General features: G+C 34.4%; 7 protein-coding genes across 12 annotated transcripts; 2 read left to right on the top strand and 5 right to left on the bottom strand.

Annotated features, from left to right (window-relative positions):
• Positions 1–12,133: 12,133 nt before the first annotated feature.
• Positions 12,134–16,309, bottom strand: LOC131643517 (squamosa promoter-binding-like protein 3). 5 transcript variants are annotated; one of them, XR_009296228.1, is made up of 5 exons: positions 15,725–16,309; positions 15,570–15,622; positions 14,841–15,319; positions 13,728–14,639; positions 12,134–13,621 (listed from the first exon to the last, which is right to left on the bottom strand). XR_009296228.1 is itself a non-coding variant. In XM_058913758.1 (4 exons), the coding sequence occupies exons 3-4, from the start codon at positions 13,565–13,567 to the stop codon at positions 12,632–12,634; spliced, it is 543 nt and encodes a 180-aa protein (XP_058769741.1). In that variant the 5' UTR covers positions 13,568–14,639; positions 14,841–15,319; positions 15,570–16,234; the 3' UTR covers positions 12,138–12,631. The 5 variants fall into 5 exon arrangements, 2 of the variants coding, with proteins under 2 accessions (XP_058769741.1, XP_058769742.1); XR_009296229.1 differs by having other exon boundaries at positions 12,134–14,639; positions 14,841–14,940; positions 15,201–15,319; positions 15,725–16,298; XR_009296227.1 differs by having other exon boundaries at positions 12,134–14,639; positions 15,725–16,305.
• Positions 16,310–17,196: 887 nt separating this feature from the next.
• On the top strand, positions 17,197–19,934 carry LOC131643516 (alpha-L-fucosidase 1-like). Its single transcript, XM_058913756.1, has 3 exons — positions 17,197–17,949; positions 18,141–18,380; positions 18,926–19,934. The coding sequence occupies exons 1-3, from the start codon at positions 17,402–17,404 to the stop codon at positions 19,614–19,616; spliced, it is 1,479 nt and encodes a 492-aa protein (XP_058769739.1). The 5' UTR covers positions 17,197–17,401; the 3' UTR covers positions 19,617–19,934.
• A 46-nt stretch (positions 19,935–19,980) lies between these two features.
• On the bottom strand, positions 19,981–23,421 carry LOC131643514 (cytochrome P450 704C1-like). Of its 2 annotated transcripts, none has more exons than XM_058913753.1 (5): positions 22,700–23,421; positions 21,660–21,901; positions 20,673–21,500; positions 20,365–20,568; positions 19,981–20,225 (listed from the first exon to the last, which is right to left on the bottom strand). In XM_058913753.1, the coding sequence occupies exons 1-5, from the start codon at positions 22,791–22,793 to the stop codon at positions 20,043–20,045; spliced, it is 1,551 nt and encodes a 516-aa protein (XP_058769736.1). In that variant the 5' UTR covers positions 22,794–23,421; the 3' UTR covers positions 19,981–20,042. The 2 variants fall into 2 exon arrangements, with proteins under 2 accessions (XP_058769736.1, XP_058769737.1); XM_058913754.1 differs by having other exon boundaries at positions 21,660–21,870.
• A 154-nt stretch (positions 23,422–23,575) lies between these two features.
• LOC131643515 (cytochrome P450 704C1-like) lies at positions 23,576–25,766 on the bottom strand. The gene is made up of 4 exons (XM_058913755.1): positions 25,409–25,766; positions 24,410–25,237; positions 24,049–24,252; positions 23,576–23,909 (listed from the first exon to the last, which is right to left on the bottom strand). Exons 1-4 carry the CDS (start codon positions 25,721–25,723, stop codon positions 23,724–23,726), a joined length of 1,533 nt encoding a protein of 510 aa, XP_058769738.1. The 5' UTR covers positions 25,724–25,766; the 3' UTR covers positions 23,576–23,723.
• A 997-nt stretch (positions 25,767–26,763) lies between these two features.
• LOC131612062 (DEAD-box ATP-dependent RNA helicase 7-like) lies at positions 26,764–30,991 on the bottom strand. The gene is made up of 14 exons (XM_058883881.1): positions 30,499–30,991; positions 29,899–30,033; positions 29,670–29,810; positions 29,394–29,505; positions 29,228–29,298; positions 28,987–29,141; positions 28,776–28,887; positions 28,554–28,655; positions 28,407–28,467; positions 28,164–28,332; positions 28,000–28,096; positions 27,801–27,895; positions 27,556–27,689; positions 26,764–27,456 (listed from the first exon to the last, which is right to left on the bottom strand). Exons 1-14 carry the CDS (start codon positions 30,838–30,840, stop codon positions 27,242–27,244), a joined length of 1,941 nt encoding a protein of 646 aa, XP_058739864.1. The 5' UTR covers positions 30,841–30,991; the 3' UTR covers positions 26,764–27,241.
• A 2,145-nt stretch (positions 30,992–33,136) lies between these two features.
• Positions 33,137–34,003, top strand: LOC131649058 (uncharacterized). Its single transcript, XM_058918804.1, has one exon. It carries the CDS (start codon positions 33,137–33,139, stop codon positions 34,001–34,003), a length of 867 nt encoding a protein of 288 aa, XP_058774787.1.
• An 8,014-nt stretch (positions 34,004–42,017) lies between these two features.
• LOC131643512 (embryo-specific protein ATS3B-like) lies at positions 42,018–44,181 on the bottom strand. The gene is made up of 3 exons (XM_058913752.1): positions 43,909–44,181; positions 43,706–43,819; positions 42,018–42,581 (listed from the first exon to the last, which is right to left on the bottom strand). The coding sequence occupies exons 1-3, from the start codon at positions 44,038–44,040 to the stop codon at positions 42,258–42,260; spliced, it is 570 nt and encodes a 189-aa protein (XP_058769735.1). The 5' UTR covers positions 44,041–44,181; the 3' UTR covers positions 42,018–42,257.
• Between the last annotated feature and the right edge of the window lie 27,122 nt (positions 44,182–71,303).

Here is a 71,303-nt window from a genome sequence, read left to right as displayed (position 1 = left end):
CAGGCCCATTGCTTTTGAGAAGAACCGTCAACTATACCTGAAGTTCATGGATCCTGCCATGAGGGTTTTCCGTTTGAATCCACCACCAGGTAACAAAGAATTTATGGCTTGGCTCGACAAAGTTCAAGAAAAGGAACAACAAATATGGGAAGAATTAAGGATTTTTGACGCCATCCAACTATCGAGGATTGCTCACAGAATCAATTCCAGCATGTTGCTTGCCTCCCTCTTCTTCTGGGAAGGTTCGACTAATACTTTCCATTTCCTTTGTGGAATGATGACTCCCACACTTTTGACATAGCAGCTATCACAGGGCTTTCGCCTTTAGGGGAAGTCTTCGACCCTACACTTCCGACGAAAATGAAATTCAACTTCAGCAATGCCACCATCACCAAATACATCATGGATCACCATGTTAAAAACTCCGCTGAAGTTTCTAACGAAGAGCATGTGGCATTCTTGACTTACTGGATGTCGTACTATCTATTTTGCCCTGGATCTCTCCAGATAGCCAAAGCTTACATCCCAATGGCCATTCAAATTCATGAAGGTCCAAAGATCTCCCTAGGTAAGCTTTTATTAGCCTGTCTTTATCAAAACTTAGGCTTAGCTTCTTTAAGACTGAAACACCTCCATGAAACCCCAAAACAACTCTCCCTATCAGGCCCTTACTGGATACTACAACGCTGGCTTAATGCCACTTTCGAGTCACACATTAGTTTCACCATATCACTAGCCATTATGGGAGTCATGCACGACTGGCGCGTCGAAGGCATCAAACTTGCTTTGCAGACTCCCCAATGCGAGTCCAATAAGACGAACTTTATGAGGTTCATTAAACTATTCTCAGAATGTAAGGTCTTCCTTTCGTCGATGGCTCCTTTCTCCAATTGGTGCTTTGGACCTAGTTGGTTTAGGGCCATATTTCCAAGCAAAACCCCAACAACACATGCTCACCTGAATGCTATTTGGGCGGCATTTTTAACTCCAACACTTTTGTCATGCCGAATCAAATTCACTGGCAAATGTTACGGGTTCACCAGTTATCAACCTAACTTGGTGTCTCGACAATTTGGCCTCAGCCAAATGTTACCCAAAAGTTTATACACCCATGAAACTGACATTTGTTGGTCGGAAAGACCATCACCTCTCGAAACCATGTCAATTGTTTAAAGTTCCACAACAAACAATTTCTGGAACTTCCCAAGTTCACTTTTCAAACCTCCTACTTGACAACCAAAGAATTTGAGGACTGGTGGAGTCAATACTACCAGCCATTTGATGCCCCCTTCTTCGTCAAGAAGCTGAGCGCTGCCTTTGATGTTGTGGAAGATCGACTAAATATAAGTAAGTCCTTTATAATCTCGACCTTTCATTTATGCAAGGGACCTTTCTAACTTTCATCCTTTTCAGGTCTTGCAGGCGAAGATCCACCTGTCGAAGTCGAAGGTCCTGCGACTAGACAGGTATCGCTATCTTAGTGTATGATTGTCTTTAGCTTTTATCCTGATTGTAACTTAACTCATTTTCTCAGGGTCGAAAGCGTCCGGGTAGCTCAAACACCACCACCATCATAAAAAAAACAAAAAAAAAAATACTGTGAGAAAGGTAATTCATTTTTGTTCATCCTATTCGACTCTTAAGAAAACTCTATCTGATATCATGCGTGTCACCTTGTTTCTTAGTTAACTGTGAGTGATGACTCTGAAGAAACTACTTCACCGAAAGATGACGAAGGTGAAATCTTTTCTCGACCTCCTGCTCCGACCCCATCAAAGAAGAAGAAACAGCTCACTAAAAAACAACCTCCTCCCAAGAATGTTGTGAATAAACAACCGGAAACATCATCATCAAAAACCCAAATTAAGGTAAAGTTTTATTCCTGCTTTATCTTTTCTCAACTTAAGTTATCTTTCTAACAAGGTGTCAAATTCTTATTTTCAGAAGCCCCTGATAATTTTGGATTCTGTCGATGAGACTCCCAAAAGCACTGAGGCCACTATCGACCTAAATCCAAAAACTACTAGTCTTCCTAGTCCACAGAGGACAGATGCTTTTGGGAGTGCTGCTGATTCGACCAATACCCCTCCTGGGCAGCCTAAGAAACCCAACGTTGTTACTCCTCCAACCACTCAAGAACATCCTGAGACAATTCACATGACTTCCACCATTAACAATAAATCAGCTCCCTCTCCAGTTCACAAAAAAGAACAACCCTCAACCTTTCATCGAGACAAGCATTCCCATAATTGAAACTTAAGCTCAACTCAAAATTGTGATTGAGGATGACAGTTCTAATAGTTCTCTTGACCAATCAACAATCCTAAATCTGAAGAAGACTAACCCTTTAGAGGCCTTGTTGCGCTTGCAAAAGCTTAGGGAAACTTCTCTTATAGAGAAAACCCCTATCCAGTCGAGGACTCTAGAAGACAAGATTGAAGCTCTCATTGTCTCTTTAATTTGTCAACTTCGTGACCATCTTCATGAACCTCACTTTTTACTGGTCCTCGAAGAATCAGATTCTCTTGGCGGAGAGATACAGAAAATGCTTGACCAAATCATCAAATCGTCACTTCCTGCACCAATCGCTCAATTTTTCTACGACTTCGAGGCCTATTTTGGCTAACTTTGGCGAGATTTGATTCTAAGAAGGAACACTGACCTTTAAACGAAGAACAAGATTCTTGAAATGAATAGGGAATGGGACTTCAGTGCTGCTTCTGCTACAAAGGTCAAAGAGCTTCAAGAGAAAGTTCAGTAGTTTTGTGATAAAGAGAAGTCCATCAACAACAAGATTTTTGGCTATCAAACCCAAATCGTCGAGCTTAACAAGAAAATAGCCGAACTTGAAAAAGAAAAGATTGCTCTTGCGCAGATCGAAGGAATCCCTTCCTCTGAAGTCATCAATCAAGAAGCTTTGAAAGGAATTGATCATGGCGAAAGAGCTCTTGAGCTTAAAGAAGATATTCAAGCTCTCAAGACTGGATTAGCTCGACTTGAATCCAAGCTTTCTTTTGAAAAGCCTAATTTGATTGATTTTAAGAATAGATTTCCGGCTTTTTAGAATGATAATTATATTTTGATGTATCTGGTGTTTTAAACAACACCTTTTGTACTTCATGGCCTTTTGGACATTAACTAATATTATTTTGCTTATGTTCTTGCTATGTCAATTTCCTGAAGTATAGGCTTGTATTTTTGTAAATAATTTCCATTTACTTTCAGAATTTGACGGTCTGAAGCTAACTCTTCTATCTCGTAACCATTGTTTGTAAATATTTGCAATATTCTAAATGGTCCCTCCCAATTTGGTGACCATTTTCCAAATGACTTATCTTTCTAATCCATAGGCAAAATTACTTTTCACACGTAATCATTTTCTGCAAACACTTTTTCCTTTACTCTTTTGTTATAGGCTTTAGTCACTCTTTGTTTTTGCCTGACTAATATATCAAGAGCTGTTAACCTCTCTTCATCTAAATTGACTAATTCATCAATAATCATATTCTAATAATGGTATGATGGAATATCAACTTGTTTTTGAATTCTTGTCGACTGTAAATATATTTCCAAGGGTAATACAACATCGTGCCCATAAGTTAGACGAAAAGGCGTAGTGTTTGTAGCTTCCTTTGGGGAAGTTCTACATGCCTATAAAATTTGATCAAGAGTCTGATGCCAATTTTTGGGTTTTCTTCCCACGTGTTTCTTAATTAAATTTATAATGACTTTATTAGCAACTTCGACTTGGCCATTAGCCTGAGCAGAATATGGCGTCGATGTCAATAACTTAAATTCGGTTTCAACTGCAAATTCTTGCATCTTTCGACCAGTAAAAACTGATCCCTGATCACTCGTAATAGTCTCAGGTATCCCATACCTGTAAATAATATATTTCATTAGCTAATTACAGCCTCTTGATCAACATTAACTAAAGGGATTGTTTCTATCCATTTTGTGAAATAATCTATTCCAACCAAAATATACTTGTGTTGTTTAGACAAAGAGGGTTTAATTTCCCCTATTAAGTCCAAAGCCCAACCTCAAAACGGGCAAGGTTTGACTATAGCATGTAATTCACTGGCTGGTACATGTTGAATACCTGAATATTTTTGACACTCCTAACAACCTTTTGCAAATTCAATGCAAGCTTTCAACATGGTTGGCCAATATAAACCTTGTCGAAACAAAAGCCATTTCATCTTGTAACACGATTGATGAGCCCCGCAAGATCCACTGTGGACTTCTGATATTGCTAAAAATGCTTCACCTTTTCTTAAGCATTTCAACAAAACACCCTCAGACGTCTTTTTATATAGTTCATTTCCCAGAATTACATAACTCAATGCTCTATATTTAATTTTTCTATCAGTTACTCCGATTGGGTTTTTTAAATATTGAACTATTGATTTTTGCCAATCCACTTCTGACATATTGTCTATGGCAAAAATTTCACCAATTTCAATTCTATGTAATTCGTCGGGAACTATATCTTCATCCCCCCCCCCAAGTTTTGCTATAGACAAATGTTCAGAAGGAATTAAAGTCGAAACCTCTTTATCTTTGATCTCAATTAACTCCTCTAGTTTGTCTCTCGAAACTTTGTACCCTGAAGCAATTTGGGCTAACTCATTTGCCTTATGATTTTCAACACGAGGGACATGTGCTATATTGACATAGTCGAAATTTTCTAACAACCTAGTTACCAAAGCATAATAAGTAATTAAATGTTCTTTAATACACTTATATTCTTTCTTAATTTGCCTTATTACTAATTCAGAGTCACCTCTGATTTCAACTTGGGTTGCCCCCAAATCTATTAAGGCCTTTAAACCAATGATTAAAGCTTCATATCTGACTTCATTATTTGAACGAGACTTACTCATTCGACGCTTGAAAGTCGTTGGAATTCCTTGGCGAGAAATTATTAAAACTCCAACCCCTGCGCCATCTTTGTGGCTAGAACCATCAAAGTACAAACGCCAAGGACGTGTTTCGACCATATTAAGTGGCACATTAACTATACCATGACCGACTATAAAATCAGCAACAATTTGTTCGTTCATAGCTTTCAAAGGGACATATGTCAAAGGAAACTCAGTCAATGCTAAGGCCCATTTCCCAATTCGACTATGCAAAATTAGTTTGGATAACATATGTTTGATGACATCACAATGAGATGAAACATACACATCAACTGGCTTTATATATTGCTTTAATTTAGTACATGAAAAATACAAACATAGACATAACTTTTCTAGATCATTATATCTAGTCTCTGCATTGACTAAAACTCGACTAAGATAATATATGGCTCTTTCGACACCACTATCATCTTCTTGGGCTAACATACCCCCTATTGTCAAGTCAGACGCAACTATATACAACTTCATACATTTGTTTCTACTGGGTGGTAATAGTATGAGAGGCTTTACTAAGTAATCTTTGATTTGATCGAACGCCTGTTGATGTGCCTCCTCCCAACGGAATTCACCATTATTCTTGAGTTTGAGTAGTGGTGAGAATATCTTCGTCTTGCCACTTAGATTTGATATGAATCTCCTCAAGAAGTTGATTTTCCCTAATAAAGATTGAAGCTTCTTTTTTTTTGTTGGCGCTTTTAGCTCCAATATGGCTTTAGTTTTATTTTGATTAATCTCGATTCCTTTTTTGTGTACCACGAAACCAAGAAAATCACCTGCATGAACACCTAAGGCACGCTTCAAAGGAGTCCTTTTTAAACCATATTTCCTCATCCTTTCAAAGGATTGTCGAAGATGGTCTAAAGTACCATTTTCTAAGGAAGATTTCACAACTATATCGTCAATATAAACTTGCACGAAATTTTCAATAAAATCATGAAATAAAGAATTCATAGCCCTTTGATACGTAACCCCTGCATTCTTAATACCAAAGGGCATAACTACCCTCATAAGTACCTATGGCTCTTGGGCATCGAAATGTCGTCTTAGGCACATCCTCTTCAGATATAAAAAATTGGTTATAGCCATAATAGCCATCTGGCATACTTAGATAGTCGAAACCAACAACATAGTCGATCAACATCTCAGCCACGGACATTGGATATTCATCCTTAGGGGTAGCATTATTTAAATCTCTAAAATCAATGCATACTCGAAGAGTACCATTTTTCTTAATTACAGAAAGACATAATTATAAGTTTTAAAACTAAAACTATTTGATCAAACAATTGATTGAGATAAAATATAATATAATTAATATCTCTTACCTTATAATATAATTAATATAATTTTTTTTTACTACCAAAAAATAAAAATTTCCCAAAAGAGTAAAAAAAACTAATTTTTTAATTAAATTTTTTTTGAGAAATGCTAACCAGTGTCCTCAAGACAATAGTTAAAATTTTAAAATAGTAAATTTATCTGATAATCTGCGTGTTTAATGTCTTAAAAATTAAAATATTAAATTTTTTATAAAATATTTTCTGTTTTTAGAATATTTAACCATTGTTCTGAGGATATTGGTTAGAAAAAACCCAAATTTTTTATATCTTTTCTTTTGGATATGAAGCAGTATAATAGCAGCTGACTCATTAATAAATTGGCAGCTTTTGTAGGGTTTTCGACTTCAAGTGGGGAAAATTATGACAAATTTCATCATTGTTCTCCGACCAGAGAGACAAGATACAGTGGTTGATGGTTTAAGTTCTTTAACTATGCTACTACTAATTTATGGTTTAAGTTCTTTAACTATGCTACTACTAATTTGTGCCAATTTTAAAATGGGTTTTGCAAAGTACCTTAATCATACTAAATAAATAAATAAATTATTCTTTATAAAAGTCAAGATTTTATTTTTAATGCATTAAATATACTATTTTTAAAAATATTTATCATTTTAATCATTTAAAGATTGATTCAATAACACTAGTTAGATTTCCCGTTTAAAATATATGGAAGATAATTTGGACTTTGACTTTATATGCATAAATACAAGAAAGCAAAGAGTAATGTCAAAATAATTTCAGAGCTTGTTTATTTCAACTTTAGAAAAATAGATTTTTTTTTTTATTTTTTAAAATAGATTTTATAAAATTATTTTTTATACTTGTTTTTTCTAAATTAAAACATTAATTTTAACGTCATGTAATATAAACATACATTATTGAAACTCAAAAATAGTCAAAATTTTAATTTCTTTAAAATATTATATTTCAAAAATAATTTTTATTAAAATCAATTTAAAGTAACTTCAAAATTAAGTGATTTTCTAAAATTTTAATATTCAAAAAAAGTTTCAATAAAATGATGAAATACTTAAATTTATATTTTAAAAATAACTGTTCAAATTAAATTCTCATTTGAGTGTTATAGAATTTTGTGTAAAAAAAATTTATAAAATTTTTTTTACACAAAATTCTATAACACTATAAAAAACAATTTAAAATAAAATCAAAACAAACTGGCCTTAAGTATCAGTTATACAAGGCTCCTTTCAGATTTATAATAAATTTATGGGTCCTGCTAACTAATGTCCCGAGAGCACTGGATAAGAAGCATTAATTGAACTTTAATTATATTTTTTTCTTTTAAAAAAATATAATTAAATATATTTAATTATTAGATTCACTTAAATAATCTCATTAACTCATTTTCTCTTTCATAGGTTACAAAATTTATACACGTGAAGTTAATTAAAATTTGGAATTCAAATATTACAATCTCATTTCAATATTATTATCATTACATTAATATGAGAATAATTTGAAAATAACTAATAATATTTTTTGAAATTAAAAATCGCAAATCAAATATGCAGCAACAATAAATATAATAATTTATAACGTCTCAATTTTTTTGGTTTAGAAAATTTCAATTTTTTTTATCTTAAATAATATTTTTTGTCCTAAATGACACTATTATTAAATTCTTTTTAAATAATATTAGTGCATTCAAGATGTAATTAATGATTCTTAACGAGTTTCCGGGACACTCGTTCGTTAGCATTGTCTTAAATTTATATCTTTAAAAAAGGTTATTTAACAATTGTTTGTTTTTTTCGCTTCATTAGATTTTTTTATTAAACCGTAGTTCTCCCTACTAAATACGACGCCAATCACCATTGGACCAACTAACAATTGGTCTTTTTTTTTTAAATTTAATGTTTATTAGTTTTGAATGTTAGAAGTATGTTATGCATATTGAATTTAATACTCTTTGAAAAAACAAAAATATAAAAGCAGGTTTGCTTACACATATAATGTATATATTTACCGTGTTTATATGATGAATAGTATTTTTTAATAAAAATATTATTATTTAAAAAAATTAATTTAATTTATAATATAAATACATATTATTAACCATATTCACACACTAAATACATATTATTAACCATATTTACACACTAAATATAAATGTATTAATCAACTTTTAGTCTCCATTAACGAATTTATTTTACTATTCAATTTTTTTATATTCGAAAACTGGTTAACTAAGTTATGAATTGTATTAATCAATTTTTATACATAGTACTGTATTAACTAAAGTCTGAAATATATATATATATATATATATATATATATATATATATATATATATATATATATATATATATATGCTCGGTAAGAGCATAACAGGTGGCCAACATCGAACGACTTGATCTTCAGTGATGGTTGAGAAAAAATGGGTTTGTACCTGCAAGATACTCTGATGCCAAAGTAAGAGAAAGAACAAAGGTCCAACAGATAGTATGAAGTTTTTGGGCAAAGTTTGGATTACTTCGCCCTTTAGACATAGATGACTATTTATAGTGTTCTCCTCGTGTGGATTGGGTCACACTATATTTGTAAGTCTGACGTAATTCCAGGACCCACTAATGAAAGGGTGATATGGCAAAGACAATGAAATAATAAAAAGGAAGACAATGAACTAATAAAACGGATAGGCATGAGACTAAAAAAAAATTTTTTTAAGCCTATCAGGTCGGCTTATTTAAATAAATATAAATACTTTTTTATTATCTTTATGTTATGTTTTGTACTTTGAATTAAAATACATAAATAAAACTTTGGATGATCTTGAAGAACTTGTGAAAATCAAATGAAAATACATGATGAACATTGTCTTCATATGTTCTCTTAAATAAATAATCTCCCCGAACTTATACTACTAATAGATAAGTTAAAACAAGTCAATGCAAATAAATTTTTAGTCTTTTGGTCTTTTAGTTAGTGAAACAATATTATAGATTTCATTCATTACTTTTTTTAAATAAAAAATCTAATTATATACTTAAATAATAAAGAATGTCAAATTCAACATAAAAGCTCGCAATATCCTTTATTGAACCGGCATCGTAAAAGACCAAAATCTCAATGACTACCCTCATAAGAAGTTCAGAACATTCATCATATCAACTTTGAATTTGACCATTTTCTAAATTCTCACTATTTACTCATGGGAATTTGTTGCAAATTCACTTCACGAGACAAGAGGCGACCTTGTTCCAAAATATATGCTCCTTGCGATCATCAACACGTTCACTTACCAGCCTTAATTTTAAATTTTAAACTATTATGTAGAATCACCCCATGAATCTCCTTCGTTGCCCAATAATTGCCATTGATTCAATACAATGACATAAGAGAAATACTCTCTTTGTTTTTTATTATAAGTCGTTTTAGACTTTTCACACAGATTAAGAAAAATAATAATTGTTGTATGAAAATGAGAAATTATGAAGATTTTTACAAAATTATTCTTCATTAATGACACGTGGAAGATAAATTTATATAATTGAAAGGAGAGCGAATAATAAATGTTTAAGGATATAATAGAAAAAATAACATTAATTATTCATTGGAATTGTAAAGCGACTTATAATAAAATATAATTTGTTTTTGCAAAATGACTTATAATAAAAAACGGAGGGAGTATCAAGCAATTTCGGTAAGAGAAATATTGCCATTGATTCAATACAGTGAATATGTTTTATACGCAATTCTGATTTATTTTCTCTCATTCTTCAAGGCTCCAACATATATTATATCTAAATTAGTCTATTTTTAAGTAATATTTATGGAGGGGTAGTTGTGCCGGAGAGTGCGGGGGGATGAATCGGTATCACATTTGTTTTTCGAATGTTTTGTTTTTGGAGGGCTGTGGCTTGGAATTCAAGCTGCTATGCAATCACGCGGTTGGTAGCATTTTACTCAATTCGAAGGGTTGCTTTGCCGAGACAGAACATCAGCGGCGAAGCTAGCGGTATATGGTTTGCTTGTGTGTGGACTATCCGGAAGAGTAAAAATAAAAAGATATTCCAAAACAAGGAAATAAACTTAGGAGAAATGGTGGAGGAGGTGAAAATTTTATCTTGAAAATTGCTACATATTAAGTCTGGATCGATAGCAAATAATATTGCATTGTGGATCTCGCATCCTAGACCTTGTTTGAGTTACACTAAGGATTAACATCTAGCTGTTGTTGAAGGGAGGCACATCAATTCCAGGGTATGGTACTGCTGGGAGTTTTTAGTCTTGGTCTTAGCATATTTTTTCTGGTGCATCAGTTTAAGTGGTTCATGTGCTGTCCGACCTCTGGGCATCACGCTAGTCTTTCAAGGAGCTGTGAGTAGAGGCATTTGCTTTCTCGTTCTGGTGTGGGTTGCAGCGTCTATTCGTGGCGTGTATCTATGGACATTGTTATTGCGTCGTTACAGTTAATGATTTAGATTTCAGTAATTTGGTATTCTGTCAGAACTGTTGGAGTTGCTTGTTCTGTTTGCAAGATGGCTGGGAATATTATATATGTTCTGATTTGTTTTTTATTTTCTATTATTGGGTTTACTGCTAGGAACTGGTGCTTTGTTTTATTTTGTGTGAAGCTTATGTATCTTTAGAGGATGGTTTGGCAGTCATGTAGGTGTATAATCTTTGCTGTGTACTGGTGTGTGTCTATATATATATATATATATATATATATATATATATATATATATATATATATAGGAGGGTAATATTTACTCTAGGAGTTAGTTATTATAACTTACTATAAATCTAGACCATTGATTCTTTTCAATCTAATGGTTAAAAATAATAAGTAATTAAATGTGGAGAGAGAAAACTATTACTTATTATTTTTAACCATTAGATTGAGAAGAATCAATGGTCTAGATTTGGAGTAAGTTATAATAACTTACTCCTGGAATAAATATAACCCTCCTCATATATATATATATATATATATATATATATATATATATATATATATATATATATATATATATATATATATATATATATATGGGGACGTATCAAATCAGAACTTTAGTTATTATGATAACTGAGAACTTTTAATAATAACGGTACGATTTAAAGATGTTCAAATATATGATTTTGTATATAGTATTGTCTTTTTAATTTTTTTCACATTAACAATCATAAATGATGTATTTATGCAAAAATAAGTTCCAAATATCGAGAGTTTAGTGATATCATATTGTAAAATAAAGTTTAATTATCCAAAATTGTAATTACAAAACTGAAAAATAATTTTACTTAAATAAAAAGAAAAAATAAATATAATATACTTTATTTAATGAGTTCGGAGTAATATTACAAATTATTATTTATATTTAAAATTCACAGTTGTGACCCATCCAAATAAGAAACAGTATCAAATTCAACTCAAACCATGCCATAAAGTATCCACTCCTAATACTAAATGACAACGATTGAGCAATATTCAAAATAATACTATCATAAGTGATGAAGTTTCCATTCTTAACCCGACACACAATATTCTGTTTTCCTTTAATTTCTCCTAATTACACATATTTCCACCAACCCTTTCAAATAAACTTCTACTTATTTAAGCTTAATGACATACTTAAAAGGGTATTGCTAATTAGTGCCCTCAGGGCAACCACTACTAGAAATACTCAAATTTCCTGCGGATTTTCCTGCAGATTTTAGTTAAATTTCCGCAGGAAACACGTTTCCTGCGGATTTTCCTGCGGCTTCACGTCCCCAGCTAAAACCTTCGTGGGTAATATTTTCGGCAGCAAGTTCCGCAGGTAATTCCGCAGGTAAATCCGCAGGAAACTTTCAGCAGGTAAATCCGCAGGAAAATTCCGCAGGTAAATCCGCAGCAAACTAAATCCGCAGGTAATTTCTATCTCAAATTAAAAAAAATATAAACTTTTGAAACATTATAAAAATCTAAAATATTTTTATAATGTGACTGTAATCATAATATAAAAATAAAATGGAGATTCAATTCACCTATATATTTGTGTGCATTGAAACTAAAAAGATTAGTTAATTGAGTGGCAGTCAAAGCTCTCTTGAGTCCAGTAATTGCCACTCTCCTCGGCCTTCATTCCGACAAATAATTATAAACAAATTTTGGTGTGATGAATTGGAAACATAAACATTTGTATAGATTAGTATGATGTCATAAGATGAACATCAAAATTGTCTTCATACACAGCCCAAAAAACAAGTACCATACATAATAAAGATTTAAACTTGTCAAAAATAGAAAAAGATTTCAAATAGAACCAACAATGATTGATCCAACTGATAAAAAAAATTCAGAAAACTCAAGATTTAGTTAAAAGAGATTAGGGTTATGAACCTGCTACATTGCTAACAAAACCTTTGCTGCATCTCTGCAATGTGTACGGCAGGTGCCTTAGCATGATACTCACACACCTTATGTCTCCGATGGTACTGCTTAGCTTCACTTAGATCAGCATCACAATTCTCCACTTGACAACAAGGTGGAATATTCGACCCTCCACCTTTGGACCTTGTACTCTTACTATACAGATCTGTTACTACCGTCTTCTTTCTACCTTCCTCCTCCTCTTCAAAATCCATTCCATCTTCATCATCCTGTTCCATCTCTTCATGATTGTTCACCACCTCTTTCTGCCTCCAAGTTCTTTTTCTCTCTGAGCTTCTTGTCTCCATGGCTTCAAGGAAGAGATCTAGAAAGAAAGGTTATAGTTTATAACTATAAAGAAAACTCAAACGTTGTAGTACTATTCATATATGAGGAAGAGAACAAGAGCATATAATGATTCTTATATAGAAATAGTAAAACATCACAAGTGTGAATAGTGTGAGGGAATGTATTAGAACCACAAGTGGTAAGGTATGGTATGGTCTCTTCACATTTCTTTGTCATGAAGTAGCTTATATCTTGTTTGAAAATAAGCTGAAAACAGCTTATGATCATGTAAAATATAAGCTCAAAAGAGTGAATTCAGTTCCAACAGACCCTAATCATGTTACTTACGCAATAACTAATACTATTACTAACATTCTAGAAACATGATAGCATAATGAGGGTGAAATCATTTGAGAGAAGAAGAAAAAACCTGCTCCTTCAGAATCAGCTCCTTGAATAAGAGTGAGTGGAACCATGAGAGATTGATCAGGTTGAGAAGAAGACACTTGAGCTGAAAAGACATCGTTTTCCAACATATACAGAGGTGAAAAACTCTCAGTCTCAGTCTCAGATCTAATCACTGAGACAACAAAAGAAAACGTTATTATGAGAATCAGCTTCATTATCATTCCTCAGAAGCTTCTTCAACTTCACTCTCTTCTTCAAACTGTGTCAAGTTTTTACTGAAAATGTATATAAAAATAATGAACAGAAAATATTGCGGAGATAACGAAATTTGAGACAATAATGGTCGCGCAAAACATTCACGGATAATTCCAATGGACTCACCAAATAACAAAGCTGCAAGTACAGCCACTGTCAAAGGTTATGAATCAATAACAACCTGCCATATATCTAAGCTAGATAGTAAAAAAAAAGCAACAATTCATGCTCTCACTGCCTTAGTAACATCATCTTAACCAAAATATTTTAGCCAGAGAATGCTACATTTAGCATGAAGCAACTGTCACGTTAGGACCACTGGTGGGGCCCACATGCCAACTTTTGCTATGGATTTAAATTCTATGGTTCTTATTGGTCCAAAAAATATCTTAATAAAATCATAATTTTAATTTGGTATATAGTGTTTAGAAGAAGAGCTAACATAATTTTGGCAAAAAGCTACACTTTTTAATTTCTTTTTTTATTAGGGAATTAGGTTATATATCCTAAAACTTATTCTGTTAATGCTACCTGCCACTAATGAAAACCGAATCAAAACTTGTCTAATTCTCATGTTAAGTGTTAATCAACACCTACTTAAACAAGAGAACAAAATAGAACTATTAAAATAATAATAACTCTTTTCACAACTTATATATCAAGATGAAAAAGTACTTCCCTTTTCACTGTTTTGGATAATGTTAAAGCTAAGATTATTATTTTTAGTTCAATCTTCACTAAGCAAAACCAAAATGAATTATGAAGAATTGAAGTAGTAGAGCATTTAATTAACAAGAAGAACAAGTAATTAGAAATGTGATGAAAATGAATTAGATTATTACCCTATTGAAGACCATGAAACTAAGGTCCAAATCAACACCACCAGCATTAACAGTTTTTGCATGACCTCCCAAGTAATCTTCCTTCTCATAGAGAACCACATTCACTCCAGCTTTGGCCAATACATAAGCTGAAACCAAACCACTAATCCCAGCACCAACCACTGCAACTCTCATTCTTCTCAATAAGAACCAAACACTGCAATAATAAAAAAACTATATAAAGGCACAAATGACACTGCCAGCACCAGTTCCATATGCAAATAAGCACCAGATGTAGTATAACACATGCCATTAATGTGAATCTCACAAGTAATATAAATTGCATACCTTCACCGAAAATACTCATTAATAGAAAGCACATTCTAATAGTTATTATATAGCAACAAATGAAGCATACCTTCATCAAATCCTCTTATCCTTGAGTCGTGCTTCTGCATCAAGCGAAGTGAACTGAAATCGTAGATTTAGCCGTATAAAAGGTAAGGTTTGCTGAGATCCTGCAAAGGCGATGATTGACAGAAAACATATTTTAGGAATTCAGAATTCTATGTTTATTCTAGTTATTTATGATACAGAAACCTTGAAGTTAAATTTTTTTCTCTTTCCTTTGTTCTTCATTTGTATTGGTTCTTTCTGTTTTTATTTTTCTATTATTTACTACCTCTTCTGGAAATTAAGGACCTTGCTTGCATAAGCAAATACAAATAGAAACACAAGAACAAAAGCAATATGAGCATGATAAGACAGAGCATCAAACATTTGTGTGAAATCACATGATGTAGCAGCCTTGGATCGATCTCGTCACTAGAAGACACTTGTGTTTCCTCTTCAGCTATCCCAGATGTAGCAGCCATTAAGAACTAACCTAACTGCGCCCTGCAGAACAATAACACTAATCATTGTACAATACTACTTTATTTCACAAATTAACCTCAACATATTATCATCATTATCGAGTTTTGTTAAATGCAGATCGCAGATAATAGCAATTTGTTCAAATTTTGCCACGCGAATAGGAAAAACATTCACAACAGAATCTATGGTAACATTCACAACAGAGGAAAATGGCAAGGATATCCCCCAAATAGAAACATGAACAAGAGTCAAGAAATAAAGTCATTCATACCTTCCTATTTGTAAGCGTTTTCCTAACAACTGATTAAAATCCCACAAGTTTAACTACAGCAATAACAAAATCAGTGAAACCCTACCGAGTTCGATAATAGAAATAGAAATCGAAAACTTCATACCAAAACTAGGAAGATCAAAAGATGAATTTACCTGAGTTGAAAGGGGGAAATACAAGCTAGGGTTCGAAGATTCGATCGGTGGTTGCAATTGCGAGAGTTCAGATCGTTGTGAGAGAATTAGAATATAGAGTTAGGGTAATTCTCTGAGTTGAAAGAGGAAATGACGAGATTCATGAGACCTTGCTCAAGAGCGATTCTCTGCGGTTTCGTTTTCAATTTCTCTCAAGATTTTATGAAGTTTCGTTTTCAATTTCTCTCAAGATCGATTTTCTAAGATAGGTATTAGCGAAGGTTGGATTTCAATTTCTGTGAGGTTTCGTTTTAGGTTAGGGTTGAGTTGAAGTATGTGTTTTAGTGTGTGATAAGGCTCTTTGGGATTAGTTAATATTGTTTTTATATGTTTTAGTGTTATACATGAAAATGAAAGCATTTATAAAATGAATAATCATCATTAAAGTAATTAGAAGGTTTTGGGTTCAGTTGCTACTTATAAAACATAAACAAGTTATTATTTAAAGTAGATTTATAAATACAAATATGTACTAAAACTGTAGTTAGACACCCACATTTTACATTTTGCCCGAATTTACACCATTTAAGTTTTGGTCATAAAATATTTTCATATATTTTATTTAAATATTAATTGAATATATTTACACCATTAGAATTTTGGTCATACAATATTTTTTAATTTTCATACTTTTTATTAAAATACATTCTTGGAAGAAATACATTAAATTTAAAAACTACCTTTCACAAAATTTTAAAAAAATTACTATTATTTTTTGAAAACATTTAAATATATTAAACTTGTTTGAAAAAAAACATTTTATTTTAAAATAAAAATATTTTACATTATTTTATAATTTAAAAAATCATAAAACATAATATAAACATAAATCTGCAAAATCTTTTCCTGCGGAATTACCTGCGGATTATGTTATTTAGTCTGGTTTTGTTCAATAAAAAATTCCGCAGCAAAATCCGCAGAAAAGGTTCCTGCGAAATTACCTGCGGATCTTTTAATATAGATTTGTTTTTTATTCAAAATATATTTTCCGCAGCAAATTCCGCAGGTATACCTGCGGAATTTTCTGCGAAATGTTAATCTACAGGAAACTTTACCTTATTTAATTATTTCCCAGGAAATTCCGCAGGTATACCTGCAGAATATTTTCCGCAGGAAATTCCGCAGGTAAATCATGTATTTCTAGTAGTGAACGGTTAAGCATTCTAAAAAAAGAAAATATTTTATAGAAAATATAATATTTTAATTTTTGAAGCATTAAATATGCAGATTATCAAGATAAATTTACTATTTTTAAAGTCTTAATCATTGCCCTAAGGGCACCGGTTAGAATTTTCCTATCGAAGAAGTAATGATTGATCATTACTAGTAGTACTATTTTATTAGTACTACCTTGTAAATTAACCATGTGACATGGGTTTACACACCCCCACATGCAAGTGAATGCCACTCATAGAAGCAAACTTTTATTTTGTCCTCGTAGAAAGTGAACAGAAACCAAAACATGTGAACAATTGTAAAGTTGTCATGCACTAAGATCATGACAATAACACAACATGATATCTTCAAACTTACTCTCTGTCTTAGCTCCATTCACAACATTTTTCAACCTTTGCTACTATTCCTTCAAACCTTAAATACACAAAACCAAACAAGAACAACCTTTGATTCAAAACCATCATGTGTAAACTATATTGTTCTTTTTTCCTATTTATCACACTATTCCTCCACCTAAACAAACCAAGCAATTCTTCACTAGAACAACTACCAACTCCACCATTACCAATTCTCCCACTCCCAACCTACTCACAGCTAAAATGGCAACAAAGGGAAATCATAATGTTCCTTCATTTCGGTGTCAACACATTCAGTGACAGTGAATGGGGTACAGGCCATGAAAATCCATCAATATTCAATCCAACTGGACTCAACACAACCCAATGGGCTAGTGTGGCTGAAGAAGCAGGAATTTCATTGATGATATTAACTGCAAAACATCATGATGGATTTTGTCTATGGCCTTCTAAGTACACCAAACATTCTGTCATTAGTAGCCCTTGGCAAAATGGTAAAGGTGATGTTGTTCAAGAGTTTGTGAATGCAGCTAGTGATAAAGGAATTGATGTTGGGATCTATCTTTCACCTTGGGATAGACATGATTCTAGATATGGTCATGATTTGCTTTACAATGAATATTACTTAGGTCAATTGCAAGAGCTTCTTAAAAAGTGAGTTCCAAATTTCTCTTATGCATATCAATCTAAATATGTATGCAGTCAAAACTGCATGCAGAACTATAGCTGGCTCGTTTTTTAACTCCACGACGAGCTAATGATAGTTTTGCACGTAGTTTTGACTGCATATCATATCATGTGGATTCATTCATTTTGGAAATTAACATTATGTTATTTATTTTTAGATATCAAAATGTGAGGGAAATTTGGTTTGATGGAGCAAAAGATCCAAAGGCGAAAAATGTGTCATACTATTTTTCAGATTGGTTTTCAATGGTGAAGGAGTTGCAAAGTTCTATCAATATTTTCTCAGATGCTGGACCTGATGTTAGATGGGTAGGAAATGAACAAGCGATGGCAGGGGACACTTGTTGGTCTACCATTAATCGAAGTTCTCTTGCAATTGGAAGTCCAGGCATAGAGCAGTAAGTGATGTTTTTTCTCTTTCTTTTTTAAGTAAAAGCGTGCAAAAAAAGTTGTTGGATTTATATTTTTCCACTTACACTGAATCTATGGTGATCAATATAGATAGAATGATAATGGTAGGGAATGTGAAGCTTCAGTGGAATTTAAAACTTTTCTTTATTGGAAAGAAACATGAGATAGTGCATGCTCTCACTCCACTCAAATAAAAAGGAAAGAGTAAAGAAATTGTATTCTTTTTGTGAGCCATACTCCTTTCACAATCAAAAGTAGGTGTACTAAATCTAAAGCAAGAATTTTGTGGTTTACCAAACTTCTTATCATAATTCATACTTCTTCTGGTCGCTATTATAACCAAATTTGACTTTTATGGTTCATTCAACAACTAATGTATCTGGTCTATATATAGATCAGATACATCCATTATTGATTGCCAATATCGTTCTACTGTGTGAAACTAATGTTGAAATCTGAATCGTCTGATCTCAATTCAACAATTATTATATATTAGAGTCAATATTTAGCGGATTATTGCTTAAAAATGCAGGTACCTGAACACTGGTGATCCAAGAGGAACCGATTGGCTACCAGCAGAATGCGATGTATCAATTCGTCCAGGATGGTTTTGGCATAAATCAGAATCACCAAAGAAACTAAGTGAGCTACTTGATATTTATTACACCTCAGTTGGTAGAAATTGCCTGTTAATTCTCAATGTACCACCTAACACAACTGGTCTTATATCCGAAAACGATGCTCATAGGTTAAAAGAATTTAGAACTGCAATCAATACAATTTTTCATAAGAACGTAGCAGAAGGTTGTTATGTTAAAGTTAGTAGCCAAAGAGGAGGAAAAGAGGGAGGGTTTGGACCAGAAAACATGTTGGATAGTGACCATTTGTGGTCATATTGGGCCCCAAGGGAATATAATAAGGAAAAGGAGGACCATTGGGTTGAAATTTGGGGCAATGATGGAGGTTTAAGGTTTAATGTGATTGGAATACAAGAAGCAATTGGTTTTGGTCAAAGGATCAAGAAGTATGAAATTTATGTGGATAGTAAATTGTTAATCAAAGGGACAACAGTTGGTTACAAGAGGCTTCATAGGCTTGATGGAGATGTTGTGCATGCTCAAGTTGTGAGGATTAGGTTCATAGAAGCTAGAGGAGTTCCTCTTATTTCTTCTATTGGTTTGTATTTTGATCCTTTTTGGCATTCAAGGTTTAATGCGACATGAAGAAGATAATCGTATAGGAAAATGTTTCATGTACACTAATTTTTTCGTACAGTGGTGCGACACTTGGTTAACTATGTGAAAAAAAATGGTTAATTCAATTGATCAGATGATTACTTCAATTCTCAGTCAAAATTGTAGTTAATTCACTATATAAGTTTACTACACTTTACAATGGAAATTGAGCTAACCATTTGTTCAACTGAGTTAGCCACGTTTTTTACACATGGTTAACCGAGTGTCCAGGTAATGTATGAAAAAGGGGTGTATGTTTATCAGTATTGAATAATATTTTCTTCGACGAGGAAAATGCTTTTGTTACGAGATAAATATGACATCAAAAACAAGAAATCTATGTGGCAAAATGTATTGAATAATAACCATTCACTTTCCCATATATGGTAAATTTGTGCCATAGTAAGGCCATTATTAATTTCTCTTAAAAGCATATACATGCAGGCCACCATCAATTTGCAGAGTGAGCATTGTTCTATATTTTACCAATTTGTTTTGGTATGCTAGTTTGAAGCTGTGGCTACCTAACAGAATTGCACAAAATATCTTCATCTGTCTGTATGCAAACTCTTTGCCAAGGCAAATTCTTGGACCCGCCTGTGTGAAGAAATTACAATGATGGTAAAGTTATATACATTAGAACTTACGATAACCGCGTACGCGATAAACGCCTAGTCAAGTTATATATCTAAATTCCAGAAAGAAACCGGTAAAACAATAATAGAATGTTTCTTACCTGGAAAGCTGTAAATTTAAAAGAGCTTTCTCTCTTTAAATTTCCATTTTCATCAAACCATCTCTCTGGCCTAAAAATCTCAGCATCTTCACCCCATAAGAATTTCATCCTTCCCATCACATATGGTTGGAATGAAACAAGATCACCTTTCCTCACATTATATCCATCCGGCCATTTGTCATCCAAAAAACAATACTTGCTTTCCTATAAACAACATCATAACATAAAATTAGTTAGAGGATCAACCACTCGTCACCGACTCAAATTCAAGTCTTTTAGTTATAAAGTGAACAACTCGGGTGTAATACCAATGGAACTGGTGGATGCAGCCTGAGTGTCTCGGTCAATGCTGCATGCAGATACTTCATCTTTTCCATGCTTTCATCGGTTACTTGAGCCGCAAGATTGTCAATAGTTGATCCATTTTCTACTTTTGTTGCCTCCCTAATCTCTTGTGCAATCTTTTCCTGCACATGAGGATTCTTGCACAGTTGGTAAAGAAACCAGGAAAGAGTGATTGCTGTTGTATCTTTTCCTGCAATGATAAAACTCAAAATAATGTCTTTAAGGTACTTTGGATCTGTCTCATTTAATTCGAGAAACCTTGACAAAATGTCTCCTTTCAATCCAAGAGAGTTATCTTGTGGATTTTGAGATTGCTCAATCTTGCTTCTGATTAATTTATACACGTATTCGTCGATCACTTTTAGGCTTTTCTTTAGTACTGCTTCCGAACCGATGTTCAAGCACCGCTGAACCTTCCAGAGAAAGTTAACATACCGAAACATGATAGCAGCACTTGCTTCATCAAAAGCTTTGGAAAATTGTGTTCCTTCTCTATATGTTCCACACATTGTGTCCAGTTCTACACCAAGGATAACTTTGAATACAGAATCTAGAGTTGACTTCATGAGCAAGTCCTGCAGCTCAATGATATTGTTTGAGATTGCTGCTTCGGACACTATCCTTGCAAGTTTGACAGCATTGGATTTGAACACTGAGCCGCTGAATTCTCTCAATAACTTAGTCGAGAATTGATAGCTTGCTGATTTCCGTTGATGTTGCCACTTCTCTCCATCCACCGTGAATATACCATCTCCCAGTAGATCTGTCAGGACATCATGGTGATACCGACCCTGCAATAGTTAAAATGTTTTGACATAAACACTGACACAACACGAAGTTAACACTTTGATATTGATAATAATTTGAAAAAGCATAATAATATGTGTCAGGGTTAGATATTTAACATGCGCCAAGTATAGTGCTAGACAGACACCAGATACGACACTGACCTTGCCGTAGTTTGAAAAGTTTGTAACCAGCATATGCTCAACATTAGCAGGATCTGAAGTGTAGACTGCACTTCTAGTGAAGCTAAGCAAGCTGTAAGTTTTTCTCCTAATTGTAAGGTCAGTCATGTACTCAAGCAGCCTATGGAAGTTGAAGAGTAGATGTATCACTGTGCCAGCAACTGGGTGATATCTTCTTTTCTTGTCCAAAAATCTACTTCCATGAATTTTGATGATATAAGTAACTAAAACAGTAGTAGCTATTAGTATTGGAAAAAGAGGTTTCAGTGCAAAGAGAAAATCAATGAATTTCATTGCTTTTGCTTGTATTTTTTTGTATGAAATATAAAATAATGTGATTCTTTTTTATACGTGCGTGATAAAAGATAAGATATTGAGCTTGACAATGATGATGATTGCATGCATTAAATTATGGAGTGAAAGATACAAAATACAGTACAATGTTCACATTTTGAAATTCATTCACCTAACAATGCTTTCCATTTTGGCTAGAGTTTTCATACAAAACGTGTATTTATAAATATACAATTGCCTAAAATTCCTTGACATTAATATAATTTTCGTACCTAAATAACCTTTTAACGTTATATGGTCACTTTCTAAGGAGTTTTAAGATAACGAGCAACCGCGATTTTTGTTTCTACCATTGTACAATTAACATATTATATTGGACTAACGTTTCTCTTCTGTTTAAATAAATAACTTATTTTATGGATGATCTTTTGATAACAAGATCAAATAAAATTAAAGTGACAAAATTCAAGACCAACATGAAGAAATGTCAGACCTAGGAGACTTGGCTTATTTTCTAGGTATTGAGTTTGTAAATACAACATTTTGTCTTCTTGTAACAGAAGAAATGTGTAAAAGATATTTTGAAGAAATTCAAGATGAGAAATAGCAATCCTGCAATTACTCCCATGGAAACGACATCCAATTGAAGGACGCAAATAATGAACTGGTGGATGGAACCTTGTAGAAGAAAAACATAGGTTCATTAAAGTACTAATGCGACATTATACCTGATATTTGTTGTGGTGTGAGCTTGGTAAGAATATTCATGGAGGAACCAAGATCATGCCATTTAATTGTATCCAAAATGATCCTCAAATACATTATAGGCTCTGCGGACTATGGAGTACTCATGCCAAATTAGAAGAACCCGATAAGGGAGGCAAAGATTTAGATTGGGGAGGAGATCATGAATTCACGATGACACAAAAATGTAAAGCAGACTACTTGTGAAGCTCAAATAAACAAGAGATAGTATCTGTATCATGTTGTGAAGCAAAGTATGTCATAACCTCCTTCGAATCCTGGATTGAAATGCTATTGGAATTTGGAAGAGTTGAATGTTAGTGAAGTTATGAAGATCAAGTTGTTAGTTGATAACAAATCAACAACTGATCTAGTAAATTATACAATGAGCCATGGAAGGAGCAAACATATAAAAAAAAATCATTTCTTAAGAGACCAAGTTGGCAAGGAAAAGTTGAAGATTAAATACTATAAAATTGAGCTATAACTTACAGATATTTTAACCAAGCTATAAGTGCAAGTTGGCAAGGTCTCAAATGATTGATAGGGATGAAAAGATTAGTTGATCTGAATTAGAAGAAGCATTAGAAAATGTAATTCAGCTATAGTGACAGTTTGATTGTGTTACAAATAAGTGACTTGCAACACAAGCAAACTCTCACAACTTGGCAGTTTTGAAAATTAATTAGTTAGTTGGCTTTCTAAAAATATATATACTTTCTTCATTCTTTGTAAATCAATTAGATCAATTTATAAACTCTCATTTCATTTTAACCCTCTCTAATTTAATATATCCTTCTTAATGTCCATTACCTTGTCTTATGTGACAAGTTATCCCAACACCTGTCATTGTAAATCTATACCAAAAGTAGTATTTCATAAAGTGATAATTTATACACATACTGTGGCATTGTAAATCTAACAAACACATATACTATGGCGTTGTAAATCTATACATAACAATATTTCAGCCATATACAGTGGTAAATGTGTGTCATAGTAAGGCCATTATATATTTCTCTTAAGAGCATACGCATACAGGCCACCATCAATTTGCAGAGTGAGCATGGTTCTATATTTTACCAATTTCATTTGGTCTGCTAGTTTGAAGCTGTGGCTACCTAACAGAATTGCAGAAAATATTTTCATCTGTCTGTATGCAAACTCTTTGCCAAGGCAAATTCTTGGACCCGCCTGTGCAAAGAAATCACAATGGTAGTAAAGTTATAGACGTGAGTCCTTACGATAATTGCTTATGCGATAAACGCTTAGTTAAGTTATTTATATAAATTCTAGAAAGAAATTGGCAGAACAATAATAGAATGTTTCATACCTGAAAGGCAGTGAACTTGAAAGAGCTTTCTTTCTTTAAACTTCCATTTTCATCAAACCATCTCTCTGGCCTAAATTTCTCAGCATCTTCACCCCACAAGAATTTCATCCTTCCCATTACATATGGTTGGAATGAAACAAGATCACCTTTCCTCACACTATATCCATCTGGCCATTTGTCATCCGAAAAACAATACTTACTTTCCTATAAACAACACCATAACATTAAATCAGTTAGAGGATCAACCATCAACACCAACACCGATCTATGAAGTACAAACTTTGGCATGGACCACCACGACACGACAATGACACTAATTCATACAAAACTTGTAATTTGTATTTCGAAACAGATGCAATACCACTGGAAGCGCTGGATGGAGCCTGAGTGTCTCGGTCAAAGCTGCATGCAGATACTGCATCTTTTCCATGCTTTCATCGGTTACTTTAGCAGCAAGTTCATCAATGATTGATCCATTTTCTACTTTTGTCGCCTCCCTAATCTCTTGTGCAATCTTTTCCTGCACATGAGGATTCTTGCATAGTTGGTAAAGAAACCAAGAAAGAGTGATTGCTGTTGTATCTTTCCCTGCAATGATAAAACTCAAAATAATGTCTTTAAGATACTTTGGATCTGTCTCATTCAAATCGAGAAACCTTGACAAAATGTCTCCTTTCAATCCAATAGAGTTATCTTGTGGCTTTTGAGATTGCTCAATCTTGCTTCTGATTAATTTATACACGTATTCGTCAATCACTTTTAGGCTTTTCTTTAGTACTGCTTCCGAACCGATGTTCAAGAACCGCTGAACCTTCCAGAGAAAGTTAACATACCGAAACATGATAGCAGCACTTGCTTCATCAAAAGCATTGGAGAATTGTGTTCCTTCTCTATATGTTCCACACATTGTGTCGAGTTCAACACCAAGGATAACTTTGAATACAGAATCTAAAGCTGACTTCATGAACAAGTCCTGCAGCTCAATGATATTGTTTGAGATTGCTGCTTCGGACACTATCCCTGCAAGTTTGACAGCATTGGATTTGAACACCGAGCCGCTGAACTCCCTCAATAACTTAGTCGAGAATTGATAGCTTGCCGATTTTCTCTGATGTCTCCACTTCTCTCCATCTACCGTAAATATACCATCTCCCAGTAGGTCTGTCAGGACGTTGTGGTGATACCAACCCTGCAATAGATTAAAATATTTTTACACAGACATCAGACACGACCTTAAACTAAACCCTTTGATACTAATAATAATTTTAAAAATATATATATATATATATATAATAATATGTGTCAGGTGTCAAATATTTGACACGCGCCAAGTATAGTGCTACCCAGACACGACACTGACCTTGCCGTAGTTTGAGAAGTTCGTAACCAGCATATGCTCAACATTGGCAGGATCTGAAGTGTAGACTTCACTTCTAGTGAAGCTAAGCAAGCTGTAAGTTTTTCTCTTAATTGTAAGGTCAGTCATGTACTCAAGCAGCCTATGGAAGTTGAAGAGTTGGTGTATGACTGTGCCACCAACAGGGTGATATTTTCTTTTCTTGTCCAAAAATCTACATCCATGAATTTTGATTATATAAGTAACTAAAACAATAGTAGCTATTAGTATTGGAAGAAAATGAGGTTTCAGTGCAAAGAGAAAATCAGTGAATGCCATTGCTTTTGCCTTCTTTTTTTTGTTAGATTTATAAAATGATGTGATTCTTTTTTATAGGTTGCATGATTAATGGTATGATATTAAGTTTGATGATGAGATGATTGCATGCATTAAATTATGGAGTGAACGATACGAAATGGAATTTTCATATTTGGAAATTCATTCAACTAACAATGCTTTCCATTTTGGCTAGAGTTTTCATATACTAAACGTGTATTTATAATCTTGTTATAAATATACAATCGCCTAAAACTCCTTGAAATTAATATAATTTTCATATCGGACCCGACACTAGAGAGTTTAGAAAATAGATAATCGGATTTCTTGTTCTAAACATTCACGAAATTAACATACCATATTAGACTAAAGATCTCTGTTTAGATAAACAACTTATCTTGTGATTTATAATACATGTATTTATCAAAATAAATTTGAACAAATTATTTTTATAAAAAATTCATATATTTAAATTTTTTTATATGTCATAAATTATTTTTATAAGTTATTTTGAAAAACTATTAAAAATAAATTAATTTATTTTATGAAATTGAAATGTGCATTTTGATAAAATTTCCTAATCAGTATCTCTAAATTTATGTCAATAAATAAATTTAAATAAACCCAAATATTAACATAATTGCTTTATTATATAGCAGAAAGTTGAAATGAAATTGATTAGATAACAAAAGCCACCAAGCCAATTTCATTTGAAATTGGATGCCCAAGGAAATTTTAAAATATACTATTTGATTTGTAGTTTTTTTTTTAATTTTATTTTTAACTATGGTAAATTCTTTGGTACACATGAGTTTAAGTTGGATAAATTCTTTAATTATTAAAAAGATGATTATGTTTTTTAAAGCAAACTTTTCATTATTTATATTCTAGCTGAGTTCAATAATGAACCTTCATGTTTTGTGACCACTAGTTAAAAACTTGGGAAGGAAGTAAACTTTCACAGCTGAGTTAAAAAAGAACAAAAAAAATGATAAAACAAAAAAAGGATAAAAAATAAATAAAAAAGAAAAAATATTCCTTTCATCACCATTCTCATTCATATAAAAACTCTAACCATACATGGGGAAAATAGTGGTATGAATAAAAAATTAACCCTATACCTCTCTGTTTAAACTAAAATACTATACCTAAAATAAATTATGTTAATGGATTGTGGAGACACATTGAGCTCATCTCTAAACTTGAATCACAAGTTATACCTAACTAAGCATCGTGCAGTTAAAGTTCCAACATGAACAAAATGAACATCCCTGTCAGCTTCATCATATCACTCACAACCTAGAAGTACGGAGACACCAGACACGACACCGACACGTCGACACTGATAATAATTTGAAAAAATAAATAAATAGAACATAATCACAATGTCGGTGTCGTCTCAGTGTCCGACACAAACATACTATTTTTAGAGGTGTCGGTGCTACATCGCTCACAACTAAACTAGTAATCTTCATTGAAGCCTCATGCAGTTATGTTCTCATATTAAACATAAAGTAGACTTCACCATCTTTTCCCACCCCAGTTGCCACGACCTCTACCACCACCGTTCGCAAACCTATCACCTGAAAATCTACCATTCCTGCCGCCACCACCACCACTTCTCCCACCACGACCACTGCCATCTCCAAATCTGCCGCCTCTTGATTGATCTCTCTGTTGCAGACGAGGCAAAGCTTTTAACACCTCTAAACTTACATCAGAGGCATTTTTCTTACCTGAAAGACAAATATTATTGAGTTTAAGTTATTACCAAAATAAAAACGCAATGTCTAACCATAATCTTTACTAGTGATGATCCATGAAAGTTTATCTACCAGCAAGATATGTATCTAAATCTTCAGCTAGTACATCAAAAACTACACCATTTCCATCTGCAGTGATAGTAAGACCTTTCACAGCCTCAACCTTCTCTTCAGGCAAAATCCTCCTCAACATTTTGTATGCAAAACTGACAACAACCAATGAAAGAATATGTCAAACTAATTCAAAGGGTTGAAACAATTGACACTTGAATAGAATACGTAATTTCTAACCAAAGTTGTTTGTATAAAGTTCTTACGTTGGCGTAAAGATAGGTCTCCCGGTCTCAAGAAGTAATGTAACATAGTTCTCCATAGAAGTTAATAGAGATCTTTTCTTGATCTCTGTATAACCCTACACATTAGATCATAAACCTCAGATGTATTTGATACTTTTTCTTTAAGAAATAGCAAGAAAAAAAAAACGAATGGAGAAAATGAGGAAGAACATTGACTTACAACAGCCTTGGCAAGAGCCTTTGCAAGTAAATCAACGACCGATAAACCGGAGTTATTTAAAAGATCTTCAGCCGCAGACTTGAATGCAGGAATCACACTGCATTTTTGACATATTTTAAGAGCCAAACAAAGCATTACACACAATATGCAAATAAAAAACAAACCTATCAGACACTTGAGTTATCATTTCTGCAGCTTCTGCGCCAATAGCTTTGGCAATATCATTAGCCTGAGGAGCAGAAACATGTTCAAATTTAACACCCGACTCTCTCTCGATTTTAGATATATTCGACCTCCTTGGATCATAAAGCATTACAGCAACTCCAGTGTTACCTGCAAATATAAAACCAAACTGTTGTATAACCCCTATACCAGATTCCCAATGTAAAGCAAAATAAAATGAATACCTGCTCTTCCCGTGCGCCCAGAACGATGGATATAGGCTTCAACATCCCTTGGAGGTTCACACTAAACAAAGTACAATTATCAGAAAACAATGTTGAGATGAATATAGTAATGATCCATAGTATCATATGTATACGCATAAAAAGTACCTGAATAATTAACTGAACATCGTTAATATCCAGACCCCGCGCAGCCACATTAGTCGCAACTAATGTCATGAATTTCCCAGACCTAAAGGCAGACAAAGTAACCTGCAAGTTACAGGACAAAATTAAGAGAGAAGAAAATACAGGCGCCACACTCACTCTCGTAAAATAAAAAATAAAAAAAAAATAAACACATCATTTGATCAAAATTCATTAATAACTTACTTCACGTTGTGCTTGCTGTATGTCGCCGTGGAGTGCTTTTGCTCCAGGCAACAACTCTGCGAGCTGAGATGCTGATTCCTTTGTCTCCGTGAATATAATTGTTCGACCTCCACTATATCAGAACAGTATACCAAATAATGACATTTGAATTCAACCGGAAGATAGATTTATCTAATCAGAAGATAATTGAAAATTGAATCGTTAAAATCACCTGCTGTAAAAGAGAATAATGTCTGGGATAAGCTGGGACCTGGCAGAGCCGGTACAAGGAAGAATAATATGCCTAACACTGGTACTGGCCTTCATTTTTGTATCTCCAACAAGATCAGCAGTTTCCTTATCTGGCTTAAGAAATTTTTTAGCAATCTGGCAAATGTATAAATACGATAACGTCAAAAGACTCGTAATATAAAATCGAATCAGCATAAAGAAGTTATCACTTAGAAACATACATGCTTAACCCAGTCTGGCAAAGTAGCACTAAAAAGAAGCGTCTGAACTTTACCTACATTTTTAACCTTACCTGCGAAAATAAGGAATAAATTGTTCGACAGTGAGTTCAAGACACAAATTGCTGCAAATTGAGAACACAAAAAAATAGATAAATGTAAAACACACCAAGGATCAATTCAACATCTTCAAAGAAACCCATCCTCAGCATCTCATCTGCTTCATCGAGGACACGGAACTTTAGTTGGCTCAGGTCAATTTTCCCCCGCTCTAAATGATCCTACAACAGGCCATTCAACAAGGAAACAAATAAACTTTTTTTCTTCCAAATATTGTCTTGACAGACAATCTTTCTTCCAATATATACTCTTGCAAGAATTGATATTCATATCAAGAAACAAGAAAACAGCTACATAAAACCAACTAGTATTACACGATAATTACCTTTATGCGGCCCGGTGTACCAATAACAATGTCCACACCTCTCTTAAGCTTAATCTCTTGAGCTTGATAAGAAGCTCCTCCATACAAACAACAAGAAGTCAATCCCATTGCCGCACCATAAACTTCAAAATCAGCATTCACCTAATGCACAACACTCCACACACAGTAAGAGACAGAATAACATCCAGCCAGCAATGCAAACACAAGTACAAATAGTGCATGTACCTACCTGACAGGCCAATTCCCTCGTAGGTAAAAGCACAAGAACACTCGGCGGCCTCCCATCACCAGTCTTTCTCGATGCTTTTGCCGGACCGTTTGTTATAGATTCTATAATTGGCAACACAAAGGCAAGAGTTTTACCCTGCAGTTTCCCAAAAGTAGACAATTCAGATATTTATCCATTTGGATTGACTTATTTGAACTTATCTTATATCATAAAAACCTAGACACCGGAAACACGACACTGACACGTCAACACCGATAATAATTTGAAAAAAAATGAATAAATTATATGTAATCAGGTGCAACTATATGATAAGAGCTGATATTATGAGTTATTAATGAAGCTGTTTGTCAACTAACTATGTAACAACAAATAATCACATTCCTCCTAAGAAAGACTACTTAATTATGAACTTACAAATACAATACACGACAACAAAATGAACTGAATTACACACAACTTTAACACTTCTATAACAAATAAACATGAAACACTGACACAAACACGAGAGACTAATAGACAGACACACTTTCAATCTAACATGTCGCGCTACATAGATAGATAGATAAATAAAAGGAAAATAAATCGAAAAGAGAAAGACACCTGACCAGTGCGAGCTCTACCAACCAAATCAAACCCATGCAGAATGGTATCAAACGTCATTGCCTGAATAGGAAACAACGACTCGATTCCCTTTTCCTTCAACTTCTCTCTCAACGGCTCCGATATTTTAAACTTCGAAACCGCATTATGATCCTCCACCTTCTTCTCCATTACCAGAGACTCAACAGATTTCGCTTTTTTCTTCTTCCTGTTCTTCTCCTTCTCCTCTCTAGAACCTTTTGGCTCAACCAATTCTAAACTATTCTCGTTTTCATCCCCATTGGTTGTCGTCATTGTCTTAACTCTGAAGTTTTGTGTTTGTTCTTGTCGGTGTTCTACCATGAAACAGCATTTTGGTATGGAATGAAGGGATTCAAATGGGTGGCAAGATTGGATCTTTTGGTGATGTTGTTGGCAGTGATGGAATCATCTGGTTCGTGTGGAAGATGGAGAAGAAAGAGGAGTGAGCAGCGTCGAGGTTTTCGGTTGTGTGATTTGTTGATTTGGAAACTTTCTTCAAATCAATCCGATTCTCTTTTTATGCTAACTTTCTTATTCTAGAAGAAAGAAAATAGGACAAAAAGGAATTTTTAATGCAAACTATGATCATTAAATATTTATAAATGTAATTATATTTTTTTTAATGATGATATATAGAAGAAAGAAAATAGGACAAACTTAGAGAGAGAAACTTAGAGAGAGAAACTTTGGCTTCCCTAGGGTTTTTTCTTCTGGTTTTCTGAGATATGTCGGAGCTTGCACCGGTTCTTACACCGGTGCCGCCCCCTAAGCCCCCGGAGCAGGTGGAGGATAGTATGAATATTGATCAAGGAATAGAGTCAACAAGGAAGCAGAAGATGTTGATGGATTTGCAGCATCCGTCAAAGAAAAATAATACGTCATACAAAAGTGCTGTTACTGGAGAAGATGAAGGTAATGCTATTGAAGTAGAAGAGGACGAGACAAGTGATTATGGAGAAGGAGATGATTGTGATCTTGAAGGGATACAAGTTAAAGAGTGTAAGATCGGCGGGTATGATTGCCCACGAGTCATTTTATCCAAATATGAGGAGAAGAGGATTCACAGACCATGGCGACGTGGTGTAATTGTTAAACTGCTAGGGCGGAGAATCGGATATAAGGCATTAGAGACCCGACTGAAACAAATGTGGGTTAAGAGGGGCATCATCAGCATTATAGATTTAAGCCATGACTACTATTTGGTTGCCTTCACACATGAGGAAGACAAGATGGTGGTGTTAACCGAAGGCCCATGGTTTATATATGACCATTACTTGACGGTTAAGGACTGGACCCCCGATTTCCAGCCAGAGACTGATTCCATTGTTAAGGTTGCTGTGTGGATTCGAATTTCAGGGCTTCCAATTGAATATTATGATCCAAAATTTTTACATGTGATTGGTGATCTCGTAGGGCACACAGTTAAAGTTGATAAGAACACCATTCAAAGGGAAAGAGGCAAGTATGCAAGGATTTGTGTCGAAGTGGATATCACTAAACCTTTGCTTGCTATGTTTTCTATTAAAGAGAGAAGATACAAGATTGAATACGAGGGGCTGCACCTTCTGTGTCTCACATGTGGGAAATTTGGACATTATAAGGAGGGATGTCAAGTACAAATTAAAGGGAAAGGCATTATGGACAGGCAAGGAGAAGAGGGTGAAGTTAATGGGGGACTCATTAGTATGAATGAACATGTGCATGAGAGTAGAGAAAACGAAGCAGGGCCTTGGCAGGTTGTGCAGAAGCAGAGGCGTGGAAGAAAACCACCGGAAAACAAGAAAGCGCAACCGGCGGTGAAAGAGTGGGTGGCAAAAAGTGGATCCAGATTTGCATCATTAAGAGATGATGACGTGGGCGAAACTAGTGGAGTAAATAAGGATAGTATTAATGAGGCAATGATTACTAAAGAAGATATTGATACAGCATTAAAAAAGAAAGAGAAAATGGTAGACAAAACCAATGATGAGGCGTTGATTAAGTCTCTAACGGATTTGGCAGTTAATGATGATGCTTTAAAAGAAATTCAAGGGAAGGCTAGTGGGGTCACTAGGGCGGAAAAAAGTATGACGAATTCCAAGGCACGAAAGCAAAGTGGGGAGAGAAAGACAAAAAGTGGAAATAAAAATGTTATAACGCTAGCTACACGTGGAAGAAGGGGATTTAAATATAGAGCATCGGACCCTATGAAGAAAAGAATTAAAGATATTTATGCAAAGGATCAAAATATGGGTGTTCTAGAAGGAGGTAATATAAACATGCAGTCTGCTACCACAAAAAATCAGCGTGATATACTTTCAAGTGACACTGGAGACTACACAAAGGGGATTATCTTGAATGTTCATGATCGAGGTGGTGATGGGAGTGTGCAACACAAAGATGCTACTTTCATTAGTATACAACAAGCTAATAGGCCGCCGGATTTAAGTGAAGGACAGGTGGAAATTCTAAAAGATAGCATGCAAAAGAAGGAGATACTCATGAATGCTGTTAACATAGGAGAGAATACCAGCATTCAGGAGGAGATTATTACAATGGAAGAGGAAGCTCACCAAGCGACCTTTGAAGTGTGCTGACTTTGGAAGGCTGGGACATCTCTTTATTATCATTGTCCATGATGATGAAAAATAGCAATATAATAGTGTGGAATTGTAGAGGAGCAGCAGGGAAAGAATTTTTCAAATTCTGTAAATACTATATTGATATATATAAGCCTGAGATTTTTGTTTGTATGGAGACAAGGTGCGATCCAAAAAAGCTCTACCAATCATGCAAAAAGCTAGGTTTCAACACTTGTCATTCAGTAGATAATATAGGATTTGCGGGAGGTATCATTGTAGCTTGTAAAGATGATAACTTAAAGGTCCAAATGTGGAATAAGGAGGAGCATTTTATTCACCTGAAGATGCAAGATATGCATGGGAGAGAATGGATGCTAACCTTGGTGTACGCAAGCCCTTATGAGGTGAAGAGGAAGAGTCTGTGGGAGCATTTGAGACAGTTTGCTGATTCCATAAATCTCCCTTGGCTTGTAGCAGGAGATTTTAATGAGATTGCCTTCTCTAATGAAAAGAAAGGAGGTGCTATAGCTTCAGGAAGAAAATGTAAGATCTTTCGAGATAACATGGAAAAATGTAAGTTACTTGATCTTGTAGCTAGTGGTCCGTTTTTCACGTGGAGGGGCCCTATTTATCATGGGGGGCAACGTATATATGAAAGATTGGACCGAGCAATAAGTAATGAAGAATGGAGATTGATGTACTCAGAAGCCCATGCTAAAGTTCTTCCTAAAGTGGATTTCTCTGATCATCATCCCATAATGACTTCTCTAATGTGCAATAAGAGTGAGAGGGGCCCTAAACCCTTTCGCTTTGAAAGTGCATGGATGGTGGACGAAAATTATAATGAAAGACTTAGAGGGTTTTGGAGGACAGATGATAATCTTGTGGTGAATCTTAAAAGAATAGAATCTGATGCCACATAATGGAGGTGCTGCACGCTGCTCCATGTGCAAAGAGAGAAGAAGAGAATAATGGCAAGACTTCAAGGTATCCAAAAAGCTATTCAACTTAAACATCGTGTGCAGGGGTTGATAAGTTTGGAGAGAAATTTGCAGAACAATCTCAATAATCTTTTGAAGAAAGAGGAGCTTATGTGGTTTCAACGTGCGCGTACTAAGTGGCTCGTTGACGGAGATCGTAATACAAAATACTACCATCTCAAAACTGTTACGAGGAGACGGAGAAACAGAATTGTAATGCTCAAAGATGAGGGTGGAAGATGGGTAGAAGAGGAAGAGAATCTAAAGGGGTTGGTTAATGAGTTTTATAAAAAACTTTTTAACACTAGGGATAGATGGAACAATTGGTTTCCAACTAAAATTACATTCCCAAAGCTGCATCTGGATGATATCACGAGGCTTGCTGCCGATTTGAATATTGAGGAGATCAGAAAAGCGGTGTTTGACATGAAACCTTGGAAGGCTCCGGGTCCTGACGGATTTCCAGTCGGTTTCTACCAAAAGGCGAGGGACGTGGTAGGTGATAACGTGACTAAGTATATTCAAAGAATATGGGAACATCCGGGAGAGATAATCAATATTAATCAAACTGATATCTGCTTGATTCCGAAAGTGGATAACCCGATAATGGTTTCTCAGTTTAGGCCCATCTCTTTATGTAATGCCATCTATAAGGTGGTTAGCAAGATTGTTGTGGGACGTCTCAAGAGTTACATGGATAAACTGGTCTCTCCTTTTCAAACTGGTTTTGTGCCAGGCAGGTTGATTCATGAAAACATTATAATAGCTAAAGAAGCAATGCATTCTATGGAAAGAACAAGAGGCAAGACAGAATACTTTGCTATTAAAGTTGATTTGTCGAAAGCTTACGATAAATTAAGCTGTGAGTTCATTTGGCGTACGTTGCAAGAGATTAATATTCCTGATAAGCTGATGAATGTAATAATGAACTCAGTCACGAGTGTTGAAACAAACGTTAACTGGAACGGTAATAGGAATGCTTTCTTCCGTCCCAAACGAGGTATCCGGCAGGGTGATCCGATTTCTCCATACTTGTTTGTGCTGTGCATGGACAAGCTGTCCCATTTAATAGAAGAAGCTGTTGATAATAAGAGGTGGAAAGGTATAAAACTAGGGAAAAATGGTATAACGATTTCACACTTAATGTTTGCCGATGATCTGTTACTCTTCGGAGAAGCTTCAGAGATGCAAATGAATACTGTTATGGAGACTCTCAACATGTTCTGTAGAATGTCGGGGCAAGAGGTTAGTCAGGAGAAAACCAGTATCCTGTTTTCAAACAATGTGGCCAGAAGTTTACAAACAAAATTGCTGCACATTTCAAAATACAGGCAGACTAAAAGTTTTGGGAAATATCTAGGAGTTCCCTTAAGTGGGAAGAGGCTTAAGAGACATGACTTTCAATATATTATAGACCAAGTAGCCTCTAAATTAAATGGGTGGAAAAAGAACATCTTATCATTGGCAGGAAGAATTACTTTAGCAAAAAGTGTGATAGAAGCTATTCCCCTCTATCCCATGATGACTAACAAGCTGCCAGTCGCTTGCGTCGACGAAATTCAAAGGCTCCAGCGTAAGTTTGTCTGGGGTGAAGCTGATGACCAAAAACGTTTGCATGCTGTTGCATGGGACACGGTAACGAAACCTAAACAGTATGGCGGTGTTGGCCTTAGGGATCTTAAAGTCTTGAATGATGTGTGCTTAATGAAGCTTGGGTGGAAAATGTATAATAATTCGAATGGGCTTTGGTGTTCTGTGCTGAAGAATAAATACCAAGTTAGAGAAGCTGCGGATTGCATGGTCACTCGAGCTACTGATTCTAGACTATGGAAAGACATTGCAACTGTGATTCCAACTATGATAGATACTGGCATGTGGGCTATCGGAGATGGGAAAACAATTAGTGCTTGGGAAGACAATTGGCTAGGGCATGATTATGGGTTGGAAAACTATAATGTTCAGATTCCAGAAAATCTTAAGGGAGCCAAAGTTTGTGAGCTTATAGATGAGCGTGGTGAGTGGAACTTTCAGATACTCCAAGACTGGCTTCCTGAGCAGTGGTTGGATGAAATGCGATCGTGTGTGCCTCCTCAGTTGGGGGATATTTCTGACGTGTTCTATTTTGCAGGTACAAGTTCCGGAAAATTCTCGGTGAAAGCAATGGTTCATGAGGTTGAAGGTTTCAATCTTGCTAATGAAGATTTGGAGTGGAAGATGATATGGAAGATAGCGATACCGGAGAGGTGTAAAACATTCATATGGTTACTTAAACATGATAGAATTCTTACAAACCTGAGTAAGAATAGGAAAGGTCTTGGCAGTGCTGGATGCAAGTTATGCGGGTACGTGTGCGAATCAACCATGCATGCGATGCGTGATTGCAGTAAATGTCTTCAAGTGTGGAAGAGCATTGTGCCGAGTGATATGATGGTTGAGTTCTTTTCCGCTAATCTTCAGCAATGGATTAGTCTTAACCTTAATTATTGTGGTACTGGCAGTGAGGGATGGAGGAGTTTATGGGCCACCGCCTGTCATGCGTTATGGAGTTGGCGAAACCTGGAAGAACATAATGATGACTACTCAAGACCGCATGATCTAATGTTGCATATTTTGAAACGGTGAGAAAACTATAATAATGCAATTCGGCTATCTCATAATGTGAGAGATATTAATAATGTCTCTTGCCTAGGATGGAAACCTCCGGTGCCGAGTATGTTTAAACTTAACACTGATGGAGCGAGTAAAGGAAACAATACAGCAGGGTGTGGGGGAATTATCAGAGATTCTCAAGGGAGATGGAGAGGTGGTTTCGCAAAATTTTTAGGTAATTGCAGTGCGTTGTTAGCTGAATTTTGGGGCGTTCTGGAGGGTTTGAAATTAACTGACATTTTGGGTATTAAGAGGGTGGAGCTTAATGTGGATTCTCTGTTGGTGGTGAACGCACTAGAAACAGGCAAGACTGGGGATGTGGAGTGTACTACCATCCTAAGAAAGGTGAAGGATATTATGGAGAAGCATGAGGTTGTCATAGTATCTCATGTTTATAGAGAATCAAATTGGTGTGCGGATAAGTTAGCTACGCATGGATGCATGATTAGAGATTTCGTCACGTATGAGGAAGCTCCAGATTTTATGCAGCCTTTTTTGGATGCAGATGTGAACGGGGGTCTTGTCCCTATGATTGATACTTTGTAGTTGTTTTTCTTTTTTTCGGGTTTAGGCCCTCCCTTTAAGCAAAAAAAAAAAGGACAAAAAGGATTTTTTTTTTTGAATAATCTAGGGTGTGTTTGTTTGATGGATTAAATTTACAATTCTGGGAATGTTATTCCTAGGAATGCTAATCCTTGGAAAATAGTTCCCATCAATTTGTTTGGCAAGTTATTTAGGTTCCTAGGTATATTTTAAAATTTTATTTTGTTTATAGTTTTAAATTATTAAAAAATTAATATTAAAATATGAAAATAATATGTAAATGAGTAGTTATAGGTGGTTACTTTTTATTCCCATGGGAATGTTAGATTCTCACTCATTAACCTGGGAATAAATCCTTAAAATTTTATGAGTAAATTTTATTCCAAAGAATAAAAAGTGCCTAGGAATAATTTATTAAAACTTCAAACAAACATGGGAATATGAGATTCCCAATCTCACATTCCCATGAATCATATTTAAATCCATGAAACAAACACCCCCTAGTATTGAAAAAAATACACAACCACAGAAAAAATATGCTCTAAAATTAATATAGAGGAGTCAAGTGAGATGGCGACACCACTTGAATATTGGTCTAAGGCACCATCTCACATGGCGTATGGAAAATACTTAGATGGACAGAGCTGTAACACCTGGATTTACACACAGCCAATCACATTTTTTATTAATTAAATAATAAAAATAAAATTATCTCTCTCCACCATTATCACAACCACCCTTCATGTTGGCAATTAAAAACGAAATTAAATTTTAAATAAATTTAAATTCTCTCTCTTCTTATTGGTTGTTCCTAAATATATGGATTTAGGTTCGTGTCCATGCAAGAATTGCTCCATGGCGTATACACTTCCTTCAAGCCATGTGAGATGGCGCCTACTCTTTAATTGTGGGAAGAGGCGCCATTTGAGTTGGCTTGTACATGCAATCGTGTTTTCTATAAATAAAACACATATTTCTCCAACATTCTTCACACTTTCTCACAAACATTCTTCACACTTTCCCACATTCTCTTCTCATTTTCTCTCTGTATTTTTTTTTGCGTCATGACATCTCCCTTGATTTTTATGAGAGATGGGTACGTTATTTTCTCGACCACCAAACCTCCGATAAAAATGAAATTTTGGCACATTCATTCCATGGAGAGTTTGAAGAGAGAAATGATGTGATGGTTAGACGGAGACATCGAAGATGGTGAACAGATTAGAAGGATCCAGAGAAAAAGAACAGTCACCTCACTTGGAACTGGAAAACCTCGTAGCTGGTTGGAGGAAGTCAAAATAGACAGAGATGTAATCTCGATGATGCACGAATCTGATGAAATCATTTTAACAGTTGTAATTTCTTAGCTATGTTGTTGCGTTGTTAATGTTATTTTTATGTGGCGTATGTGTTGTTGGTTTATTTGGTGTTTGTGTTGTTATTTTAGTCTTTATGGCATTTAATGTCTTGTTTGTATTTGGTATGTTGTAACAAATGTTCGTAATAAAAAACATTTCGTTTAGATAATACAAAAGTGTATATATTGGGAATACAATTTTTATGTTGTTGAGCTAGTAGCACAAGTGGGACAATTTTTTGGGTTGAGTTCGGCCTTACAGCATAAACCACACTCTCTTTCTAGCTTGTCAAAGAAGTCCAATTAAGTTGTGATACACTTGCACTAGCAGGATTATTGTATGCACTCTCAATAGAAGCTTGTCTTTCGGAGATCAAGCATAGACCAGGTTGCGGAGCCACGTGTGTTTAGAGATTCTTGAGAAAGAAACTTCAACCACCACCAGTCTCTCCCTCGACAAGAGAAAATGCACTTGGAAAAATATTATTATTGTCATCTTGTGCAACTTCCATGAGTAGCGTGCCTTTGTATTTACCGAACAACCACGTTCCATCTATCTGAATAATAGGTTTGCAAGATGCAAATCCTGTAATGCAAGGTTGAAAAGCCCATAACAATCGACTGAATATTCCATTTCCGTTGACATATGTACCATTTGGGGCATATGAAGGCAATGTTTCCATAATATAAATTGTTCTAGGAGCATATGTGCGAAGCGCATGCAAAGTAAGTCTATAGCGTAAATAATTTATTATTTCTTTCTTCGTTAAATAGATGCACATAATTTTTTCCATTCCTTTAGGTATTGTGTAACGGGTATGGATTTCAGCAAGAATCCAAGATGTAATGTGTCTCTATATCGTAATCTTTTGGATCACCTTGGCACGGATGATGTACGCGTTAACTCTAAACTTTTCTTCTTTTAATTTAGGCATTTTTTAAGTTATCATTATTCTAATTTAATTTTATCCACAGTTTATCTGGAGACCATATTTGGGTTTGGACCATGGAGCCAGCCCCGAGGATGCATTAGTTTGGACTGCAACTACTGCAATCATACAACTCAACATCGTGGAGATACACCAAAGCGACCGTGTGAAGGTGCAGTTCGGAATGCATCAAGAAATATCGTGTGCTCCAACTTGTTTAGAACCTTGTCATCTCAAAAGGGTCGACGACCAATGAGGTATTAATTAGAAAGAATTCACTCCGGAATGGTGTAAGATGTGGCATAGGCGTTACCGATATGTCTTACAATTCCATGTTTTCTTCACCCAGAATAAAATGCGACACACAAACCATTATATTAATTGGTACAGATCGATTACTAACCCTAAAATGTTTGTGTCTGGCCCGATGTATTTGATCGACCCACGCACACAATGGGCACAATCCTCAAATCCCAAACAACACTACCAACAATCATATACCACCCAACAACAACCCCAACAACAAACACAACACACATCAACCTCCCACCAAACACCACGACGATACAGATCCACAAACACCCAACCCCAATCACAACCTCAATACTAATACACTCATATGCCTCACACCCAACTCCAATCACAATCTCAATACCAATACACCCATATGTCTCACTCAATCACAGTACCAAGAATACATATGTCATCCCGATGTGGGCCCCTCATCATCTCACCTTAGCCTAGACATTGGCCTACCTGAAGAATATTCCCCAACGAACCCAAGTTACGATCAGCAACCTCAATACTAATACACCCAACAATCAAAGTACCAAACTCCACAAGATTCATTTTCTTTGCACTTCCGTTATTCATTCGATCTAGGTCTAAAATAGGTGTTTTGGGTTTTTGGCTTAGGGAGAAAGCAAACCTAAAACTATAAATAGAGGGAGTAACCCCTATTTTATATAACAACTTGTATTCACAGAATTTGCAGTTGCAAGTGAATAAAGAGATTTTCCACAGTTTGTGGGCAAAGAGAAACTCTGCATAAAATCATCATCTTCCTCCTTTTATTTTCGCAAACCCTAATTCACCTTTTTCCCAAATTTCCTTTTTCGTTCATTGTCATTGTGTAGTAATAAAAAAGTACTCAAAGATTTGAGTTTAATTTCAACATCTGATGTCAGAGAACCCACACATGAATTACAATTTAACAAAGGGAGCTTGGAAAGGAAAAAGGCAAGAAAAAAAAATGTCTTGGGGAAACTCATAATCATCATCATCATCATCCATATATTAAGGTGATTTTCCCTTCCTCATGCATTAGATAATGATTATGCAATTAGAATTTTGGGATTTTAATTTAAGAAGATTATAATATGATGCATGCATAATATTCTTAGGAATCTACATTGTTTCATCCTATATTTATATATATGCATTTGCTTGAATATGTTTAGTAATTTAGGATTGTAGTGTTGTGTGAATGGTAGTCTCCTACTGCAAATTGTGTTGATTGTGTGTTGGATTGAGAAATGTATGAGTAGAATCAATTAAATAAGTGAATAAGAGAAGTAAAGAAAGTATAACTTAGCAATATAATTTAGCAACTCATTATTTCGACACCTTGTCAGCGTTTTACTCATAACTCCTGATACAAAGATCATTTAGGAATGAAACTTAAACTATTAAATAATAGATTTGTTATGAAACTTCGAGTTTTGTTTCTATATCAATCGGTTGGTTAAACCTTATAATAAAAATTATATTTTTAATTTAGTCATTCTAAGCTTTCTAGAGAATGTTTGTTTCCTTAAATTAGATTTTGTTTGATATTTTAATTAAATTGTCGAAGTTATAGTTTGAATAATGAGAAATAGGTTTATGAGTCTATTTAGGTAGAATTGTATGTACATAAGATTTTTGATAAATTCATCATGATAGAATTGTTTGAATGACCAGTATGTATGAGTAAATACGAGAAATGATTATTTTTATAGTTTAAAGGTACCAGGTATGAATTTAAGAATGAAATAGATTGTTACTTCTCACTATGGATGAAGATGGATGAGGATGAAGCTGACAACATGTAACTCAATAAAAATTGTTTTTTATTATGAATTTTTTTGAATCTTAATCCTCTTATAATACTCCGTCTTTATTATAAGAGAAAGTTGACTTTTTAATTTATTCAATAATTAATGTGTCTAGTCTATATATAAATCAAATACATTAATTATTCTATTAATCTAAATAGTGAATTTCCTCTTATAACAAGGAATAGACGGAGTATAATATAGATAAATATAGTTATCATTTATATGTATTTGGCTTCTTGAAAGCATAAGTAATGATCCTCAATCTTCATGTAGTGTCCGTTACGAAAATGATTGTGTTTAGTTGTGCCATAATTTATCAAGGTGTCCAATTCGCAACCCCAACCTTAAACTACATAATTTGATCATAAAACAAAGAAGAATTTGAAAAGAAACTAGAAAGCCACATAATTAACTAATGAACCCACCTGGCCAAGGGTCTTCCACATCTCCCCTCTCAACCAGCTACTTATACATACAATACTTGATTACAAAGTTTCATGGCTACAAGTATAAAGAAATGTAGGGAATAAAAGTACATTTCGAAGACCGGAGAGAGTACTTAACTGCGTAGTTTCATGGCTACATCTAAAGGAAACATAAGCGATGAAAAGGACATAAACTTACAGCCAGAAACTTAGAACAACTCCTAGAATAACTAACAGTAGCCATTTCCGATTAGGTACTTTGTATGAAGAAGCGGCATCGCTGCATAAATTAAACCCGTACCATGTATCTCTGGGAATGAAAGTGTTGTAATAGAAAGTAACTGGACCGCCACTATTACCATTGATTTTCACCGTGTCGGGTTTCCAACCATCTGAGCCAGATCTATAGAGGTACACATAGCATATCTGATAGGCGCATGGACCATTTATCTGAAACGTATCGGACGAACAGCTCTCAAATGTACCAGAAGATGGATCATCTAGTCTTGGTGCATTTATCTGATAGTATGTGAAAGAGGAACAAATGAATTTTCAATGATTTCAAAATAAAGCTCCCTCAGTTAAACAAGATTAATAAACCAAATGAGGATTCTTTTATGGTCAGATTCTACTTTGAGTCTATTTGATGCAATTTACATACACACATTCAAAATCTATCGATCTGTTCAGCGAATTTTCCGTACTCTTCAATCAGCCTAGACCTTTTATACAATTATCTTCATAGATTGAGAGTCGATAAGCCTTACCATATTGAGAGAAAATAAACTCTCGCATTGAATAAAAATAGAGCATGAGATGAGTTTGAGTATCACCCCTCATCTTACAACATGATTTTGCAAAGTTGAGTCAGACTCAATATAAAAAAAATTAACAAATGAATGTACAAATCCATGGATATTTGAGAGTCTTAGGATTTTTTTTTTACATTAGATCTACCTCATCCTTAAAATGAACGTGTTCTATAAACCAACTTGGTTTTGTTTCAATAACCTCCTCACCTCCAGCATTAATATGGTAAACACTTTCATACCATATTAAATTTTAGTTTAACTGATCTGTTCTAGACCGGCCAAAGGGCCAATAAGAGAAAGCCCCGTGTTTGATCCAGGTCTTGGACATCTCAACCAACTCTCGTATATAAGGTATCCAACGTAAAAAAAAAATGCACGATTCAAATCCCTTTCTCACTCTCACATTATCATTCATTTTCTCTCACTGACTTAGGTGTCTGAGTGTTAACCATGCAAGTCAGTCCATTCTCCGCTGCACCGGAAGCACAACTCCGCCACAACAAGACAGTATCTCATCATTCACCGATAATTCCTAGTTCTGAACCGATCACAATCATTACAAGATTAACTTGTAACTCAGCATGTCATTCTCTATAAAATCTTTCTTATTAGAGATTTGAGGTTTTCCCAAATAGATAGATCCATTACTCTACATACATAGTCCCCATTCTAATCCTCAGCAAAATACTAACTAACCTACAAATTCAGTTGATGTTATCTATCAAGTTTAACTAACCATCTGATATCAAAAACAAATAAACAACTTTCAATCCTTAATTACAAACTCTTCCAACAGAGAAAAAAAAATAGAAAGAGAAATTAAACAAAAACCTGGTTTCCATAAGCATCACCAAAAGAAATACTGATTTGATCCCTCGTATACCTAGTAGACGAACAACTAGTAGATATAACCACAAAGTAAGAACAACTTGCCTCATTCTTCATCTACCAATAAAACAAAAAACTTCCTCTAAATATTATTCATAAAAGAGTAGAAAATGAAATAACCAATTAGGGTTTATAATTCTGTTTACCTTAATATAACTGAAATTGAAGGATTCATGAGCATGAGGCAATAGTGAAACAGATTGAGACTCTGACACTGAGACTGAGAGGGTCAAACAAAAGGCCAAAGAGACCACAACAAGAAGAAGAACCTCTTTCATCCAAAAGAATGAAAATTGTGTTGTGAATTTGAATGGGTTTCGATGACTTCGCGTGATATAGAAGAAGAAGAAGAAGGAGAAGAATCCACAATGAAGGAAGATGGCTAATTTGTCTTTTATTGTTAGAGCAGAAGGAAATAGGTTCTCTATTATTTCATATCACATTACATTACATTATATAGTTTTTGTATTATACACTTTTATTTCTAACACCTTCCCTTAATACAAAACTATTACAATGATAAAACACCTATCATCTTCCTCAACTCTTTGAATCTTTCACTCTTCAAAGGCTTGGTAAGAATGTCTGCCAGCTGCACCTCCGTTCTACAGTGATGTAGTTTGATCCTTCCCTTGCTCACTTGATCTCTAAGGAAGTGGAACTTAGTGTCAATATGTTTACTCCTGCCATGAGATACAGGATTCTTGGCCAGGTCAATAGCTGATTTGCTGTCTACTAACAATTCCACTGCTTCTTCATTTCTGATTTCCAATTCTTTGAGTAGTGTTGACAACCATAAGGCTTGACAAGCAGCTGAGCAGGCTGCTATATATTCAGCCTCACAAGTTGACAGTGCCACTACACTTTGCTTCTTGGAACTCCATGATATAGGGGAACCTGCAAACAGAAACACTTGCCCCATGGTACTTCTTCTATCTATCAAGTCACCACACCAGTCCGAGTCAGAGTAGGCTACAAGTTGTAGACTACAATTCTCAGCATTGTAACAAGGAAATAGAATGCCATGGTTTAAGGTTCCTCTTAGGTACCTCATAATTCTCTTGGCTGCAGTCATGTGTGAGTGTCTAGGATCACTCATAAACCTGCTAACCAAACCCACACTAAATGTTATTTCAGGTCTGCTGTGACATATATACCTCAGGCTGCCAACTATTTGCCTGAACATAGTCCCATCAGTATGTCCTTCATCTTCATCTTTGATCAACTTCACATTCAGCTCAGTAGGTGTTTCTACTGGTTTGCATCCCATCATCTTGAATTTCTTCAAGACATCTGACATATACTTCTTCTGATGCATGAAAATTCCATTTTCTGAGTACACAAATTCAAAACCCAGGAAGTATGATAAGGTACCCAGATCAGTCATCTCGAATTCACCTTTCAGTCTTTTTTTGATCAATTCCATAGCATTTGTACAGCTGCCCGTGATGACCAGATCATCTACATATAAGCACAGGATCACCAATTCCTTTTCATCTATTTTCTGGACATAAACACCATGTTCTGTTGAGCATTTCCTAAACCCAAGGGTGTTTAGGAATGAATCTATCCTTCTATTCCAGGCTCTAGGTGCCTGTTTCAACCCATAAAGGGCCTTCCTAAGCTTCAGTACCTTTTCCTCTTTTCCTTTGCTTATGAAGCCTGGAGGCTGAAGTACATACACTTCTTCATCGAGTGGTCCATTTAGGAAGGCTGACTTGACATCCAATTGCCATAGTTTCCAATTTCTCCAGCTGGCTATTGCAACTATTAATCTCACAGTTTCCATCCTAGCTACTGGAGCAAATATTTCACCATAATCTAAGCCTTCCTGTTGCATGAAGCCTTTAGCCACAAGTCTGGCCTTGTGCTTGGCTATTGTTCCATCAGGCTTGAGTTTAGTCTTAAACACCCATTTAACAGCAATTGGTCTTTTGTCTGGAGGAGGACTTACCATCTCCCATGTATTATTCCTTTCGATGCTCTTCAATTCTTCTTCCATAGCTAATCTCCATGCTTTCTTTGACATAGCTTCTTCTAATGAGATGGGTTCTACATCTGCCATGAGAGCCATATGTTGCACAATGTCCCCTTCTTGTGAGATGTTGTCATCAGCATAGACTTGATAATCATTGAGTCTTGGTGGTGCTTGTCTAGTTCGGACAGGTCTGTCCATAACTCTTGATGCCTCATCATCTCTTGCTGTAACTTGTTCATCTAAGCCATCTTCAGTATTTTCCCATACAAATTGAGTAGAAGATATTTCCTTGTCTTTTGCTGTGAAGCCTTCCCATGAACTTGCCTCATCAAACTGTACATCCCTGCTGAAGATAACTTGTTGATTTTCTGGATTGTAAAGTTTGTAGGAGCCAGTTGAGTTGTATCCCACAAAAATCATCTTTTCACTCTTATCATCCAGTTTTCTTCTTCTTTGGTCAGGTACATGTCTATAGCAAACAGACCCAAAAATCCTGAAGTGCTTCACTGAAGGCTTGCTTCCAGACCATGCTTCTTCAGGAACCATAGTTCCAAGTCTCTTGGTAGGGCATCTGTTTAGTACATGTACTGCTGTCATAGCTGCCTCACCCCAAAAGCTGTGAGGTAAATTCTTTTCCTTGATCATGCTTCTAACCATATTCATAATAGTTCTGTTTCTTCTTTCTACAGTGCCATTATGCTGTGGTGTATAGGGTGCAGTAACTTCATGCACAATGCCCTGATCTTTACAGAATTTTTCAAATTCGCCCGATGTGAACTCACCTCCACCATCTGTTCTTAGGATCTTAATGTGCTTGCTAGATTGCTTCTCAACCAAAGCCTTGAAATCTTTGAATGTTTTGCACACATCACTCTTGGCCTTAATCAGATAAATCCACAGTTTTCTGCTCAAATCATCGACAAACGATACAAAGTATCTACTGCCTCCTAGTGATGGTGTATCAAATGGACCACAGACATCAGAGTAGACTACACTTAACAATTCACTAGCTTTGGATGCAGTGTAGTTACTGAATGAATTTCTAGATTGTTTGCTTATTAAGCACTTGTCACAAACTTTGTTAGGAGTTTCAACTAAAGGGAGCCCTGTCACCATCCCTTTTGACCACAATTGTCTCATGTCTCTAAAATTCAAGTGCCCTAACCTAAGGTGCCATAACCATGAATCATCTTTTAATGTTTCAGCAGAAAAGCATTGTGACTCAATAGTGTTTAAGCTTACCTTGAAGGTTCTGTTATTGGCCAGTGGTGCTCTCATTATCAATGCTCCATCTTTGTCATGAATCCTCAGAAAATTCTTGCTTGTGGAAGCTGCAAAACCCTTCTCCAGAAGCTGGCCCAGGCTTATCAAGTTTGTTGTCATCCCAGGAACATATAGCACATTGGTGAGGATGACTTGTCTTCCATCTTCTCGATTTACAATGACACTTCCAGTTCCTTCAGCTTGTGTGGTCCTATTATCAGCAAACTTCACCATACTTTTCTTTTCAGCATTAAAATTGACTAGCCAATTTCGATGCCCAGTCATATGGTTGGAGCACCCTGAGTCTATGTACCAGACTTCATTGTTCTGTGTGTTTGGATTGGTGATCATCATCAACATCAAAGGTTGATCTTCTGCACCTGTTTCGTCTTCTTCTTTGGCCATATGAGCTTGATGTTCCTTCTGATTTGCCGAAGCTGTGCATTCATTAGAAAAGTGACCAATCCGATTACAGTTGAAACACTTGAGTCTCTTTCTATCGATTTTCTTCCTTCCACCTCGCCAATTTGTTGCTCCTCCCCTTCGATTTGAAATTCCTGAGTGATCTTGATCATTCTTTTCTTGCTCTTGATTCTGAGGATTTCTCCCAGATGTATTTCTGGAATCTCTTCCGCGACCCCTTCCTCTCGATCCCGATTTAGAGTTGAATCCACCTCTTCTTGATATGTATGCTTGCAAGACTTGATTATCACTGACCTTTTCTGTGCTCCTTTCAGTGATTCTTTGTTCGTGTGCTTCGAGAGAACCTTGTAGTTCTTCAACCTTCATTTCATCGATCTTCTTGGATTCTTCAATTGCCACAACGATGTGATCAAATTTGGGGGTTAGGGTTTGTAGGATTTTGCCGACTATTGCTTTGTCTTCGATCTCCTCACCGCAGTTCTTCATGGCATTTCTGTGTGTGATGATTCGATTGAAGAAATCTGCTATCTTTTCACTTTCTTCCATTTGCATCAATTCATATTGACGCCTCATCGTCTGCAATCGCACCTTCTTCAATTTCTCTGCCCCTTCGTTGCACTTTACCAAGATCTTCCACGCTTCTTGTGAAGTTGCAGCTCCTGCAATCTTCTCAAAGTGTGCTTCATCAACACACTGATGGATCAGGACCATTGCTTTGCAATCTTTCTTCTTGTTTTCTCTATGAAGCGTTTTCTGTGCATCTGTTGCATTTGCTGGAAGGGTTGGATAGCCGTCTTCAACGATTTCTGTGATTTCTTGGTACCCCATTATCGCCTTCATCTGCACTCTCCATCGATCCCAATTCTTTCCGGTGAGTACAGGAAGATTCGTTGTGAAGTTTGCTCCAGTTTGCACCATCATGCGTGTTTCTTCTTTTTTTTCTTTTGTGCGTTTTTGGATCAGAACCAGGCTCTGATACCAGTTGTTAGAGCAGAAGGAAATAGGTTCTCTATTATTTCATATCACATTACATTACATTATATAGTTTTTGTTAGAGCAGAAGGAAATAGGTTCTCTATTATTTCATATCACATTACATTACATTATATAGTTTTTGTATTATACACTTTTATTTCTAACATTTATCACGTATTGACAATTTTCTTACGATGATTTTTTGACGGGTAAAAGTACTTTTAGAAGCGATGATTTTAATGCTTTTATTAAATTATAATTGATTTTTCAATTAGAATTGATTTTACTAGAATTTAGAATTTGTAGTTTTTCTTCCATAATTAATTTAAGATGGTTTTATATTAAAATTTATTATTTAACTCAATTTTAAAGGAGTAAAAAAAAGCTAAAAATTTTGTCCAAAATATGCAGAAATAAAAAAAAAATCATTTTGCAATTAAAAGCCAAGGTGCCTAATCTAGATAGTTTGAAAGAATTCAAGACCAAGCTATCTCTTAATTATCGAAATACTTTTGTTGGCAATTATGGAAAGAAACTCAGTCTTCTGACTATTGAAGTGCAGACAAAAGTAACCATTGCTTTGGCTTAATTCTATTATCCTCCACTCAGAAGTTTCATGTTTCAAAACTTCCTCTAGTTGACACCTACATTGGAGGAGTTTGAGAAGATATTGGAGTTTCCTCTAAAAAGAAAAAGGTCCTTATAAGAAAGTTAGACTCATTCCCAAAATTTAAGACCTTGCTAGAGCCTTGAAAATCAATGTTCTAGATATGATCGCCAATTGGAAAATGAAAGGGGATTTCGCAGGTTTTTGGAGAGGATACTTAGAAGGAAAGGCATGAGAGTTGGCAACATCGCAAGAGTAGGATGCCTTTGGTGATATGCTAGCTCTTCCAATCTACGGTTTGATACTCTTTCTGACTTATGAGAACTTAATTGACTATGGTGTTGTGCGTGTATTTTGGGCCGTTCTAAAAGAAGGTGAAAATCCTGTCCTCGTACTCTTAGCAGATGTGTTCCATACACTTCATTTGTGCCATGAGAAAAAAATGGTACAATCATATGTTGTCTCCCTTTGCTCTACACCTGGCTAACTTCCCACATATTCAAAACAGACCATTGGATTAAAGTGAAAACCATTGATGAGTGAGCCCAAACCTTGGTCTCACTAAATGAAAAATCTATCTATTGGTATGCGAGGAAGCTTAATGTAGAGGAAATTAGCTTTAGTTGTGGAGAGTTCCCAAATGTAAATCTGATAGGATCCAAGGGTTGCATCACCTATAACCCAACTTTGGCTCTAAGGCAACTAGGATAATCCTATGATAGATAAGCCTAATGATGAAGGTTTGATATTGCACGACATTGGTTGCAAGCTAATCTCAATCGAGTCCCATATGAAAGAAATGAGTTGAAGTGGAACCTTGACCAAAAGGGAAAACAACTCGATAAAAGTGAAGAGATTGAAAAGGTTAAAAGGGGAAAAGAAAGCCGGTAGGAGAATGCCTAGAAGGAGCTGGTTTTGATCTTGATTTCCATAGTCAACATCTAGAGGAAGCTCGGAAGCAAAATCATGAATGGAAAGATCTATTGGACAAACCTTTGAAAGAACGAAAAGAAATAAGAGAAGGGTTTGAAGCCCAAATCCAGGATCTCAAAAAATTGCTCAAAGAATCTCAAGTCTTTGCATCACGTGAGCGTCATCTCAGAGAGGAAGCTGAAAGATCACTCAAAAGCCTTTCCGCTAGTTGGAGGAAAACCCATGAAGAGCTAAAAACTCAAAGAGTATAGTCGTCATCAAAGTGAGGCTTATGAAGCTTTGAGAAGTGATAGTATATATTAGGAGGGAAAATCCAATACCTAAATAATCTTATACATGATGGTCAAGTCACGATCCAAGGCCTCAAACAAGAATCCATGAAGTGGTACGAGAAGTTCTCCAACTTGGTGAAGTTTGCAATTGGCTTAGTTCAAGACATGCCCAGAAGGCTATGAGATGCTTATATGAGATTTCCCCCGATAATACTCCTCCAGCAGTTATTGATTTTGTTTTGTCTTGTAAAATTATGCCGAAAGGATTGAGGAATGACCTAGAAGTGCTTAAAAAGTCGAGAGAAAAAGATGTAGTCTGATTGACCTTGTACTTATCTTTTCAAACATTGTATTTTCTTATTCTAATGAATGAATGAGTAGTTTGGATTTGCATCAATTTTGATTTTATCTCCTATTTGTTTCCATACTCTTAGATGCTTGTAAACAACTAACAAGTCCATGAGATTTCCTAAAAATAAAAATGACAAAAAGAATTTTTGCATTCACATGTGTAACAGCCGTATTTATTATTTCGTATTTTATTTTATTATTGGTGAATTATGTGGATTAAGTGTGTTTATATGTGCTTATGTGGATTTATGTTATTTATTGAGTTTTACTAGTAAATGACATAAGTTGGTGATTAGACTAGTTATTGGACCTATGATAGGATTAGCATTAGAGATGTGTTAATTAGGGTCAATTAGCAATTAAAAGATGGTAAGGGTTTAACAAAACAAGGGTTTTAGAGGAAAATAGAATTAGAGGCTCATTTGGGAATTTTGTGAAAGAAGAGAAGAAGAGAAAGAGAGATTACAGATTAGAGTTGGCTCCAATTCAAATCTCAAGGTAAGAGTGGGGTTCTTTCATGCTAAAGGGATGTTAATTATATTATAAATCCTAATGTTAATTATATTATTAATCTAATCCTAATTATATTATCTAATTAAAATAAATTAATTGAATTATATACAAATAATTATTATTTAAAATAGATAAAACCAATAAATAAATAACTAAAATTGTAAAGAAACCTGGCTTGGATCTTGTGTTATTAGCCTTGAGTGCCCATGGTGAACCTTGCAATCTTGGGCGTTAGATTTTGAATTATAGGAGATCTGATGGTCTGGATGCGAGGGCACATGGTAGGCCATATGTGATACGCGCATGGGATCTGCAGGTGGTTAGAAAATAAAAATACCTTGTCTTTGGCCAGGGTTCGAACCCCAGCCGTGTAGATTGCATTACACCCTCCTCAGCCAATCCAGCCACGAATTGTTACTCGTTAAATACATACGTGAAATTGATAATATATGAACAAACCTGATGATGACCCCAGTCAAAGAATTGTTCCGCGTGGGCCCCAGTTTCCTCACATGAACCAATAGCAATGAGAGAGAAAGGGGTTGAATTGTTGACCCTCCACTAGAAATGATGCGCGTGTGGAGAGATAAGCTGGAGAATCAGCTTGGCCAATCGGACATCGAGGAACTGCCACGCACGCGAGTGGCCTTTTCAAACCACCACATACGGTGGTTTTCCACCTTCTTCTCCGATATGCACAAACATCACACCTGCGAAATATTTGAGATTTCGTTCTCATATTAACCCTACCCCCCTATTTCATGCCCTACGAGTCCGATGGCGGTAGTTTTAAGACCTAAAACGGCCTGTAAGATGCGCTTCGAAGCACTCAAACCGAACTGCCCTAATAATGGCAGTGGTTGGCCCCAGCGTTAAAACCTCCATGTAAGACGTCCAGCATGTTCTAAATACGCGCCTGAGGTGATCTGGGCAAGAGAAATCGGTCAACACTGCATGGAAAAGAAAAAACGAAATCGAAATCCTTACCTTCAATGGTGCACCTCGAAGGGCAGCCTTCACGTATGTTGTAGGCTTTGAGATGGACTCTAAACTATTCCTGGAAGTCTCAGGATGATCGTAAACCTCTTGGGATCCCTTGAAACCTCTTGTACTGAACTTGTGATGATGCCCTAGTTTGTTGCACTTTTTTGGAAATAAAACCCTAACCCTTACTCCCCTCCCTTCGTCCTCCCCCTCTTCAGCCTCTTTTCAGAATATATATGATTCTATTAGGGTTGCTAATGGGCTTGGACTATCACTTACCAAGAGAAAAGAAAATTTGAATAAATAACATGTTTTTTTTCCTTATTTTTTCTCTAATATTTCTCTACCATCAACCCAAACAAATTTCAATGATATTATGATCATGACTTGCTTGAAAAATAATCCTTGTGCATTCTTTAAAATATCTCCATCATTTTATCTGATTTAAATTGAATTTAATTGACTAAAATTCAATATAAAAGAAATAACAATAATAAAAAATGGAAGAATGGATTCAGAGGTCTTTATATGTGTCATGGAGGTGTTTGAAATATGTGAGAGACCTTGAGATCCATTTTAGGCCTTGGGGATTCAAAAATCCTTTGATGAAATGCAAACTCTAACTTTGAGACCCTCGATTAGGATATTGTTGCTTGAGAAGAACCCTTGAGCCTTGAGCCATTGCAGATGCATAGAGGAGGGCAAATTTTGGGGTATGACAGCTGCCCCTGTTCAATCTTCTTAAACCTGAAGAGTCGGATAGGCACGTCTGCCTATCGTGATCTAAAGGTAGAAGATGATTGGACACTGAGAATGCCCCGAAATTTGCATTTGTTGGGAAGAAGTTATGTGGGAGATGGACTTTAAAGATGCCATCGAAGGTAAATACCCTTCTCCTCTTGGAGTGTGAAGCACGTGCTTTTGAAAGGAACCACTGTGTTTTGACCGTAGCATGGCCTTTGTTTGATGTTGATGATGTTTTGGAGAAGATCACTGCCGAGGGACTAACGTGATAAACCCCATTGAGAAACCTTTGAAAATCTTGTTGTGAAACCCTTTTTGCCTGGAAAAGCTCCTAGAAAGGATGGAATACGTCTTAAAGAAGACTGCCTGGAAAGGTTCCTGGAAAGGATGGAATATGTCTTAAAGAAGACTGCCTGGAAAGGTTCCTGAAAAGGACTGATAATATTCATTTGATTGTAGAATGACCACTATGTGGTTGAAATGTATTGATAACTCCGTGTAGAAAATCCTGATATGGGAAAATAAATCCCTGCACCAATAGGATCATTTGCTATGATTATAGTAAATCCACCTGCACCATTAGGATTATTTCTAGGGTTATAGCAACTCACCTGCACCAATAGGATCATTTGCGAGGGTTATCGCAAACTCACCTGCACCATTAGGATCATTGCTAGGGTTATAGCAACTCTCCTGCACCAATAGGACCATTTGCGAGGGTTATCGCAAACTCACCTGCACCATTAAGATCATTGCTCGGGTTATAGCAACTCACCTGCACCAATAGGATCATTGCTAGGGTTATAGCAACTCACCTGCACCAATAGGATCATTTGTGAGGGTTATCGCAAACTCACCTGCACCATTAGGATCATTTGCCCTGGTTCGGACAAAATTTACCTACACCATTTGGATCATTTGCCCTGGTTCGGACAAATTTCACCTACACCATTTGGATCATTTGTCCTGGCTCGGACAAATTTCACCTGCACCATTAGAATCACTTGTCCTGGTTCGCACAAGTTCACCTGCACCATTAGGATTTATTTGCTATAGTTCTAGCAAACTCACCTACTAATGCGTACGTATGTTTATGAGCGAAATGAACAACAAGGTTGCTATCATCGGTAAGGTTACCGGGAAACGTCAATCAGGTGATTGGATATAAACCATCAGTAAGGTTACTGGCATTGGTAAGGTTACCGGAAAGCATCAATCAGGTGATTGGGGTGAATATCTCAGTAAGGTTACTGGCATCGGTAAGGTTACCGGAAAGCATCAATCAGGTGATTGGGAAGAATATCTCAGTAAGGTTATTGGCATCGTTAAGGCTATCGGAAGCATCAATCAGGTGATTGGAAATAATATCTCAGTAAGGTTACTGGCATCGGTAAGGTTACCGGAAAGCGGATGGATAATATTTATGTATGTGGATAATGCTTATGCTCATGTATATGTTGGCTGATGTAACGAATGGAACGAAGTAATGTCTTTTATGAGACTACCTGAAAAGATCTCCGGAATGGATATGAATATTTGCCTTAAAGAAGACTCCCTGAAGAGGTTCTTAGAATGGATAGAAATTTGTCTTGAAGAAGACCACCTGGAAAGGCTGAAAATGTTTTACAAAGACTACCTAAAGAGGCTCTTGGAGAGGACAGTGAATGTCTTAGAAAAGACCATCCAGAAAGGTTCGTAGAATGTCTTAAAGAAGACCACCTAAAGAGGCTCCTGAGAAGGATGACAAATTGTCTTAAATAAGACTACCTAAAAAGGCTCTTAGAAAAATAATGTCCTGAAGAAGACTACCCGAAGAGGTTCCTAGAAAGGATCGTAGGATTTGTCTTAAAGAAGACTACCCGAAAAGGTTTGGTGTAATGTATCAACTAATGTATGCAATGCATGATTTATATGTATTTTCATGATGCTCCAATGATAGGTTCTTGATAACCAAAGCGTATATAGCTCGCTGGAGTCGTAGGTTTGTTTGAGAGGGTGTAATGCTAGCGCGATTCCCCAATACCTGTTTTTTGAAGATCGTAGTCAGGAGAAAGATTTGCTCGATGTTGTAAAGTGTGAAGATGTCTTTTCCTTTCATTGTGCGCCTTGCCCCAGTCTGGCTTTTTTGAAATACTCCACTCCTTTAAACTTTTGAGGTTCTCCATGTCTTTCACCTTTTGAGGTTCTCCACACCTTATAGGTTTGATATCCCATGCCCCAATGTTTAGTGGAAAAAGGTGCCTATGATCTCCAAGCTATGAGGGAAGTGCCCTGGGAAATATCCTTGTCGTATGCCTCGACATTTGGATTGAAGGGGTATGCCCTTGATCTCCAGGATGTGGAGGGTTATCCGTAGTGTTCTATCCTTTGAATTTGAATTCTTCCCATGTTTGACATGCCCCTGTTTGTTATTGCTTCGAGATGTGCCCCAAAGTCGATTGAACCTTAGGAAGAATGACCCCTAGTAAATAGGATCTTTGATTGTATGCCCCTGCGATCCTTGAAAGTTTGCCCCTGTTTAGGAGAACCCCCTAGATGTGGTTCCCCCATTCCAGAGTCTTTATTAGAAAGGATCACCTTTGATTAACCCATTTCGAGACTTCCTCGATGCTAAGTGTATACTCGCAGATGACATTGTACCATTTGACAAGTAACTCCAATGCAATGTGTATGCAAGTTTTGAAATCGAAGTCCGTTATGAATTAGGACGGGACAATTTAGAAATGAACGCTTGAAGAAGCGCAGTGGTTTAGAAATAGTTTTAACAAACATAGGAGTCAGTATAACAAAATCCTGCTTAATATGCTTTCGTAGTTAACCTTGCCTCAATTAGGACTTTTGAATGTTGTAACTTGGCCTGGTTCACGGTTTTAAGAAACAATGGATATAAGGCTCAAGATTCATTTAACCCACCCCTTTCTCCTTGATGTTCTCCAAATCCTAGAAATTCTCCTAATCCAATGGATGTGCTTCGTTTGCAAGAGAATCGCTTCAATTTTGATGTTGGGCAGAAGCCTTAGTAGAGATCCAAGCACTGATAAAGATGTTGTGAAGATCCAAGTATTGATGTGAAGCTCTGATGGTTTAGCAGTCACAAGATTATCCTTTGTATTTCGCCTTTGTTTTTATCCCTTATTTTGCATGAACCAAATCCGTTGAATTTGATCCATCGGGATGCCCTAATTTTTGCCTAAGTCGTTTTGTTTTTCTATTTTGACTTAGCAGGCGCTTTTCTCCTTTTTGTTTTGAATATTCCTTTTGAGATATTGATCCTTGGATATTGAATGTTGTGACTGCCGTGTTGACTTTGATTTGTAAGCTTCACCTTTGATGCTTCCTCGATCTTAAATGATATATTGAGGAAGAAGATGTGATTGAACCTTTGCTTTGCTTGGTCCTTATGCTTGAACCTTTGATTTAACCTTGCTTGGATTGACTGATTCTCTTGACAACCAAAACACGCCATTGAATTAGTTGAAATCTACCCTGCCCCTGGTTAAAATCAAGGTTTATTTGAAAAAGTAAAACAAACTCCAACTCCTGGCTCGAGGGGGTAACGAGGGATTAACATCCTTATATCTCCACTGTTTGGGAATTGAAACAATGCCTGTACATCCTCGGCTCGGTCTTACCTAGAAAGCATATGTTTAGCTGGACTTAGTTATTTGTATTCGTCATTCTCCCTTAAGTTTGTTAATAATCCTAAAAATAGAAGTGTGCGACTGGAAAGTCGTAGTAGTGGGTGAATGAATCGACTCCAAAACCTGCATGGTCATCCCATTAGAATTGCTAATCCGAAGGTACAACTTTCATCCTAAGTAACACTTAGCGATCGTAGGGATTGAAATTCTGAGCATGATAAACACCTATTGATCCTATGGTCGATCTCCTTTGTAGATCCATTGACCTTGTTTTACTCCTTAGTTGATGAACTTGTAGAAGTGAAGGTTAACCTAGAGTTCTCCTTGGACATGTCAAACCTGTTGGGAATATCGTTAGCGGCGGGTTTTCGTCGTATCGGAACTTCATGAGTTTCCTTTGACTGAACCTCTTTTGCCTTTCCTAAGGGTGGTATCACACCATTCGCAATCTCCATAGTTTGTAGATTGATAGAGAGAACCTATGACCCTTTTGCCCCTTGGTGTGGAGTTAACACACGTCGCCTTCTCTCCATCGTAGTTATGCCTCTTTGTTCAGGATATTGCCCCAGTTGGACAAACCCTTGCCCCTCAAGTTATCGTAGAGCGTCCTTGTAAACTTGATGTGTTCTAAGATGGACCTCTTGATGACTAGATACATCTTGAGTGTATCTATGGGGAACTTCTTTGTTGAACTAATCCCGTCTCGATGATAACTTTTGTTGTATTTTATGATCCTGTTATGACAAGGCAATGGACACGTGGCTGGCACGGTGATAGGCATCCCTTTTTTTTTGTAGGGCCAAGCTAATATTTTATTCTCCTTTCTCCATTGCTTATGATCTTTTTGATTTTTCGCGGGTCTCGGGAAATCGGCTAGCGTAGTTGTTGATTAGATAAGGGTGAAGACAAAAATGCAAATGTAGATGTAAATGTATGACAGCATGAAAATGCGAATGCATGCGTATGCGAGAGACTCCTTCTATTATAACTCCGTGCATGCAATGCAGATGCGTGACGTATAATCCTAGGGATAGCCTTAGAGGCGACGTTAGACCCTTGTGAAATCCTTGCAAGATAGATGTTATGACACGCCAATGGAAATCCCTTAGGTTGGGGAGTATGCAGAAGGTAGCGGCTGGTGACCGTTCAAGACAGTCACCAAGTCTCATGGCCATCGAGAGGCCGATTGACATATGCTAACAAAGATGTCCTTCGTACGAAGGATGCGATTTTAGAAGTAGAGTCCCTATAGGCTAGGGAATGCGTAGACGTAGGCATGGAGTGACCGTTCAGGACAGTCACTAGATCTCATAGCCATCGAGAGGCCAATCGAATGTGTGCTAATGAAGTTGTCCTTCGGGGAAGGACGCGTCGTTGTGAAAACACATGGATGTAAAAGAAAAATCCCTACAGGATAGGGAGTTCGTAAGAGCAAGCACGGGGTGACCGTTCAAGACAGTAACTGAATCGCATGGCCATCGAGAGGCCAATTGACGTATGCTAACAAATATGTCCTTCGTACGAAGGATGCGATTTTAGAAGTAGAGTCCCTATAGGCTAGGGAATGCGTAGACGTAGGCACATGGTGACTGTTCAAAGTATTCACTGGATCGCATGGCCATCGAGAGGCCAATCGACGTGCGTAAACGAAGATGTCCTTCGTGGGAAGGACGCGATTTTAAAGTATAATCCCTACAGGCTAGGGAATGCGTAGATGTGGGCACGTGGTGACCGTTCAGGACAGTCACTAGATCGCATGGCCATCGAGAAGCCAATTGACGTGCGTAAACGAAGATGTCTTTCGTGGGAAGGACACGCAGTAAAAATACAGAGATGTGAAAAGAAGATCCCTACAGGCTAGGGATGCAGGCGCAGGGTGACTGTTCATGACAGTCACTAAGTCTCATGACTATCGAGAAGCCAATCAACGTGCGTAAAAGGAGGTGTCCTTCGTGGTAAGGACATGGTCTCAGAAATGGGGCCCCTGCAGGCCAGGGAACACATAGGTATACCTGCAAAAATTAAACGCAGGACATTCGCAGTATATAAATTGCATATATAATAAGCACGTAAGCACATAAGCCCTAGGTTCATAGGTTCGACGTAACGGCTTAGGGTGCCTACCCTTTCCATTGGTATGTTCTAGAAGGTCTCATGGGGTCGTTCGTAGCCGCCGAGACTTTTTGTCTCTTTGGATTTTAGAACAACTTATTTGATCCATGAAGTTCGAATTTTAGGGGTAGGTTCCCAGAGAGATCAGCTAAATACCAAGTCCAGCCCTCAACAAGGTCGAGCCTCGTATCAGACCTTTCCGGATATTCAACCCACTCTGAGTGGAATTATAACAAGACTCGTAGGCGATGTAGTTCCCCTCTGGTCTTAATTATAATTCCCACGCTTAGGTTTTAACAACAATTTATATAAACCCAAAAGATGCAGTAAAAATAATAAATATTCAAATAAATAAATATTTAATTAAATTGCGGTAAATAAATGAATTGCTGTGAATATATGAAATTGCAAATAAATAAATAAATAAATAAATAAATGAATAAATAACATTTAAATACTTATAAAAAATAAAAATAAAAATCATAAACCCTAATCCGAAACCCTAGAAATGGCGAATTAGCCAAACCCTAAAATTCGCCAAAAAAACCTAAACCATTGACCAAAACCTAAACCCTCTCAAGCCTTAGGAGAATAATAATTCACCATTAGTTATCCCCAGAAGAGTCGCCAGCTGTAGCAACCTGCCCTAAAAATATAAAATTTAGAGTCGCCACCTATTCTGAAGGGAGAATAGGAAACCCTACGCAGTTTAGAGATCGGGGTAAGATTATTATAATCAGGTCGAGGGAAGGTGTTAGGCACCCTCAACCCTTTCCTATTGGCTTTGAATCTAAGGGTCAAGTTTTATGGTTGAAAGTTGAGGTTAATGGCTAAGGAATTGAATAGGGGAAAATTGAGACTTTAGGAAGGGGACTCACCTTGGTTATCCAAGTGCCTACGTATCTCCTTAGGGAGAATCAGAGTCAACGTAGTTCGGGCACAGGGTTGTACGCCTTAGAATTTGAATTGAATGTATTTGAAGTTGTTTTGAGGCTTTTTGAATGGCCTATCGTAGTTTTGAGTTTTTGTGGTCTGAAAGACATTTTGAATTGTCTGACTGAAAAGGATGAAAATCCGTAGTGTCGTGGTTTAGTGTGCTTTGAATGTTTTAAGTTTTGGGCGTACAACCCTGATTTGATATGACACCGTTAGATGCGGTGACCAATAGATTTGGTCAGTATAGCTAACGGATTATGGGGCATTGCTAGTTACTCAGATCGATAGATTGATCGTCGCGGGCAGCAAATTGAATGTATTTTAATAAATATATTTTTATCTCTCGTCTAATGCGACCAATAGCTTTATTCGGGTCAAGGAGAGAATTATTCAAGAATTAATTAAATTATTTGTTTTGCCAAAATGGCAGTGGGAATGGGCAAACCCTAATATTATAACTTTCTAGGGTGTTTGTGATTTTTTAATATTAATTAAAATTGATTAAAAATAATTAAATCGAGATGGTCGAATAATCGGGAAATAAATCCTAATGTTAATTATATTATTAATCTAATCCTAATTATATTATCTAATTAAAATAAATTAATTGAATTATTTACAAATAATTATTATTTAAAATAGATAAAACCAATAAATAAATAACTAAAATTGTAAAGAAACCTGGCTTGGATCTTGTGTTATTAGCCTTGAGTGCCCATGGTGAACCTTGCGATCTTGGGCGTTAGATTTTGAATTATAGAAGATCTGATGGTCTAGATGCGAGGGCACATGGTAGGCCATATGTGATACGCGCATGGGATATGCAGGTGGTTAGAAAATAAAAATACCTTGTATTTGGCCAGGGTTCGAACCCCAGCCGTGTAGATTGCATTACACCCTCCTCAGCCAATCCAGCCACGAATTGTTACTCGTTAAATACATACGTGGAATTGATAATATATGAACAAACCTGATGATGACCCCAGTCAAAGAATTGTTCCGCGTGGGCCCCAGTTTCCTCACATGAACCAATAGCAATGAGAGAGAAAGGGGTTGAATTGTTGACCCTCCACTAGAAATGTTGCGCGTGTGGAGAGATAAGCTGGAGAATCAGCTTGGCCAATCGGACATCGAGGAACTGCCACGCACGCGAGTGGCCTTTTCAAACCACCACATACGGTGGTTTTCCACCTTCTTCTCCGATATGCACAAACATCACACCTGCGAAATATTTGAGATTTCGTTCTCATATTAACCCTACCCCCCTATTTCATGCCCTGCGAGTCCGATGGCGGTAGTTTTAAGACCTAAAACGGCCTGTAAGATGCGCTTCGAAGCACTCAAACCAAACTGCCCTAACAATGGCAGTGGTTGGCTCCGGCGTTAAAACCTCCATGTAAGACGTCCAGCATGTTCTAAATACGCGCCTGAGGTGATCTGGGCAAGAGAAATCGGTCAACACTGCATGGAAAAGAAAAAACGAAATCGAAATCCTTACCTTCAATGGTGCACCTCGAAGGGCAGCCTTCACATATGTTGTAGGCTTTGAGATGGACTCTAAACTATTCCTGGAAGTCTCAGGATGATCGTAAACCTCTTGGGATCCCTTGAAACCTCTTGTACTGAACTTGTGATGATGCCCTAGTTTGTTGCACTTTTTTGGAAATAAAACCCTAACCCTTACTCCCCTCCCTTCGTCCTCCCCCTCTTCAGCCTCTTTTCAGAATATATATGATTCTATTAGGGTTGCTAATGGGCTTGGACTATCACTTACCAAGAGAAAAGAAAATTTGAATAAATAACATGTTTTTTTCCTTATTTTTTCTCTAATATTTCTCTACCATCAACCCAAACAAATTTCAATGATATTATGATCATGACTTGCTTGAAAAATAATCCTTGTGCATTCTTTAAAATATCTCCATCATTTTATCTAATTTAAATTGAATTTAATTGACTAAAATTCAATATAAAAGAAGAAGGATGGAGAAACTAATGCATACTAAGAGGAAATTCAAGGCTTATTATCCTACTTCGGAACCATATTATCAAGTTACGACCATAATGCCTAACCAATATCAGAAGCAGGTATACCTTATGCCACCCATAGATGATACCACAATATGAACCAAGCCAATATCAACAACAATATCCACCACAATAGCATAATTAATATGTGCAGATGTTACACTTGAATATATAGCTAGAAGAAAGTCAACAAATAATGTCAAAAGGATAAGACATTTGTTGTTAGAACATATTAGTGAAGTTGTTTACATTAATGAAATTGTTTTAAAGAACATTGATGACAAAGTGTTGACTGGTGACTTCTAGACAAGTGTAGCGATAGTGTCGAAGTAATAAAAAGATATTGTATCCATAGGGACTGCTATTTAACCAAACAATATTGTGCAATGTTTAGAAAGTAACAATTGGGGGGTTTTCAAGTTTATTTTGCAAAAATGTAAAGTTATTCTGACCATTATGAGAAATCTGTCAGATTTTGTCATACCCCAATTTTTATCCCTAAGATCCCTACTACCTAGATCCCCCTCTCACTTCTTACTACCAATCAACTCGTTAATAAAACTCAGTCACAATCCTAGTGAGTGTATCAAAACAAAATAGAATATTACACTTACAATAAACAATACTTAGTCTTGCTTAAAAGCTTCAACTAAGAACAATACTCAACTTTTTGCTTAAAAGCTCATGAGTGAAAACAATAACTTGATATACAATCAAGTAACAATCAGTTAAACTCAATGTATCAGAAGATACATGAGTGACATTTAAATAAAATACTAAGAACTTGAAGTAGTCTCAAAACCCTAAACCCTTATTTTGCATCCACGGTTTGTTATTGGGAATAATTGCTCTTCTAGGATTAGCAAGTCCTTTTTATAAACTCTTGAATCAAATTCAATCTTCTTCTTTTCAATCATCTGCAAGATCTTCATAAAAAAATAGGAACAAATCAAATCAAATCAAATCAAAGTTTCCTAAAAAGTCTCCAAGATCCTTTTTATGAAACCAAATCAAATTTGCACTGTCCCTAAAATATCCTTGATTGGATGTGCCTGTATGAGTACCAAAATCCTCTTGAATCTCATATTTTCCAATTAAATCTTCAAGGAAATAAACTAGCAGTACTGTCAAGATGTTCTGGTATAATGTATCACAACATCTGGCATAATATATGTCAAAACACATGACAGCAAAACCTATCATGATAGTTGGTAAAGATGTTACAACATCTTTCTCAACATCAGATAAGAACCATGTTTTAGCAAAATTTATGTCAATCATAAAACCTTGGAACTAACAATATCCCCCTTTGGAAAATTTTGGCTAAAACAACCAAAGCACAATAAATCCTGGAGATAGGAATAAGACCACAACATGCAACTAAACCTTCGTCAATAGAGGGGCCACAAAGAACGCAGTTTCACTATATGTTTTTGGAGAGAGGGAACAAAGGTACTACAACAACGACAATTAGGGATTCTGAAAGGTTGTAAAGGGATTTGGCTTTCTTTTCTAGATTACAAATTCCATCTAACTTAATGAAATCCAACTCAGAAAAAAACCAAACATTTATCCCACGTGTGCTGCCACATAAGCAACCGTTAGTGACATTTGATGTTAGAGATCAATTCTTCAGACGGAAAATTTTGAAAAGGGCGATTTCTTGAAGGAAAATTTTAGAGGGACTAAAAACGAAATTTGAAATATCTAAGGGACCAAAAACTTATTTAACCCTTTAAACTATTATAATTTAGGAGAAAATTTATATACAATTTTTTATGTGTGATTTTTACTATTTTTTAATAAAAATATTATAAGTGTGTAATTTTCTCTTACACATATGTAATTTTTTTATTTTTTTAACTCCCTAAATGATATTTAGGTGCACTTGAAAACATTTCTTTATTTATTAACTAAGACTTTAATTTACATTTTTTTAAGTGTGTGGTAATGATAAATAGTTATCCTCATCATAATTAATTATTTGACCACTTATTTTAATTTTAATAATTTAAAAAAGGGTTAAATACTATTCACCCCCTGTCAAAGTAGCGAGATTCGGTTTTCCCCCTTATTAAACCTGGGATTCGAACCCAGGTCTTAATGCATATGGGGTGATCCTCCAACCATTGAACCAGTCCGTCTTCTTGTTATAACTTACTTTGTTATAAGTTATGACTTACTTTCTTGTTATAAATTTTTAAAAACGTTAATAAATTTTTAAATATTTTTAATAAAAACGTTAATAAATATATATAGATTTAATAAAAAAAAAGCTGTACATACAAAAACTTTTTAACATTTTATAAAAACGTTAATAAATATTTTTAACATTTTATAAATATTTAAAAACGTTAATAAAAATAAATTTATAAAAACGTTAATAAATATTTTTAACATTTTATAAATATTAACTTTTTAACATTTTACAAATATTAATATTATTTTATAATAACTTTAAAAAGCTGTACATACAAAATATTTAAATAATTATATAAATGTATTATTTAATGAGAAAATGGGTGATGCACTGACAGTGTAAAAAAGTTTTACACTGTCAACCAATCACGACCATGAATCAGAACAAGTCAGACTGTAATTTTAAAAAAACTTATATGACATGGCAAAACGATTTGTTTCTATTGGATGACAGTGTAAAACTTTTTTACACTGTCAGTGCACTACCTTTAACCTCTTATTTAATTATTATAAAATATTTAAATGTATTTTAATTAACGTTTTTTTATAAAATATTTAAATGTATTATTTAATAATTATATAATTATAAAATATATAAATGTATTTTAAATGTATTTTTAAATATTTTATAATTATATAATTATATAATTATATAAATGTATTTTAAATGTATATTTTAAATATTTTATATATATGTTAATAAAATAAAAACGTTAATAAAATAAAAACGTTAATAATTATAAAAATATTAATAAAATAAAAATGTAAATAAAAACGTTAATAAAAATGTTTTATAAATTTTTTAACATTTTAAAAAAACTGGGCAATTAAAATAGTTATTAAAATATTTAAATAGTTATTAAAATATTTAAATGTATTTTATATAATTATATTTTTTAATAATTTTAATTAACATTTTGTTTATATAATTATATAATTATAAAAAAAACGTTAAAATATTTTAAATACATTTATATAATTATATAAAAAAACGTTAAAATATTTTAAATACATTTAAACATAATTATAAAAAAAGTTAATTAAAAACGTTAATTAAATATTTTATAAAAAAACGTTAATTAAAATACTTTTAAACATTTTATAATTGGCTAAATTACAGTTTTAGTCCCCCTATTTTGGCCAACTCATGAAATCAGTCCCCCTATTTATTTTTTAAACAGTTTTGGTCCCCCATGTCCATTTTTCATTCAAAAAACACTGTTGTGTATTATTTTTTAGATACATAGCATACTTTTATTGACTTGGAATAAGAAATATTAATTATTGACGATGTTTTCCTCCTTTAATCGTCTTCTCTAATCGTCGTCTTTTTCTCTCAGCTTGCTCGTTCATCTCTTTCATTCTCCAAAAAACGCTCTCTACGTTCTCTCTCGTTCAGAAAGTATCCCAGGAATACAAAAAACTGAAAAAATCAACATTTTTGGGACGAAAAATGGACATGAGGGACCAAAACTGTTTAAAAAATAAATAGGGGGACTGATTTCGTGAATTGGCCAAAATAGAGGGACCAAAACTGTAATTTAGCCTTTATAATTATATAATTATTAAATAATACAGCTTTTTTAATTTATATATTATTGAAAAAGTTAATTAAAAAACTAATTAATATGTACAGCTTTTTTAATTGAAAAAGAATGGAATATTATTATATAGAGCTTGTTTGCAAATATAAACAACAAAACATGCATGGTTAGGTGGTAAGCTAGTAGGAATGTAACATTAGTGACAGAACCCAGGTTTTGCAGTTTCTCGCCAGGGGGAAAACCGAATCTCGCTACTTTGGCAGGGGGTGAATAGTATTTAACCCTTTAATAAATTATTCTTGTATAAGTTATATTGACTAATTAAGATAAATTATTTAATATTTTAAATTTTGAAGATTTTTAATACTCTTTACTTTCTGGATAACTCTATTTAATTTTTTTAAAGATGAATAAATAAAAATTTCTCTTTATTTATATTATATTTGTAATCACAGTTTTATTTATAATCATATTTTTATTTGTAATCACATTTCGATTTATCAAATTCTTTGAAAAAAAACATATATATATATATATATATATATATATATATATATATATATATATATATATATATATATATATATATATATATATGGTTGGACAAAATCGTGGAACCCGACCCAACCCGATTTGAACTGAAAAAGAAAAAGAGGAAATGGGTTGGTTGAATGGGTCAAACGGGCCCAATGGGTAAGCTTTGCGGGTTTATTGGGACGGGTCGAAAATAAAATGTTGAACCACGGGTATCCGAACCCGCCCGAAAGGAATAATATGAAACGCTATCGTTTAGTCAAACACAATGGACAAGGGTAATACTCTCTTAGCCAACACATTATATCTCATTCACTTTCGTTTTCCCTTCATTCACTTTCACGAAAATGGTACCCTAGTATAGCCTCGCCTCAATGGTTCCTCCCTCACCATCTTTTCGTGAATCATCGTCGTTTCTCACCCTCTTCTCGCGAATCATCACCGTCATAAGCCCTCTTCTCGCGAATCATCATCGCATTCACTCACATCACTGTCATAAACCGTCATAATTTTTTTGTTTGAAATTAAAAGTATGTGTTGGTTATGTTGATTTGTGATGGTTTATTCATCTATGCTTGGTAGTAACTTCTAAGCTTTAATTTCACCTAAGAACTAAGAACTAAGAACTAAGAACTAAGAATGAACTGTAATATGATTTGAATACTTACATCACATTATTTTTTACCTTTTCACCTTTTATTTGTGAGTTGTTGTTCAGATATCTAATGTTATGTTATTGTTTTATTTTTTCATGTTAAGAGTCTCAGATCAATCAATGTAGACCCGCTTGTTTTTTTACCTTATATATAAGATTTGTTAACGTATATCCGCTTATTTATATGAAAGTATTTTTTAACAAATTTTAACTAAAAAATGGTTAAATACACCATAAGATGTTTGTTGTTAAAATACATCTTCTTAAAAATAAGTAGGTGTATTATAGCAAATCCTTTTGGGATTTACTACTATAGAACCACTTATTTTGGGGATTACCACAATAGAATTACTTATTTTTATGAAGGTGTATTTTAGCAAATTTTAACTAAAAATTAATTAAATGCACCGCGAAGTGCATAAGACTAAAATAGACCTTCATAAAAACAAATATATATATATATATATATATATATATATATATATATATATATATATATATATATATATATATATATATATATATATATATATATATATATATATATATATATATATATATATATATATATATATATATATATATATATATAGGGCTGGTCCTGACATTTCAGAGGCCCTGGGCTAATAATAAAAATTGACTTTGAATAATTAATTTTAAATTTTGATCATACAATAATTTTTAAATTTTAAATTAAAAAAATAAATATTATTTAAATTTTATATTAAGGTTAATAATTGGGAATTGATTATATATAAAATATAAAAGCCCATATGAAGAAATTTGTATCATTTATAAAAGAAATCGATTATTTAAACATTTTCTGTAATGTCAAAAATAAAATGTTGTAATTAATAAAAAAATTGAAGTCATAAAATAATAAAATACCTCACAGTTGTTTTTATAAATCTCACAAATTAGCATTATAATTATAAATGTGTCGATTTATACTAATAGGGTTATATAAATAATAGATAAAATCATATATAATAGTAAAGTGTTATATTTTATATAATATTTGATGATTAACAATTTAGTATATGGGGTGGCAAAACGGGCCGCCCGCCCCGCCCGCCGCCCGCCTTATGCCCGCCAAAAAACGAGCGGGGCGGGCATGCCCGCCAAGTAAAATGGGCATCAAAATCATGCCCGCCCCGCAAAGATGGCGGGTTGGCGGGCGGCGGGCTTACCCGCCTATTTTTATTTATATTTTTTTAATAGATTAATATGCTTTTTTTACCTTTTAATTAAACTTTTCACTTATTTTTTAAAACAATTTTTTATAAAAGTAATTTTTTAACAAATTTACTCTAAAAAATATTACATATATTTATAAATAAATGTGTAAAATAAACCATCAAGAATTGCAATTAATAGAATTAACTAAAAAAAGAGTGAGTTTTGGAGGAGGAGCGGGTTTTGGCGGGGCGGGCATGATTTTGATGCCCATTTTACTTATATGACATGTATATTATTTATTTATTATATGTATATATATATGACATGTATATTATTTATTTATTATATGTATATATTTTTGAAATATTTTAATATAATAAAAAATTTTCAAAAAAAATATTCTCAATAATAATTTTATGAAAATCTATTCAGTATAACCTCAAGTTTTAATATTTTTTTAAAATTTTTAAAGTAGGCGATGTGATATAGAAATATTTAAACTAAATTTTATTAAGAATTTATATAAAAAAATTTATTTCATTTTTTTAAAAAAATAACTCTTTACTAAATTTATGTAATTCTACTAAATTAATATTTAAACATATCTATAACAAAGAAAAATATATCGTGCAAATACAATATTGTTAACATATTTTGTAGCAACATGTCATATAACTATCTAGATAATAATATCTCATATTTTAAAAAATTAAATTCCAAATATCATTAAAAAATAAAGGGTTAAATACGTTTTTAGTCCCTATAAATATGCGACTTTGCATTTTTAATCTCTATAAAAATTTTCTTCAATGAATGATCCTTCTAAAAATTTTATGCATGCAATTTGAGTTCATGCTATTTTCTAAAATTTTAAAAACTGTTTAATTACCCTTTAATTTTTAAATTTTTTGAAGAAAAAAAATTATATATATGTTTAAAATACTGTAAAATATTTATTTACCAAGTTTTAGAATTTTTTAAAACGAGAAGAATTAAATATGAATTTTTCAAATTTCAAAAAATAATGATAAAAGTAATTAAAATCTCAACTTAGTTCTTTTTTTTTTCAGGAACTTTTTAAAACATTATGAACATGTCTGCAAAATAATCATTCTAAAATATATATTGGTTTGACAGCTGGGACTGAAAAATTTTATAGGTATAAAAATGCAGAGTCGCGTATTTATAAGGACTTAGGGATGGCAAACAGACCCAAACCCACGGGGTCCACCCGCACCCGAACCCGAGTCAACGGGTGAAAACCCGAATTGACTGGGTTTGGGTTTGGGTTCGGGTGCCACCCGATATTTTGGGTGCGGGTTTGGGTAGTGTAATATCCGCGCCCGAAACCCGAAATCACACCCGAATATATATATATATATATATATATATATATATATATATATATATATATATATATATATATATATATATATATTAAAAAATATATTATATAAAATATAATATATATATATATATATATTAAAAAATATATTATATAAAATATATAATATATATATATATATATATATATATATATATATATATATATATATATATATTATATATATATAATATTAATTTTTTGTGTGGAAATTTGTAAGAAAATTGTAGGAAAAATATATTTTATGTATTTTGTGGCGGGTTTGGGTTTGGATGAAAAAACCCGAACCCAACGGGTGTGGGCGTGGGTGTTATTTTTTCACCCGAATAGCTTTTGGGTTTGGGTTCGGGTGGTAATTTCGGGTGCGGGTTTGGGTAGTATAAAACCCGCACCCGCGGGCACCCGTTGCCATCCCTAAAGGACTAAAAACATATTTAACCCAAAAATAAATAACACTGCCATATTGAATATTTATTATTTATAGCTTTTTAAAAATGTAATCTCCATATCAAAAACCTCTTACATATATTTGGTAAAAACTAAAACATATACAAAAATTTAAATTTTAAAAAAATAACTCTAATTAAAATAAATAATATCAATAATTTCTTATAAAAATTTGGTTTCAATATCGTATCTTTTTGCTAAACCTCTTACATATAATATTATTAATTAAAATTTTAAAATTACTAATATATATTTATAATATTACTAATTAAAATTTTAAATTTCAAATACAATAAAATATAAAGAGTGAAAATACAAATATTTTCAAAAATATAATGAATAAAATCATTGATAGAGTTTAAATAATAACGATTTATTGTATAATAAATCTAGATAATTATTGAGAAATAATTTGTTATACATTTTTTCATTATATTTTATAAATAAATACATTTTTTGGAAAAATAATTAAAATAAAAAAATTGAATCACATATATTTCTTTGTTATAGACTTTTTAAATATTATTTTTATAGACTTGCATATATTCGGTAAAGAATTTTTTTTAAAAAAAATTCAAATGAATTGTTTTTTTACTAAAATTCACTTTAAATATTTTTATCTTTATAAATAATGTAATTATTTTATTAAAAATTTTCAAAAAAAAAAAAAAGAAGAATATGTTATAAATAAATAGTATATATGTTATGTTGAAAAAATATTTAATTTTATTAAGGGGAGATTCTCCAATTAATATTAAAATTTGAGTATAAAGAATTGAGTGTAATAGCTATTTGTATATTTATTTATTTTAAGTAACATAAAATATAAACCACCTATTTCATTTAATACAATTTAAAATTGATTATTCACGTTTCTTGTAATAATTAAGTGTTTTCAGTTGAGTTATTTTATATACTCCCTCTATCCCAAAATATTAGAGAAAAAATAAAATCACACTTATTAAGAAAAGTAAAATTATAATAATTTGGATGAAGACTTTTTGTGATTTTTTTGAAATGATTTCTCTTGTGAAGATGTAAAAACAATTCTAGTTGTTGGCTGATTATAAAAAAAAGGTAAGAGAGAGGATAAATTAAATGTAATTTGTCTTTAATTTCACTTTATAAAAGGTGAAAGTTGATTTTTTCTCTCTTATATTTTGAAAGAAAATAAGTATTTTTCTCTTATATTTTTTATGTTAACAGTAACATTTACTAGTATATTTGAATAATCTTTTTCATAATTATTAATATATATGTAATTCTAATTTATTGGATTACCTTTTATGTATCAGTGCTTTAAATGATTGAAATCTCATATTGATGAATTACTATATGTATCAGATTCTTTGTATGTGTGTCTGGGAGTTTGATTTGAAAAATAGTACTGTAAAAATATATATTCTTTAAAATAGTTAAATGCATATCCATATTTTTGAATGAGAATTATAAAATTTGGTATGTTAGGGATGTTCTTATTCTTTTCAGGTAAATGCTAACGAATATTTCATAGACATTGGTTAAGAATTTAAAAATATATATTTTGTTAAAAATACTTATATTCAGTTTTATAAAAATAAAAACAATGACTATTTTAAGAAATAAAATGTATGTTTCATTTGAAATATTTGTATTTAATACATAAAAAATTGAAATAATTAATTTATTTGGAGAATGTTTCTTTTTTATTTGGAAACCTTAACACTTCTTTTAAATATTTCCATATGTATACACTAATTTTGAACGAGAATCATGACAATTAGTATATTAGGAATATATTTTTATTTATAGTTCTTTGAATGCATGATTTTTAAATTTGAATTTAGTTTTTTTTTTTTT

The sequence above is a fragment of the Vicia villosa genome, linkage group LG1 (genome assembly GCF_029867415.1).
Source record: "Vicia villosa cultivar HV-30 ecotype Madison, WI linkage group LG1, Vvil1.0, whole genome shotgun sequence".
In the NCBI taxonomy this organism is placed as follows: Eukaryota; Viridiplantae; Streptophyta; class Magnoliopsida; order Fabales; family Fabaceae; genus Vicia; species Vicia villosa.
Note: the sequence above shows the minus strand (reverse complement) of the source record. Positions and strands in the feature narration are given on the sequence as shown.

What these genes read in the sequence shown, in the direction of transcription:
- LOC131649058 (XM_058918804.1), top strand. Translation starts at nt 33,137, where the DNA reads ATGATGAAAAATAGCAATATAATAGTGTGGAATTGTAGAGGAGCAGCA.
- LOC131643514 (XM_058913753.1), bottom strand. Translation starts at nt 22,793, where the DNA reads ATGTATTTGAGGATCATTTTGGATACAATTAAATGGCATGATCTTGGT. An exon ending in TGCATCCACCAGTTCCATTG is followed by an intron (nt 20,569 to 20,672) that starts GTATTACACCCG and finishes TGTTGTTTATAG; the next exon opens with GAAAGCAAGTATTGTTTTTT. An exon ending in TTAAATTTACAGCTTTCCAG is followed by an intron (nt 20,226 to 20,364) that starts GTAAGAAACATT and finishes TTCTTCACACAG; the next exon opens with GCGGGTCCAAGAATTTGCCT.
- LOC131643512 (XM_058913752.1), bottom strand. Translation starts at nt 44,040, where the DNA reads ATGAAAGAGGTTCTTCTTCTTGTTGTGGTCTCTTTGGCCTTTTGTTTG. An exon ending in TCAATTTCAGTTATATTAAG is followed by an intron (nt 43,820 to 43,908) that starts GTAAACAGAATT and finishes TTTTATTGGTAG; the next exon opens with ATGAAGAATGAGGCAAGTTG. An exon ending in GTGATGCTTATGGAAACCAG is followed by an intron (nt 42,582 to 43,705) that starts GTTTTTGTTTAA and finishes ACATACTATCAG; the next exon opens with ATAAATGCACCAAGACTAGA.
- LOC131643515 (XM_058913755.1), bottom strand. Translation starts at nt 25,723, where the DNA reads ATGGCATTCACTGATTTTCTCTTTGCACTGAAACCTCATTTTCTTCCA. An exon ending in ACTTCTCAAACTACGGCAAG is followed by an intron (nt 25,238 to 25,408) that starts GTCAGTGTCGTG and finishes AATCTATTGCAG; the next exon opens with GGTTGGTATCACCACAACGT. An exon ending in TCCATCCAGCGCTTCCAGTG is followed by an intron (nt 24,253 to 24,409) that starts GTATTGCATCTG and finishes TGTTGTTTATAG; the next exon opens with GAAAGTAAGTATTGTTTTTC.
- LOC131612062 (XM_058883881.1), bottom strand. Translation starts at nt 30,840, where the DNA reads ATGGTAGAACACCGACAAGAACAAACACAAAACTTCAGAGTTAAGACA. An exon ending in CGAGGGAATTGGCCTGTCAG is followed by an intron (nt 29,811 to 29,898) that starts GTAGGTACATGC and finishes GTTGTGCATTAG; the next exon opens with GTGAATGCTGATTTTGAAGT. An exon ending in AGGCTCTTGCCAAGGCTGTT is followed by an intron (nt 27,896 to 27,999) that starts GTAAGTCAATGT and finishes TCTAATGTGTAG; the next exon opens with GGTTATACAGAGATCAAGAA.
- LOC131643516 (XM_058913756.1), top strand. Translation starts at nt 17,402, where the DNA reads ATGTGTAAACTATATTGTTCTTTTTTCCTATTTATCACACTATTCCTC. An exon ending in TTGCAAGAGCTTCTTAAAAA is followed by an intron (nt 17,950 to 18,140) that starts GTGAGTTCCAAA and finishes ATTTATTTTTAG; the next exon opens with ATATCAAAATGTGAGGGAAA. An exon ending in GGAAGTCCAGGCATAGAGCA is followed by an intron (nt 18,381 to 18,925) that starts GTAAGTGATGTT and finishes TTAAAAATGCAG; the next exon opens with GTACCTGAACACTGGTGATC.
- LOC131643517 (XM_058913758.1), bottom strand. Translation starts at nt 13,567, where the DNA reads ATGATAATGAAGCTGATTCTCATAATAACGTTTTCTTTTGTTGTCTCA. An exon ending in AGCTGATTCTGAAGGAGCAG is followed by an intron (nt 12,976 to 13,368) that starts GTTTTTTCTTCT and finishes CTTTCTTTCTAG; the next exon opens with ATCTCTTCCTTGAAGCCATG.